The 72,089-nt window shown below is 49.5% G+C and overlaps 2 protein-coding genes across 2 annotated transcripts; one reads left to right on the top strand and one right to left on the bottom strand.

The window, feature by feature from the left end:
* Positions 1–27,315: 27,315 nt before the first annotated feature.
* LOC123403770 (zinc finger protein CONSTANS-LIKE 3-like) lies at positions 27,316–28,800 on the bottom strand. Its single transcript, XM_045097681.1, has 2 exons — positions 28,031–28,800; positions 27,316–27,959 (listed from the first exon to the last, which is right to left on the bottom strand). The coding sequence occupies exons 1-2, from the start codon at positions 28,673–28,675 to the stop codon at positions 27,627–27,629; spliced, it is 978 nt and encodes a 325-aa protein (XP_044953616.1). The 5' UTR covers positions 28,676–28,800; the 3' UTR covers positions 27,316–27,626.
* Positions 28,801–42,754: 13,954 nt separating this feature from the next.
* Positions 42,755–58,925, top strand: LOC123405482 (protein FAR1-RELATED SEQUENCE 6-like). Its single transcript, XM_045099150.1, has 5 exons — positions 42,755–45,196; positions 45,279–45,341; positions 45,413–45,475; positions 58,175–58,336; positions 58,644–58,925. The coding sequence occupies exons 1-5, from the start codon at positions 42,962–42,964 to the stop codon at positions 58,923–58,925; spliced, it is 2,805 nt and encodes a 934-aa protein (XP_044955085.1). The 5' UTR covers positions 42,755–42,961.
* The last annotated feature ends 13,164 nt before the right edge of the window (positions 58,926–72,089 follow it).

The following is a 72,089-nucleotide window of genomic DNA, read 5'->3' as shown; positions in this document are numbered from 1 at the left end:
AAAGATCGTGTGTGCAGTGCATGCATAGCTGGAAACAACATCAATCAAAACATCCACCCAAGAACATTGTATCCACTTCGAGGCCGTTAGAGCTCCTTCATGTGGATCTGTTTGGGCCTCCTTCATGGGCAAGTCTTGGAGGGAAAAAGTATGGCCTAGTCATTGTTGATGATTACTCAAGATATACATGGGTGTTCTTTCTCAAGTCCAAGGACGAGACGAAGATCACCTTCATTGATTTTGCCAAACAAGCCCAGCGGAAGTTTGACAAGATCATCAAGGCAGTAAGAAGTGATAATGGCTCTGAGTTCAAGAACTACACCCTAGAAGAATTTCTTAGTGATGAGGGAATTGAACATCAGTACTCCGCACCTTACACCCCTCAAAAAAATGGTGTGACAGAGATGAAGAACCGGACACTTGTGGAAATGGCAAGGTCCATCTTAGACGAATACAAGTCACCACATAGTTTTTGGGCTGAGGCCGTCAACACAGCATGTCATGCATCAAACCGGCTCTTCCTTCGATCAATATTGGAGAAGACTCCATATGAGCTCCTAACTGGGAACAGGCCCAATGTTAAGTACTTTCGTGTGTTTGGATGCAAGTGTTTCATCCTCAACAAACAGGAACGGTTAGGAAAATTTCTATGCAAAACAACTGAAGGGATTTTTGTTGTCTATGGGTCAAACTCTCACGCCTACAGAGTCTACAACAAATCCACTGGATGTGTTATAGAAACCTATGACGTGACGTTTGATGAATTTAACCGCTCCCATGGGGAGCAAGTTGATCTAAATGATGCAGGTGAAGAAGACTCCCCACAAGATATCTTAAACATGGGTGTAGGTGCACTTCTTCCCATGGAACAAAGACCTCATGATGATGATGAAGATGATGAGAGTATTTCTCATCCTCAATACAGTTCACTGCCTGTACCTCCACAAGATAGTAGCACACACATCATGCCAGTTGTTGAGGATCAAGTGGGAGGACATGTCTCCCACCCTGATCACACTCAAGAACAAGTTGATCTTCAAGAGGTAGACCAAAGCTTGGGTATGTTTGATGATGAACCTCAACAAGTGCAACGCGAAGAGGAATATCTTCCTCCGCACATAAATGATCCATATGTTGAGGACGTTGATGATGGAAACGAAGTCGAACCTCGTGAAACCTTGACCTCCATCATGCCACGTGTGGCCGGTCGTGTTGATATTGATCAAATCCTCACCGGCGTGTCGGAAGGTAGAGTGACTCGTAAACAATTAACAAACTTTTGTGCTCACTTTTCGTTTGTCTCTAGTACTGTGCCACACAGGGTTTAGGATGCATTGTGCGACAATGACTGGCTCCTTGCTATGCAAGAGGAGCTAAACAGTTTTACACGCAACGAAGTATGGTCATTGGTAGAACGACCAACTCAGGAACATAATGTCATTGGAACTAAATGGATTTTCAAGAACAAGGAAGATGAGAATGGGACTGTCCTACGCAACAAGGCAAGGTTAGTAGCACAGGGGTACTCCCAAGTTGAAGGTTTGGACTTTGGTGAAACTTTCGCCCCTGTTGCTCGTCTTGAGTCCATTCGCATTTTATTGGCCTATGTTGCTTTCAATGGTTTTACTTTGCATCAAATGGATGTGAAAAGTGCTTTTCTTAACGGTCCTCTACAAGAAGAGGTATATGTATCACAACCACCTGGGTTTGTTGACCCTCACCACAAAGACCATGTATATAAACTTCACAAGGCTCTGTATGGCCTCAAACAAGCACCCCGTGCTTGGTACGATCATCTTAAGAAGTTCCTACTCGGTGATGGATTTGTGGTGGGGGTGATCGATCCCACTCTTTTTACTAAGAGGGAAAATGGTGATTTGATCTTATGCCAAATCTATGTAGATGACATCATTTTTGGTTCTCCTAACATCCACTTATGCAAGAAGTTTGCGGCCTCCATGACCAAGACCTTTGAGATGCCACTCAACACGGACTTGAAGTTCTTTCTTGGTTTTCAAATACAACAATTTCAAGAAGGGATTTTCTTGTCTCAAACTAAGTAACTCAAGGACATTCTTGAAAAATTTGATATGACAAATGCTAAACCAATGAAGACACCCATGGCCACCAATGTAGTTCTAAATGAAGACACAAACGGTATTCCTTTTGACCCATCTACTTACTGCTCCATGATTGGTTCGCTACTTTATCTTTGCGCATCTAGACCGGACATCATGTTAAGTGTAGGCATATGTGCTAGATTTCAATCTTCCCCTAGGGAAAGCCATCACACGGCGGTTAAGCATATTCTTAGATACCTTGTTCACACCCCAAAGTTAGGCTTATGGTATCCTAAGGATGCTAAGTTTGATCTTATTGGGTATTCCGATGCGGATTGGGCCGGTGATAAAGTGGGACGGAAATCCACTTCCGGTGCATGTCAGTTTTTTGGACGCTCCTTGGTAAGTTGGTCCTTGAAAAAGCAGAACTGTGTTTCTCTCTCCACGGCCGAGGCCGAATATATTGCAGCCGCAAGTTGTGCAACCCAGCTGCTATGGATGAGGCAAACACTAAAGGATTAGGGTATCACATATCGACACATTCCTCTTCTCTTTGATAATGAAAGTGCCATAAAGATCTCCGAGAACCCCATTGATCACCCTCGCACAAAACATATTGATATTAGGTATCATTTCTTGAGAGACCATGTGCAAAAGGGTGACATTGATATTACCCATGTGGGTACCGACATGCAGTTAGCCGACATTTTTACCAAGCCACTTAGCGTAGCTAGGTTCTGTCAACTTAGGCGTGAACTTGGTATCTTGGAGCTTGACAACATATCTTGAAACCTTGCACACATACACACACTCACATTATGTTTGTGTCTTGATGTGGGCATGCATTTAGGGGGAGTGAGTCTTAATTTTCTGTTTTTTTAAGCTTACAAAGTACGCATAAATCAATTTCTGTCTCCAAGTAGTATATGTTATGCTTGTAGGCAACTACGTTCGTAATTTTTGTGAGAAACCATGCAAGTCATCATCTAATCATCAAACAAAATCCAGCATCAGCCTCTGCCTCCTCCTCTTTCTCGGACGTCCGACATGTCTCGGACGTCCGGCGGGAAATCTCCTTCTGGTCGTCCGACCAGTGTCGGTCGTCCGACGCCACAATCACCTCCGGACGTCCGACGCGTGTCGGACGTCCGACGCCTCGGGCCTATAAATAACTGGGCGCGGGGCTGGGCTCTTGCCCTAACCCTCAGCGCCCCTTTTCCTCCCTACCGCCGCCACCGCCAGCTCGAGGAGCCCTCGCCTGCGCCGCCAGACCTGAGATCGGGCCGATCTCCTCCGCGGATCCTCCTCTTCTTTCTCCTCTTCCTTCGCGGGATCCGTCTACAGGTTGCTCCTCCGTTCCTTTTGCGTTTGTTTTGGTTCTCTCTCTCTCTCATTTATCTCCATGTTCGTTCCTTATTTGGGATTTTCATCCGCGTAGGATATCGTGCTCCATGAACAAGACCAAGCACGCCGCTCGGAAGACCGTGGGTGGCTCATCATCTCGCGCCCCTCCTAGCACGGGGTCGGACTCGGATGGGCCACGTCGTCCCTTCAAACGGACTGTCCGGCGTTCTCCGGCCCGGCGTTCTCCGTCTCCACAACTCCCCTCGTCGTCTGATGGTGATGACCCCGACTTCGAGGATGAGCTTGCCGCCGAGGACTTTGCTGACCAGCACGCCGATCGAAGGTCCAAGCCAAAGCCCGGGACTCGCAGGGCGTCCTACATGCCACCACCTCCTCCTGCCCAGCCCGCAGGTGAAGCTCGTCGCATATCACGAGAACCTCCTGCTACTTTAGGTCGTGCAATCACGAACTTCACCACACTTGGCGCCGCTTCATACCTCACTTTCCGCCGCGGCCTTGATCCATACGCTGTCGTACGTGACTCTACGGACTCACGTTTCCGCACACACGTCTAGGCAGACATTTTTACCACAGTCATAGTTCCTAAGGGTTTATCTGTTCATCTCTATATTTATGTTGAGCATATTCGCACGCACCCGGCGAAATATCCAGGTGCCATTGAGCTTATTGAGGCATCGGGGCTTGCCGCCCCATTTGCCTTTCATCGCGACTTTAATGTTGCTGCCATTCACCAGTTCTATGCCACATGCTACTTTGGTCCAAACCACACTGTCAGCTGGATCACTTCTGACGTTCGCTTCACAGCTACATATGATACATTTGTTGCCGCACTTGGTTTCCCCAACTCCGGCTTCAAAATACATAGGGATGATCCTAACCATGCGCATAAGTCCATTGAGGCGTGTGGGTATCTTCTCAAACCACTAATTGAGCTGATGCGATGAACGCATGAAGGACCTTAACGAGGTATCCATCTGGCGCTCACCTTATTTCATCATTTTTCAGTGTCTCATCCGCACCATCTATCCCAAGATGGGTGATAAGGGTTCTTGTAGTGGCTATTGTATTGACATCATGTCTCACTTGTTCGAGCACCCCAAGGGCAAAATTAATGTGCCTCATTTTCTATGGCATGAGATTCGGCTTGCTAGCTTTCAGTACAAGCGAGCCTTTCCTCATGCCCCCTTCATCCAGGCTCTTATTAATCATGTTGCTGATTTCTCTGTGGCTATCACTCACACACATCGCAAGTGGGTCATTCCCGCTCACGTGGCGGATAACTATGCTCCCAATAAAACCCCCTCATCCTCCACATCCACTCGCCGCACTGCTGCCCGGTCAGCCACCCCCTCATCTAGCTCCGCTCCTCTCGGTCGCATTGCCAAATTCCTTGGCAAGGCACATTCTGCTATGATGAAGGCCGTATCTTTCCAGTGTGGTCAAACCCATGATGTGCTTTCTCGCTTAGTCTCCTCCAAGAATGCCCTCAAGGCTCGTCTGAGAGCCTCGGGCGCTCTTGATGTGAGTGATGATGAGGCCCCTCCTGCTGCTCCTCCTACTGATTTTGGCTTCCCATCTGGTCCTGAGTGGGCTGATTTCCTTGACAAGGCTGGTGGCAGTGGCTTGCCTGATGATGCTGCTGATGATGTTGATGAGCTCAGAGCGTGGTTAGTGTTGTTGGTGCCTCCCTTTTTGGTACTTGGTGCCAAAGGGGGAGTAATGTATCGTAGTTTTTAGTCTTTGGAGATTTAATGTAATGGATAAACTCGTGTATGGCTACTTATGAATGATTGTGATTGCTATGGATTGCTATGACATCATCATAGACTATTATGTTTTGCTCCACTACTTCTATGATGATCTATTGTCTTCTTATGATGATCTATTATCTTTACATGTTGATCCATTATATGTTCGATAAACACATTAAAGGGGAGCTTCGATATTTTATCATGCATATACTAAGGGGGAGCTCCGTACTAAATATCTCCTAGACTATAACGTATGTTCAATCTTTTTGAGACATATGTATATGTTGTCATCAACTACCAAAAAGGGGGAGATTGAAAGTGCATGCTATGCCCCTAATCGACTTTTGGTGTTAATGACAACACATACATAGGAAACTAATCCTATTTGTTGAGTGTATCTCAGGATGGCAAGTACTTTAGTAGATTGAGAATTATGTGCCAAAGGTTGTCTGAGAAGATTGGGATTTATATTTCGAGAAGGCTCGGGATTAAGAAAAGATGATGTAGACTATTCTTTTGAGTTTACTGATATTGAGTATAGGGATCCCGCACTATTAAGAGGGGATCACAGGTTTTGCGATGAACTTGCTCGTACCACATCTTCACTATCATACCCAATACCACATATTCTCCACTATGTTCTTATCGCAAAACAGGTCTATTGCCTCGGACATCCGGCTCCCTCCGGACGTCCGAGGGCCGGACGACCGGCAGGCTTCGGAAATCTGTAGCCCTTCACCAGAAGTTTGTGAGTCATATAACTCAGAAATCCAGCTCCCTCCGGACATCTGAGGGTCGGACGAGCGGCAGGCTTCGGAAATCCGGAGCCCTTCACCAGAAGTTTGTGAGTCATATAACTCGGAAATCCGGCTCCCTCCGGACATCCGAGGGCCGGACGACCGGCAGGCTTCGGAAATCCGGAGCCCTTCACCAGAAGTTTGTGAGTCATATAACTCGGAAATCCGGCTCCCTCCGGACATCCGAGGGCCGGACGTCCAACCAGCCCCGAAAATCCGGAGCCCTGCACCAGAAGAAGTTGATTCGAATAACTCAGATTTCCGGTCCTCTCCAGACGTCCGGTCGGTGTTCAATTCACAGTATTTTCAGTTATCTATAGGCCTCGGACGATCGACCCCTGTCGGACGAACGAACACTCGCGGACGCCCGGACTTCCGGCAACTGTCGGACGTCCGGACCCTGTGTGACTTAAAGTGTCCCCAACGGTTGGTTTTCACTCCCCACTATATATACTCTTCTCCCACCTCGTGAAAGAGTGTTCAACACAGCTAGAATACATCTAAGAACACCTTTCCTCTCACTCACTCTTGTCTACACCAAATCCTAGATCCAAAGAGCATTTGTGAGTCCCTTTGAGTGTTGTTCCAATCAAAAGATAGATCGTCTTCCTCTCCTCCTTCCCACCAAAGTGATTTGTGATTTGAGCAAGTTTTGAGCAATCCCCGTGATCTTGTTACTCTTGGAGGTTGGAGACTCCTAGGCGGTAGGAGTCTTCTGAGAGGAATCAAACCATTGTGATTTCCCTCGGAAAGTTTGTGAAGGTTTGGAAGCCACCTCAAGGCTTACCACTAGTGGTTGAGCAACGCCTTCGTGGAGTTATCTCAAAGGGAGAATAGGGTGAGCCTTCGTGGCGTTGGTGTGCCTTCGTGGTAACATCCGCCCCTCTAACGGTGACATAGCTTCCCTCCAAGGAAGTGAACATCGGGATACATCCTTGTCTCTCTTCGAGTTTCGGTTATTCCTAACCCTAACTCTCTACTTGTGTTAATCCTTATTACGTACTTGTATTTGATTATTGTTTACCGCTTGTCTTACCTCACTCTAAATAGCTTACTCCTTGTCGTAGCAATTATTAGGCCTACACTCATATTCCGCACTTTTCCGTAAAATTGCTAAGTAATTATTAAAATTTGAATTTGTACCTATTCACCCCCCTCTAGGTCCATCTCGATCCTTTTCACCAATATACCGCTGTCACCATGGTCTCGGGGATTATACTAGATAAGATCTAGTAAGTACATCAATCCAATACATAGAAGAAGGGGAAACATCATGGGATCACCCTAGATTAACATAGCATATGATCACAATCAAGATCACAACATGGGAGAAAGAATTAACCACATAGCTACTATAGAAGACCTCAGCCCCGAGGATGAACTACTCCCGCTTCATGGAGGGAGGAAGCAACATCGATGGAGATGAATCCGGGGGCAGTTCCCCGTCCCGGCAGGGTGCCGGCATAAGAATTTTGGTCCCCCGAAACTTGTCGACGGTGGCAGCGGAGATCGGAATGGCTTCCAGGCGGCCTGCTGGCACGACCAAGGGGTAGGCCGCGGCAGGAGGTCGCCTGGACGGCCCCTGGCCCCCTCTGGCCCATCTTCGGTGATCTGGAAGCTTCCGTTACGCTGATTTTTTATATATTTTTCCTGGAATTTTTTGGGCTTTGGAAAATTGCGTAAAAGCCCCTGCAAAATAGACATCAGCAGACAGAAACTGGCACTAGGTGCACTGAGTTAGTAGGTTAGGCCAAATATGTGTAAAATGATATAAAAGTGTAGCAAAACATATAACAACGTCACCCAAAAGATCATGGAACAAGCAGAAATTATAGATACGTTTGGGACGTATCAACATCCCCAAGCTTAATTTCTGCTCGTCCTCGAGTACATAAATGATAACACAATAATTTCTGTGGTGACATGCTAACACACATATAAGAACTTCAAAGTGAAGCAAGTAAGATATGCAATTCAAGTCAAGACAGTAACAACCAAGAGTTTATATCTAGTATTGCATTTAGCAAGGTAAGAACATAAAGGTGCAAGAGCTCTCGCTGCCCGTGACTCGAATGTCTCCAAATGGTGTTTCCGTGCAAGAAGTGGGAAATGGGTTGAGATCATAAAATATCTTTTTAATTGAGAACTCAATCTACTAAAATTTCACACTTGGTCTCCTTTGGAATATTATTTTGACTCATCCCCACACCACTAGTCACGCACAAGTCAAAATGATCCTCTCTCTTTCGACTTTGAGCACTCATGCAATGGATGAGCGTAAGCAAGATATGTTGGCACTTAGGATGGCAAATAGAATAACGATGGGGAAGGAAGATAAAAAGGTGTGAAAGGCTCACATCAATGAGGACAGCCATAGGCGAGAGAAACCAAATGATAGATATGATGTGAGGAGTAGGGATTGCCATGTAACGGATGCACATATGAGCTACGGCAAGCTCTCCAATGGAACTAGTGGGGGTGCATCCAACTTGTTTTCTCATGAAGACCTAGAGCTCATTTGAATATGCAAACCAAGTTCTATAGTGTAAGGGTCCCCACATAGTTATGCATTAATGATAATCTTTATGTAGTACAAATATAGCAATGGAGTACGAGTGTGGATCTTTCAAAGGAATAGTAGTGTTGCCCCCCTTCTCTCTTTTTTTCCTCTTTTTTTTATTTTTTGTGGCCTCTTTGGCTCTTTCTTTTTATCTCTCATTTGTCCTCTTTGGAATCTTTTGTTTGTCCTCTTTGGGATCTTTTCCTCACTTAAGGGCAACACTCTATGTTCTACATGAATAAAAAGAAGATCATCACACTTTATAAGAAGTACTCAACATAAAAGACAAGTGAAAACTATAATGATGTACGCAAATGTATGCCTCTGCCAGTGTAGCAGGATATGCAATGATACTAGCGCGTCATGTAGCAATAATTGGGACAAGGCCCAACTATCATGCGGCTCTATGATCAAGCAAAAGCATGCATGACATGAAGCTCAAGTCATGAGATGGTGGATGTTGCATGGCAATGTATCTTGGAAAGGCTATGGAAATGCCTTAATAGGTAGGTATGGTGGCTGTTTTGAGGAAAAGTATAATGAGGCTTATGTATGACAGAGCGTATCATGTCATGGGTTTGGATGCATCGGCGAAGTTTGCACCAACTCTCATTGTGAGAAAGGGCAATGCACGGTACCGAAGAGGCTAGCAAAATATGGATGCTGGAAGTGCCAACAATCGAATACTCACATTAGTCCGAAGAACTCATACACTTATTATCGGTAACTCTCTATCTAGTTAGGAGATTCACAAAGAGACAAGAACCCCGAGGAGGAGTGTTTGGGTGTTTGGTTATCCTTGCGTATCCTCGACCCATGGTAACGTGAGGGTACTCTTTATATTCCAACCCCTCCAGAGGTTAGCGATCAATCTAGTAGCTAGAGTTCTCAACTAATTTTTTGTTTTTGAAAAACACACGGATTTCCCAAAATACGACACTTATCACTAATAGGCTCAAGATCTTGGCACCACTAGTCCAAACATTACTCAAATCAATACCTCAAAACTATTGCAAGTTACTACTATACTTAAATAGCAGCCTTAGTTACCTACTCATGTAAGACACACAACTCAGTGCAACGAGCCAACTCTCTAAACAAGATAAGTAGGACAAATCAAGAGAGTTCCAAAAGCAACCTAAATAAAAGGTCTTAAAAAGATATATCAAGAAAACTAAGATCTAAGCATGACAACAGATATGTAAAGATAAAGAACACACATAAATGATAAGCATGAAAACCTATGTTGTGTTCTAGAGTGGAATGGAGTGTGTTTCTCTCCCAAACAAGGTAGGCTAGATTACGACTTGTTATAAAGACCAAGAAAAACTAAAACAAACTAAAAATTAAAGAGAGGCACGCTCCAAGTATAGCACATAACATATGAAGTGATAAAAATATAGCATGGATATGAACGAACTGATGATTGTTGATAGAGAAGGGGATGCACGGGGGCATCCCCAAGCTTAGACGCTTCAGTCTCCTTGAATATTTCTTGGGGGTGCATTGGGGCATCCCCAAGCTTGAGCGCTTGACACTCATGGATCTTCTTTCATCATCTTCCATCGCCTACTTGAAAACTCCCTTCATACGAAACTCATCATAAGCTGATTAGAGTGGTTAGTACCCATGATAAAATAATTCATTACCTAGTGGAAATAAAGATTTTCATGAAAATCTACTGTTTCTCATGATTGCTAAAAGTTTTTTGCAAAGGATAAACAAGCTTAGGCTTTGCAAAATGATGAAAACGCAAAACGTGTTAGAATGTGTGAAAAACAGAATTGCAGGTAGTAAATATTTTTTTCGCGCCACTTCCGCAACTCAAATCAAAAAACTCAGAACATATGCCAGAAAGACAATTATATAGATCATACTGTCAACAAAATTAAGATCAAAAATATGAGCTGGTGATTTTTGGCGATTTTTTTCGTCAAGCAGACAGAATCTGTTTCTGGACAGCATGTCACAACTTTTGAGTTTTCTTGCAATCGGAGGCTAAAACTTAGCACAAAGCTTGAAAATAAAGATAAAATGATGTTTCTACAGTAGTAACAAGCATCAAGACCGCTAAAACGGAAAGGAAAAAAACTCAAAGAAAATAAAACAAGGGTTGTCTTCATAGAGCTCTTTCTTTATAGCCATAAAGATAGGCTTAAGATTTTAATGATGCTCTCATAGGAATAAGAGTTGTAGAACAAAACAGAGCATCAAGAGGAAAATACCAAACACATTTAAGTCTAACATGCTTCCTATGTATAGGAATATTGCAATAGAATAATTCATTGAAGCACAAAGCAATAAGCATAGGAAGGCAAAACAAGTGCAGCTTCAAAACCTTCAATATAAAGAGAGGGAACTTGATATTATTGAAATATCTATAAGCATATGTTCTCTTCTCATAATGATTTTCAGTGGGATCATGAATAAACTCAATAATATAAGTATCACATAAAGCATTGTTACCATGATCCACGCGCAAAAGGTACTCTTACTCTCCACATAAGCATAATGTTTGGGGAGCCCATGGTTAGGACATTTTAGCATTAAAGTTTTCAGTCTCCCCCAAGCTTGAGATATGGTCTCTCCATCATGAGGATAGAAACTATAAACATAATTCCTATTCTCATGGACTTCATGAAGAGGATAAAACTTGGAGTAAAAGAGAGGCATAAGATCTTGCCAATTTAGCAAATGAGAGTTATCAAGAAGCCTATGCCAATCCAAAGCCTTATCTTTTAATGACAGAGAGAATAGTTTTCTCATAAAAAAAACCATTGATATACCTGCAAGCTTAAATAAGGAGCATAGTTGCGAAAGATATAGAAAATTTTCGCCTGGATGTCTATCTCCTGCATATCGATTAGCCAAGACACAATCAATAATACCGATTGGTATTTTCAAGGGCACAATTTCCGTAGATGGGGGAGGCTTCTCCACCACAATAGCGGTGGAGCGGTTCCCCGCAAGCAACAAACCAAGAGCAGAGTTTTCCATAAGCCTAACTAGTGAAAATGAAAACAAGAAACGAAAAGATTTAATTGTAAGATCTAAAGATATACCTTCAAGCACTCACCTCCCCGGCAACGGCGCCAGAATAACTTGATATCTACGCACGCTTCTATTCTCGTAGACTATGTTGGGCCTCCAAGCGCAGAGATTTATAGGACAGCAGCAATTTCCCTCAAGTGGATGACCTAAGGTTTATCGAACTCGGGGAAGTAGAGGTTGAAGATGGTCTCTCTCAAGCAACCCTGCAATTAAGAAACAAGAAGTCTCTTGTGTCCCCAACACACCTAATACAATGGTAAATTGTATAGGTGCACTAGTTTGGCGAAGAGATGGTAAAATATGGGTAATATGTGTGGCAAAGCAAGATAATATAAATCTATAATAAAAATGGCAGCAAGGTAGCAAGTGACAAAAGTGACCATAAACGGTGTAACAATAGTGAGAAACAAGGCCTAGGCTTCGTACTTTCACTAGTGGCAACTCCCAAAAACATTAACATAATCTAATCGCATGATATATCCACTAAAACATGCAATGGAGATGTACTTGGAGGTCATTCCTTTGTGATAAAGAGAGGACGAGAATTATGTAGGGCTACAAAAGCGCATGTCACAGTTCGTAGTTCTCATCTATGGATTTCCCAATGTCACCGCAACCATCCAAAGAGAGTACCACAATCACCACAACATATCTCAAGGATACTCAAAGACAAGCACCAAGAGACTCTCAATCTTCAATCAATTCACAAAAGAGGAAATCACTCATTGTTAGGGCATATTTCTCCTAAGTGGTTTTAGTGATTGATGACAATTGTTGTGCGGACTAATCTTGTGTCCTGAGCATTTCAGAATATTCTCCTTTAGGCACAAGATGACTCGACGCCCCTCGGAGGATCTCGAAGACGGATTTTGTTCTTCATTTCTCTTCTTAGTTTGAGTCATAGGAAAGACTTCGTACCAAGAGGGGGTCCGCGTCGGAAAGGTTTGGCTGGAATCTTCACGCACACACCTCATGCACCCACCCATACTTTAGCCTCAATGGAGCACCATTGTGATTTTCATGCATATGAGAAAAGGGGTAAGTGGTAGTACCGCTGTCCCAGCGGTAGTACCGCTCTGAAAGCGGTAGTAAATTTTTACTACCGCTCCACGAGCGGTACTACCGTCCCAGGTGCGGTAGTAAACTTTTACTACCGCTCCGGGAGCGGTACTACCGCCCGAAGAATGGTAGTAGTTTTTTACTACCGCTCCAAGGGTGGTACTACCGCCCTCACTATGGTAGTATTATTTTACAACCGCACCGACGGACCTTTTCTCGCATACTTTCCTACGGAGGAGGTGGCACGGTAGTACCTCCCGGTACTACCGTGGTTGGTAAGGAGCTGAGCGGTAGTACCACTCCCTGGAGCGGTAGTACCACTCTGGGAAGCGGTAGTACCGCTCGAGGAGCGGTAGTACCGCTCGTGCATTTATGTGGCAGGTGGGTAACGGTTGGATCTGACCCACCCACTATATAAATGCATCTCCTTCTTCCTTGAGCTCACCTTTGACCTTTCTAAGCTCCATTTTTGCTCCACAAGCTCATTTTAGCCCGATCTCTCTCCCTATCCAATCAACCTTGTTGATTTTCTAGGGATTGCTTGAGAAGGCCTTGATCCACACTTCCACCAAAGGATATTTGATTCCCCCTACTAATCCCTTGCGAATATTGTTACTCTTGGGTGGTTGAGCACCCTAGACGGTTGAGGTCACCTCGGAGCCACATTCCATTGTGGTGAAGCTCCGTGGTTTTGTTGGGAGCCTCCAAGCTTTGTGTGGAGATTGCCCCAACCTTGTTTGTAAAGGTTCGGTCGCCGCCTTCAAGAGCACCTATAGTGGAATCACGGTACCTTGCATTGTGCGAGGGCGTGAGGAGAATACGGTGGCCCTAGTGGCTTATTGGGGAGCATTGTGCCTCCACACCGCTCCAACGGAGACGTACTTCCTGTCAAAGGGAAGGAACTTCGCTAACACATCCTCGTCTTCATCGGTTCCACTTGTGGTCATCTATTACCTTTACTTTGTGTATGTTGGTGTTGTAGAGTATCTCCTACGTGCTTTGTTACTCGTTACTAAGTAGCATCATATAGGTTGTTCTCCTAGTGCCATGTTAGTGTACCTTTATGATTGCTACTCCATATTCATTTAGAAAAGCTAAAAATTGGTAGTTGCCTATTCACCCCCCCCCCTCTAGTCAACCATATCGATCCTTTCAATTGGTATCAGAGCCTCGTCTCTTTATTAAGGGTTTCACCACCCGAAGAGTATGGAAGGCGAAGAGGGAGGTCCCCATGAGCAACCCGAGGCCATGGACTTGACTTCGGTCACAAGGGACGACTTGAATACGGCTATGGCCGCCCTCAAGACGTCCTTGACGAACGAAGTCAAGACCATGCTTAAACAGTTAATTAAGGGATTTAAAAGTCCACCCGAACCGGCGTTAGTGGTTAAACCCACCATCACCGATTCAGAGGCCAATTCCACTAAGGAAGCGGCTAAAGGTATGCGACCTTCCTCATCTCACGAAAAGGATGGGACTGGAACCTATGCCTCAGTTCCACCTCCCATGGTCTATGGAGGACCCGTTCCCACACCGCGTCTTAATCCTGTTGGTCCTCCTCCTAAGCTTGTTAAGGGTGATTTTGCTAACTGGGTGTTTTCTATTAAGTCTCATTTGAATCACAGCTCAACAAGCTTGTGGAGAATCATCGATCAAGGCTTCTATCCTCATGACCCAAGCAACCTCACTCCAAGAGAAGAAGCGGACAATCAATATAATCACTCCGCATTGTTCATCTTACAGTCCGCAGTACCGCGTGAAGATCTTCCTCACTTGTGCCCCTTCTCTTTCGCCAAGGACTTTTGGGAGCACATTATGGTTGTATACAAGGGAAGCTCTAGTATTCAACGGCCAAACTATGAAGTAATACTTGATCAGGCTGATGAGTTTGTAATGAAGGAAGATGAGGACCCTCGTGATCTCTATCGGAGGGTGACTGCTATTGCTGTTGCTCTCAAGGATCATGGGAGCAAGGATGTCGATGACACATGGGTCAAGCGCAAGTTTCTTAAGGCCATCATGCCTTTCAACAAAGCCATGTCATCAGTCATTCGCCAACGACCAGATTTTCACTCATTGTCTTCCAGTGAGGTGTTGGATGAATTCATTGCAATGTCAATCATGAATGAGACCGCTGACAATGCACTTGCTCGTGTTCGGTCAAAGACAACTTCACCTAACCTTGTTTTAAAGGCAAAGGCTGCTTCTGAAGAAGACGAGGAGGATGAAGAAGAAGAGAGCTTCCCTGAAGACACTAAGTATGCTTATCACGAGCACATGGCTCTTGCATCTAGGCAATTCTGGGGCAACAAGAAGAACTCAAGACCCAACTTCACCAAGAACAACTCAAGTGCGTTCAAACTCAAGCAACGAGTGAGGACATGCTATAACTGTGGTAATGTGAGCCATTTCGTGGCAGAATGTCCTTATGAGAAGAGGGAAGACAATGGAGGCAAGCTCATTCGCAAGGACAAAACAAAGCCATTCCCAAGCAAGAACAACTTTGTCAAGAAACCCCATCCAAAGGGTATGGTGGCACTTGAAGAGTACCCCTCCGGTGATGATGATGATGATGATATGGTGGCAACTACGACTGTCGCCATTGCCGCTCCTTCTTCCAAGAAGGTGTCCCTCTTCAACGCCCCCAACGATAATCACATCGCCAAGTGCCTCATGGCGAAAGGTACCACTCACGTAACACCCAACATTAAGACCAACATCACTAGTGCTCCCTCATTGTTGAACTGTGTTGATGATAGTGACGTTGCAGAACTTAATGAGCATGATCTTGACAAATTTCTGTGTACTATCAAAGGAGAAACTAAGAGGCACTTTGTTGCCCTTTTGGAACAATTGGGTGAGGCTAATGACCTCATCGAGTCTCATGAGAAGACCATCTCCGAGATGCAAGGTCATAGTCGTGACTATGCCGATGAGATTGCTGAACTTTCTATTGCTCTAGAAACAGAGCGCACTCTTCGTTTGACTCCTAAGGAGTCATACAACGACGACTGCGCTAAATTGCAAAAGAAACTAGATCATGCTACTGTTCTTACTCGTATGCTTAAGTCTGAAAAGGATGCTCTTGGGGTTGACCATGACAGACTCAAAATGGAGTTTGACACACTTGACAAGGCTCACAAGGCCTTGAAAGGTAGTCATTTCTCCCTGAAAGAGTCTCATGATCAACTTCAAGCAAAGCTTACCAAGGAAATCTCTGCTTGTCCTCCTTTTGTTTTAATTGATAATGCTTGTGCAACTAACCCTTGTTGTGAGCATGTACATCTAGTGGAGGAAAATGCCAAGTTGAAGGCTAAACTTGAGAAAGGCCTTGTGTCATGCATCCAAGGCAAGAAGAGCCTGAACGACCTGTTGAGCAATCAAAAGGGTGTGGTAGGAAAGGAGGGACTTGGACTTACATCTAAGTCTAAGAGAAAAAGAAAGAACATGAACAACAGATCCCCCACCCTCATGGACATCTTTGTCAAAGAGGGCGGAGGGACTCAGGAGGTGAACAGGAACAAGGTGGAAAATGGGAGCATCAAGAAGGGCAAAACCATTCCTACCAACACGGCCGACAAACTAAATCCTTCCTATGTTTTATGTCGTGCTGGTGATGGGCATGTTTATGCCAGATTTATTGGTTCTTACTATGAGTACATTGAATGTGCTATTTGGGTTCCTAAGACCCTTGTCTCTAACGTTAAAGGACCCATTCAAAAATTGGTACCTAAAACCAAGCCTTGGTCCTTTGCAGGAGTTTGCTTCCGGAGGGGTGTCATGGTTGCTCGATAGTGGAGCAACAAATCATATGACCGGAAGCAAGGACTTAGTGGTGGATGTGCATCCTTCCCCATCTATGCCCACCCATGTCCAATTCGCCGATGCATCACTGTCAAAGGTATTGGGATTTGGTAAGGTGGTCATCTCTCAAGAGTTATCTATTGAGAAGGTCATGCTTGTTGAGTCCCTTGCTTAAAATTTACTTTCGGTTCGTCAACTTGCAATCATGGGTTTCTCCACATTCTTTAATCTTGATACTGTGGTCCTTTTGTGGAGCAAGACTCTTAAAGTAGCCTATGTTGGACATGTCGAAAATGGTCTCTATGTGGTGAACTTTTCAAAGCGACCCACTAAGACTGCGACATGTCTAATGGCTAAAGTTGACGTGGGCTGGCTTTGGCATCGCCGACTAGCCCATGTCAATATGAGATCTTTGCAAAGTCTCCTTAAAGGGGACCATATTCGTGGACTACCAAATGTGAGTTTTGCCAAAGATCGTGCTTGCAGTGCCTGCATTGAAGGAAAAATCCATGAGACTGCTCATCGTCCAACGACTCACATTTACACTAAGAGACCGTTGGAGCTCCTTCATATGGATCTCTTCGGTCCTCCATCATTTAATAGTCTTGGAGGTAGAAAGTACTATTTGGTGATTGTTGATGATTACTCAAGATACACTTGGGTATATTTCTTCAAGAGGAAGAGTGAGACTCAACAGACTGTTATCAACTTTGTTAATGAAGCTCAACGTCAACATGAAGCAAAGATTTTGATGATCAGAAGTGACAACGGCACCGAGTTCAAGAACTACACCTTGAATGAGTTTCTAGGTGATGAGGGAATAAAACATCAATATTCGGCACCATATACCACTCAACAAAATGGTGTGGCGGAAAGGAAGAACCGGACACTAATAGAAGTTGCAAGAACTATGATGGTGGAATACAAATCTCCATATAACTTTTGGGCCGAAGCAATCAACACAGCATGTCATGCGTCAAATCGGCTCTATATCCGCAAAGGCTTGAACAAGACCCCATATGAGATTCTCACCGGAAACAAACCCAATCTCAAGTACTTCCGGGTATTCGGGTGTAAGTGTTTCATTCTCAAGAAAGGTGCACGTTTAGCTAAATTTGATTCTAGAGCACATGAGGGCATCTTTGTTGGTTATGCTACAAACTCTCATGCTTACCGTGTCCTCAACAAGTCCACCAGACTCATTGAGGAGACGTGTAACGTGGAGTTTGATGAAAATAATGGCTCCCAAGTGGAGCAAAGTGGTCTATGTGATGTAGGTGATGAAATTCCTCCCCAAGCCATAAGAAGAATGGGGATTGGTCAAATACTTCCCATTGAGGAACCCCTTGTGGCCGAAGGAGAAGGACAATGCTCTACTCAAGAGGAGCCATCATCCTCACAAGTCCCACACGCTTCTGATGAATAAAGAGAAGACCCTCAACAAGTTGAACAAACTCAAGATCAAGACCAAGTGCCTAAATATGGTGATGTGCCCCCATGAAGTACAAGCACTCACCCAAGGTTCCGAACCGGCTCAAGATCAAGATGAAGTGCAACCACATGATCCGGACCAAATAGAAGCACAAGATCAAGATCAAGAGAAACCACAAGAACAAGGACAAACTAGTGAACCTGCTCAAGACAAAGATCAAGTTGATCAGATGTTGTCTCACAATTCCCTTCTGCGGCACCTAAACGGGGTACTGGTGCCAAGGGAAGATCAAAACGCAAGGGCACACAAAGCAATCAAGTCGATGTTCCCCGAGTTATCCAATGAAGAACTCTTGGAGCGTCGCGCAGCCAAGATTGCGAACAAGCTGAGAGTCAAGTCACATCTTATGAAGAATGTACTTGGAAGTTTGAAAAGGGGAGTATCCACTTGTCAACAAATTTGGAATTATTGTGAGCATCACGCGTTTGTTTCATATTGTGAACCTCAACAGGTACAGGAAGCGCTCGATGATGAGGATTGACTTATGGCCATGCATGAAGAACTCAACAATTTCGAGCGCAATCAAGTCTGGGATTTAGTGCCAAGGCCAATGGAGGAACATAATGTCATCGGGACCAAATGGATCTTCAAAAACAAGCAAGATGCCAATGGGATTGTGATTCGAAACAAGGCAATATTAGTGGCTCAAGGCTACTCCCAAGTCGAGGGTATCGACTACGGTGAAACCTTTGCCCCTGTTGCTCGTTTAGAATCTATTCGCATGATGCTTGCATTTGCTTCTCATCATAAGTTCAAATTACAACAAATGGATGTGAAAAGTGCTTTTCTTAATGGTCCTTTAAATGAGTTGGTATATGTCAAACAACCCCCGGGGTTCGAACATCCCAAGCTCCCCAATCATGTGTACAAACTTAATAAGGCGCTCTATGGCCTTAAACAAGCCCCACGTGCGTGGTATGAGTATCTTACTCAGTTATTACAAGATCGTGGGTTTGAAATTGGGAAGATTGATCCCACTCTTTTTACTACGAGGGTCAAAGGGGATTTGTTCATATGCCAACTATATGTTGATGACATCATTTTTGGTTCTCCTAACGAATCTTTCAATGAAGAATTCGCTGCACTGATGACCGAGAAATTTGAGATGTCAATGACGGGTGAGTTGAAGTTCTTCCTCGGGTTCGAGATCAAACAAGGCTTAGAAGGGACTTTCATTAAACAAGGCAAGTACACTCAAGACATGCTCAAAAGGTTTGAGCTAGAGGATGTCAAGCCGGTCAAGTTTCCCATGCCAACACGATGTAGACAGTGATCCCAATGGTAAAGCAGTGGATCAAAAGGTATATCGCTCCATGATTGGATCCCTCCTTTACCTTTGTGCATCTAGACATGATATCATGTTGAGTGTAGGGATTTGTGCACGGTTTCAATCCGCACCAAAGGAGAGTCATTACATGGCTGTCAAACGAATCTTTCGATATTTGGCTCATACCCCAAACTTTGTTCTATGGTATCCCAAAGGAGCAGACTTTAACCTAGTAGGCTATTCTGACTCAGATTGGGCAGGTGACTGTGTGGAGAGGAAGTCAACCTCTGGAGGATGCCAATTCCTTGGTCGTTCACTGGTAAGTTGGTCTTCCAAGAAGCAGAACTGTGTATCTCTATCCTCCACCGAAGCTGTGTATGTAGCAGCTGCAAGTTGTTGTGCCCAGTTACTATGGATGAGGCAAACTTTAAAGGACTACGGTGTCACCTGTGAAAAAGTACCTCTCCTATGTGACAATCAAAGTGCTATCAAGATTTCTCTCAATCCAGTTCAACACAGCAAGACCAAGCACATTGATATTCGTCATCACTTCATTCATGAACATATCAAGCTAGGTGATATTGAGATTCACTTCATCAACACTGAAGAGCAACTTGCAGATATTTTCACTAAGCCCCTAGATGAAGCAAGGTTCCGGGAGTTAAGGCATGAGCTAAATATCATTGATTCAAGTAATGTGGATTGAAACTAGGCACTCTGCACCTCACTCTACATTACATCTTGCGCTAGATGTAGGCATGGACATAGGGGGAGTGTTGTTCTCTCAATGAACTTTCCCTCCCCCCATTATGCATAAATCGATCAAGTCTTTCACTTTGGCCATCACCAAATGGCACTTGTGCTTCAAAGACGAGATATGGTCATGAACCCAAGGATAACTCTTCGCGGTGTCATACCATTTGTCTCAAACATTGGTGGCCTAGGCCACCGCCCTCTCCCTTGGAGTCTCTGTGTTGTTTCTCTCTCTTTGGTGTGTCTTTCTTGTTTTCGTGTTTTCGTTTCTCTTGGCTTGATCAAGTTTTTTCACCACCTAAGGAGTAGAGGGCTCTTTGTGGTCATTTTTGTGACTTCATGCACGGTACTACCGCCCCCAGCACGGTAGTAAAATTTTACTACCGTTGGGGGAGCGGTACTACCGCTCACCATGCGGTACTACCGCTCCCATCACGGTACTAATTTTTTACTACCGCTGTGGGCGCGGTACTACCGCACGTAGAGCGGTACTACCGCGATGACTGTGGTACTACCGCGCCGCCTTGCTGAGGGGACTATTTAAAGGGTCGGCAGGCCGTTCTTTTTCCCCATCTACCCCGAGTTCTTCTCTGTTTCTCTCTCCTCTCCTCAAAAACTGCCCTAGGGCATCGCCGGATCTCCCTATCCGGCCATCATCCTCTGATTCCAACCGGTGGGCCTCTTCCCCACGCGCCATGGACTCCGGTACTACCCCTCATCTGCAATCTTATGCTTTGTTCGTTGATTCCTTCTAGGGATAGGGCATATGGTCTCATGGCATCGTGATTGGGAGTTCATGGTAGCTTTTTGGGTAATATGATTCTTTGCTCAGGTGTGTGTGTGCCTAGGCCTTCTTAGGATCCAGATCTATGGTTCTCTATGTCTACTTCACTAGTTTTTCCATGTCAAAATTGATTTGATCTGAGATTAGGCCGCCCCGAGTGGTACTACCGCTCGAGGAACGGTACTACCGCTCGAGGAGCGGTACTACCGCTTGTAGAGCGGTAGTAAAATTTTACTACCGCTCCCGAAGCGGTACTACCACCCTCTAGGCAGTACTACCGCTCCCAGAGCGGTAGTAAAATTTTACTACCGCTCCACCTGCGGTACTACTGCTCCCCTTTGTGCACACCCACTGATCTATTGTTGTTTATGAGGTTTTGGGTCGCTCTTGTTCATTGCATTGACTTGTTTCTCCCTTCTTTCGTGTTTTGTGTGCTGTTTTGCATATCCCAGGTGGTGGTTCTCGTCGTTCCAACCCGTCTCGCACTGCCAGCTCCAAGCGACCTTCCTCTGATCCGTTTGAAGGCTCCAATGCCCCCAAGCGCTCGTTCAAGAAGCTTGCTCCAAAGAAGTCCTCCGTCAACTGGAACACTATGCCGCTTGCCGAATTCCAACACCGTCGCAAGCTCAACCCATATGCCAGCAATAGGGAGGAGTTCCCTGGAGGTGAACAGTTCTGGACTCGCGATCAGTTCTTAATCTATGAAGACGTGCTCAGATCAAAGAAGAACCTCTATGTCATGGTGCAGTGGATAGATCTTGAACATTTGAGGAAAGACTTGACTTATTTTGGGGAGGCCCTTGCTATGGTGGAGCAACTTCAGATTACAGACCTCATCTCGTTCCACCAGGATTTTGATATTACCATTGTAGCTCACTTCTTCGCTACCGTGCACTTTCACCATGATGACGCCCGCACTATGACTTGGATGACAAATGGCATGCAGCTGACTGCTACATGGAAAGACTTCATGGATCTTCTTCAGGTCAGGGATGAGGGACTCACTACTGCTGTTGGATTGTGCCCCCATGCCAAGGCCCAAGCCGCTCCCAAGGAGAAGCTGCTCCCGTACCTCTCTGTGAAGCACACCCCCACTGGTGAGGTATCCTATGTGATGAACCCTTTCTTGGATGTGGTGCACCGAATCTTTCGCAACACACTGTTTCCCAGGGTTGGCAACAAGGACCAAGTGCACTCCTACCTGGTAGACATGCTCCTCTTATGTCAGAAATCAAGGAACCGTCAGTGTCAGCCACTTGATGTTTCTCATATCATGTGGACTGAACTCTACTCTGCTGTCATTAACTGTAAGGTCCCAATCTACGGTCCATACCTCTTCTATTTTATCAAGGCTACCTAGACCAAGCTATTCCCCGGGGCTGAGTTTCTTGCTCCTGATTGGATCCGCCATGAGCCCATCAAGCTGCGTCAGAAAGACAAATGGGCCAACACCTCCTCTCGTCAGGCTGCCCCCAGGGATTATGATGACAATCTGCCAGGCGCTGAGGATGAGGCCCCTCCAGCGGCTCCTACACAGGGTGAGAGTTCCCACATAGTTGTGGCACCGTCTTGGGCCACACGGCTCACTGACAGGATGAAGACCCTGTTCTATATGCAGGCCAAGGGCCAGTACCGCACACATGTTGCTTAGAAGGAGAGTCGCCAGCGCGACAAGTTGATCATGAGGAAGCTTGACATACCCTTCTCCAGCGGTTCTGAGTCCGAGATCACCCCCGAGGCGGCATGGATGGAGAAGCATCATCTTCCGTGGGCTGCATCTGAGGAGGAGGAGGACACCGAGGATGGCTCCGATGAGGAGTATCGTGATGAGGAGGACACCGACTGATGTTTCTACCACCTGGGTGCTAGGGCTCCTCTCTGCCTTTTTGGTGTTTCGATGCCAAAGGGGGAGAGAGCGTAGGATTTGCTCGTTCGTTCTCTAGTTTTTTTCTGGTCTTTTGGTTTGAGAAAACTTTGTTGCTTTCGTTCGCTACTTTTGCTTTATGGTTGAGACTGAGTCGTCAGATCCTATCTTATTGTGAGATATTTGTTTTAGCTTGCTTACCTTCTGTCTCAGTATTATTAGTTTTATTATTTTTGTTTAACATGTGAGACATAGTATCTTGTGCCAGTATTCCTTTGCTCACATGCTTTGCCATCCTTCAATATTCTTCTTCTCCCGTACGTATGTAGTAAGGATGGCTTAGTCTATATAATCTAGGGGGAGTGTTTTCTCTGTGGTTAGCTATCCGTATGCACATACCCAGAGGAAACTACCCCCCCCCCCTCGTGATATCTTTGAAGTTTGCATATGCCTATCTCTATTTCTTTCTGCAAATCCAACATTGTCATCAATCCACCAAAAAGGGGGAGATTGTTAGGGCATATTTCTCCTAAGTGGTTTTAGTGATTGATGACAATTGTTGTGCGGACTAATCTTGTGTCCTGAGCATTTCAGAATATTCTCCTTTAGGCACAAGATGACTCGACGCCCCTCGGAGGATCTCGAAGACGGATTTTGTTCTTCATTTATCTTCTTAGTTTGAGTCATAGGAAAGTCTTCAAACCAAGAGGGGGTCCGCGTCGGAAAGGTTTGGGTGGAATCTTCACGCACACACCTCATGCACCCACCCATACTTTAGCCTCAATGGAGCACCATTCTGCTTTTCATGCATATGAGAAAAGGGGTAAGCGGTAGTACCGCTGTCCCAGCGGTAGTACCGCTGGCACAGCGGTAGTACCGCTCTCAGAGCGGTAGTAAATTTTTACTACCGCTCCAGGAGCGGTACTACCGTCCCAGGTGCGATAGTAAACTTTTACTACCGCTCCCGCCTGAAGAATGGTAGTAGTTTTTTACTACCGCTCCAAGGGCGGTACTACCGCCCTCAGTGCGGTAGTATTATTTTACTACAGCATCGACGGACCTTTTCTCGCATACTTTCCTATGGAGGAGGTGGCGCGGTAGTACCTCCCGGTACTACCGTGGTTGGTAAGGAGCTGAGCGGTAGTACCGCTCCCTAGAGCGGTAGTACCGCTCTGGGAAGCGGTAGTACCGCTCGTGCATTTATGTGGCAGGTGGGTAACGGTTGGATCTGCCCCCACCCACTATATAAATGCATCTCCTTCTTCCTTGAGCTCACCTTTGACCTCTCTAAGCTCCATTGTTGCTCCATAAGCTCATTTTAGCCCGATCTCTCTCCCTAGCCAATCAACCTTGTTGATTTTCTAGGGATTGCTTGAGAAGGCCTTGATCCACACTTCCACCAAAGGATATTTGGTTCCCCCCACTAATCCCTTGCGGATCTTGTTACTCTTGGGTGGTTGAGCACCCTAGACGGTTGAGGTCACCTCGGAGCCACATTCCATTGTGGTGAAGCTCCGTGGTTTTGTTGGGATCCTCCAAGCTTTGTGTGGAGATTGCCCCAACCTTGTTTGTAAAGGTTCGGTCGCCGCCTTCAAGAGCACCTATAGTGGAATCACGGTACCTTGCATTGTGCGAGGGCGTGAGGAGAATACGGTGGCCCTAGTGGCTTATTGGGGAGCATTGTGCCTCCACACCGCTCCAACGGAGACGTACTTCCTGTCAAAGGGAAGGAACTTCGGTAACACATCCTCGTCTTCAGCGGTTCCACTTGTGGTTATCTCTTACCTTTACTTTGTATATGTTGGTGTTGTAGAGTATCTCCTACGTGCTTCGTTACTCGTTACTAAGTAGCATCATATAGGTTGTTCTCATAGTTCCATGTTAGTGTACCTTTATGATTGCTACTCCATCTTAATTTAGAAAAGCTAAAAATTGGTAGTTTCCTATTCACCCCCCTCTAGTCAACCATATCGATCCTTTCACTCATGAAAATATTCTTCTAATCCATGTCCAATAGACCGTTGTCACCATGGTCTCGGGGATTATACTAGATAAGATCGAGGAAGTACATCAATCCAATACACAGAAGAAGGGGAAACATCATGGGATCACCCTAGATTAACATAGCCTATGATCACAATCAAGATCACATCATGGGAGAGAGAATTAACCACATAGCTATTGTAGAAGTCCTCAACCCCGAGGAGGAACTACTCCCGCTTCATGGAGGGAGAAAGCAACGTCGATGGAGATGAATCCGGGGGCACTTCCCCGTCCTGGCAGGGTGCCGGCACAGGAATTCTGGTCCCCCGAAACATGTCGATGATGGCGGCGGAGATCGGAATGGCTTCCAGGCGGTCGCCTGGAAGGCCCCTGGCCCCCCTCTGGCCCATCTTCGGTGATCTGGAAGCTTCCGTTACGCTGATTTTTTATATATTTTTCCTGGAATTTGTCGGGCTTCGGAACATTGGGTAAAAGCCCCTGCAAAATAGACATCAACAAACAGAAACTGGCACTGGTGCACTAAGTTAGTAGGTTAGTCCAAATATGTGTAAAATGATATAAAAGTGTAGCAAAACATATAACAATGTCACCCAAATGGACATGGAACAAGCAGAAATTATAGATACGTTTGGGACGTATCAGCGTCCTTCACACAGAAACCACATTCGTCAAATTCAATAGTGAGAGGATTTTCACGAGCAAGGTAGTGAACAGAAACAAGGTTTTTAACAAGTTCTGGAGAGACAAGAACATTAGACATATTTATGGGTGTAGAGTTCGAAGGAAAAGAGGTATGACCAATATGTGTAATGGGAAGAGAAGAGCCGTCACCAACAGTGACACGAGTAGAGGTATTTTCAGGAAAAGAAGTGGCGAGGTTACCAGCCGAGGAAGTCATGTGGGCGGTAGCCCTGGTGTTCATATACTAGTCTCCGTCACTGGAGTAGATGTTTGGCGTGTGGGCGGAGTGAAGCGCGGCCAGCAGAGCCGGGTCCCAGGGTGCAGGCGGAAGTTGCTAAAGGGCAGGGTTGAAATAAGAGCCGCCACCCGGTTGCGGAGGCAGCGCCGGTAGAGCCGGGTATGCCCCATACTGTTCTGGTGGGGCAGCCAGTGGTGGTGATGCGAACTGCTCGGGTGCCGCGAGGTAAGCCTGGTGATGAGCAGGACGAGGATCGAGGATGCCGGGAGTGAGCCCGCGAGGCACCGGCATGGAGTAGGCATGGACGATACCGGTCCATGGGTTGTGCCCGTAGGACCACGACGGTGTGGGTTGCTGCTGCTGGTTGACCCTAGGCGGACCGCCCAAGGCAGGCGCTGGTGGCCCTTGCCCTTGCCGCGACGACCACCGCGATTGACAGGGGGAGGTGGTGTCGGTGTCCCCTGTTGTAGGAACGGGAACGGCAGGGAGGGTGCGGGCGACGCGTGCTGCTGCAGAGGTGGCGATGAAGGAGCAGCGCGCGAGGTGCCGGTGGTGATGGTCGTATGGACAACCCGGAGCTTCAGCTGCTTCATCCGACGCTCGTCCAGCTTGAGGTACGCGACGACCTTGGGAAAGGTCGGGTCGGGGATGAGCGTGAGGTTGGCGGTGGCGTTGGAGAATTCCTCGTTGAGGTCGTTGACGAGGGTGCTGAGGAGGAGATTGGAGGAGACCTTCTCGCTGATGTCGTGGAGTTCATCGCAAATGCGCTTGAGGCGCATGCAGAAGTCCTTCACGGAGGAGTTATTTTGGTGGCAACCAAAAAATTCCTGCTCGAGAAAGACGAGGTGCTAGAGGTGGTTGTCGGTGAAGAGCTCGTTGAGCTTTGTCCAGACAAAGTAGGCATCATTATCATCATGAACCACCGTGTAAAAGAGATCCTTCGAGATGGTGTGGAAGAACCAGTGGATGAGAGTAGCCTCGATAGCCAACCACTCAGCATCGTGCTTCATGGCCTCGGCATCGACGGAGCCGTCGATGTGCTCCTGAAGGTGGTACTCATGGAAGACAAGGTTGAAGTAGGTCTTCCATGGGTAGGAGGATGAATCGTCTTGAGAGAGACGGATGGGGACGCGCTTGTGTATGTTGATGTTGTGGATGTCCTCGGCAGCGACGGGATCAGGACTGGCAAACGGGTTGGAGCCGGAGATGGAAGACATGCTAGGAGCGCGTGTGGGAGGTGGACGACGACGACAATGGAGATGTGGCGGTCGCGTGAGGTAGACGGCGGTAGGAGGGTTGCGGCGGTCGGGTGAGGTAGACGACGGCGGGAGGGCTGTGGCGGTCGGGTGAAGAGGACGAGGGCAGAAGGGTTGCGAGGGTTGGGTAAGGAACGGCGGCGGGAGGGCTGCGGCCATCGGGTGGGCGGCGGCGACTACTGTGCAGCGACGGCTAGGAGAGATGGCGGCGGCACAGGCTCGACGGCGGTGGCGGAAGCAATTGGCGGTGGCGAAAGCAATTAGGTTAGGACTGGTTCGGTATCGATACTTGCATTAATCGTATGCCTTGGCATATATAGAGTACATGGGCAGAAATATTTCAACCATATCCGCTATACAAAGAAAAGATCTCAACCATATCCACTATACAAAGAAAAGATCGGGAAATAAACAACTCCCTCCGTTTCTAAATACAAGTCTTTTTAGAGATTCCACAAGAGACTACATACAAAACATAATGAATGAATCTATACTATAAAGTGTGTCTATATACATCAATATATAGTCCTTAAGTGAAACCTCTAAAAAGACTTATATTTAGGAACGGAGGGAGTAGAAAATTACAATGTAATCCTAGCTGCCTGATCATGCTCAACAGTCACAGTTGCTGAATACTACTCCCATGGAACGAAGGCAGGGTACAAAAACTGGATTCGGGAGAAGGAAAACAGTGAGTACATCAGGTCGGCACGGTCACAGTACTAATCCCATGGAACAAAACTGTACAGATTATTCAATGTTACACGGAGCACGCGTCGCAGCCACCCCGCACTCGCGCGCACTCGGACGGATGCGCGCGCCAAAACTATAGCAGAGTCCTCAGAACGACGGCACGACGCCGTAGTCACCGTCCGATGCCAGGTGCGCCGACGACGCGGGCGAGAACGGCCCGTCCTGCTCCAGCGCGTCGTCCTCGGCGGTGCGCTTGGCGAACCGGCCCTTGATGCGCGGCCGCGTCTCGGCGTACGCCTTGCGGGACGCGTAGCGGATGGTCTTCTGGAACCGCCGGTTCTTGCGCTTCTCCCGGTACCGCATCAGCCGGGCCTCCCGCTCCTTCCCCTTGCTCGCTACCACCGCCACCGACGGCGCTGGCGCCGGGGCCCCGCCGGCTGACAGCGCGTCCGGAACCACCGCTACCTCGGACGTTGACATCTGCAAAGCCGTAGTAGACGTTATTTATCAGCACGCAAGAAAACCATTTCAGCACACGGGGTATGGCTTACGCTGTGGTTCATGGAGTGTTCAGGGTAGAAGAGAGTGCCGCCGGCGAGGTCGAGCTCGGAAGGGGCGACCGGCACCCCGATGGCCTTGATCCCGTCCATGGACCGGACGAAGTCCAGATCGAGGTACGCGTCCGAGTCGGCGAAGAACGTGGCGGCGCTGTCCTCGGGGCTGTCGCCAGGCTCGGGAAGAAGCCACGAGGCCGCCTCGGCCTCGTTGCTCCCGTCGTCTTCCGCGTCCTCCTGCGTCGCAGCGGCGGAGGACGGGGAGGGGACGGGCTGGGGTGGGTCGGCGAGCGCGCCGAAGAAAGGCGTGATGGGGAGCCGCTCGTGGCGGCTGGCGAGCGGGTTGGCGGAGTGGATGTCGGCGTCGCACGTGGCGCAGAGCGCAGCGGCGTCGGCGCGGCAGGTGACCGCGGCGGGCGCGTGCTCGCAGACCTCGCAGAGCCAGACGCGCGCGTGGCGCGAGCCGGCGCCGTGCGCGCGCGCGTCGCACCCGGCGCAGAGGTAGGCGCCGTCCAACCGGCAGTAGAGCCGCGCCGCGTCCACGGCGCACGTGTCGCACGGCCGTCCGGCCAGCCCCCAGAACCCCGCTCCTCCTTGTCCTGCTCCTCCTCCTCCCACCACCGTCTGCTCCTCCACTTTCATCTCGCTCGCTGCAGATCTCTCGCGCTGAGGGGTGGAAGATTTGGTGCGTTTCTTTCTGCTGGGTGCTCGCTCGGTGGCTGGGTGCGGTCGCGGGTGGATTTTGAGGGGTCTGCGCCAAGCGACAGCACATGGTAGGGCCGGGGCGCGGGCTCCGCTCGGGTGTCGCGGGCGCGAGACACTTCGGGCGCCCGGTCGCTGTCGCGCGGGGCCACGGGGTTCGTTCGTTTGCCAAACTTGGCTAGCTCGAGTTAAAAACAATCGTATTTTACGACCTCGCCTTGCCAATTGCCATTGCTGTCGCCTGCATACCTTTCCACAGTCGGATCTGTTTACATTTGCACACTACTCCCACGGCGACGTACATGATTCTGAGCGCCAAAGTTTCAGTTTCAGTTTCAGTTTCAGGTCGGCCGCCTAAAAACTTTTTGGTCCACGTCAGCTGCACAGCCGGTGATAACGCAGCACACGGGCCTGAGGCCGTTAGTTATGGCTATAGATTAAACTGAAGCCATTAGAGCAATTTTAATGGGCCAACCCAACAAATGTGCATTTTGTTTTTTTTATTTGGGTGGGCCGAGCAAACGTTTGTGTTCGGTTTTATAAATGGGTCGGTTAGTCCATCCAACGCGGTATGAATTCAAATTTTAAGCATGGATTTTAAAAAATGCTCAAACAACGATAATCTAGCATGTAGAACACCGTTCAACAATCGGACCAAGTCCATATAAATTTAATTAAACATAGTTAATCATTTTTTAAAAAAGTCGCCATCGGCGCATGGGCTGTCGTAGGCGTCGTCATCCTCATCGTCGTCACGGGCGGTAAGATCGATGAGCTCCAACGACGCCGCCTCCGGGGCCTGAGCAGCGTCTTGCGGCGGCAGCGTCGACGGCTGGGGCGCAGGGTGTCGGGCTCGCTCCTCCGCCTTCCTCTCCCGACGCTCCTCCTTCTCCTCCTCCTGCGCCCAACGGTGCTCCAGCTTCATATGCGCCTCGGTCCGGGCACGCTTGTCCGCTAGTTCTTCATAGAGGCCCTCTTGTTGGTTCTTCATGACGAACCAAACCTCCCAGTTTAGGGAGTCGGCCGCGTAGGCTGGATGCCGCCGCTCGTCGGGGGTGAGCAGCTCGCTCCGTCGACACACCTCCTTCACACGCGTGCGGACCGAGGCACCGCATGCATAAGGATGCGGTGGGGGTCGAGATGCCAACCATGAGTGAGGTTGATATCTCGGTAAGGGAGGACTTGCGTGTACTGCGAGTGACACCGAGCTTGGTGGACTGGTACACACGCCCGCGTTCCCTTGGTGACGCCGGTGTCCGGGACGAGCTAGTGCATGGGGTGAGCTTGCCCTTTCCTTTGCCGAAGAAGCCCATGGCGGACAATATTGGGAGCTCGTTAGGGCTAGGGTTTCTAGTTGCCAGCGGGGGAGCAAGTGTGGCGAGATGGGGATGGAGAGGAGAAGTGGATGAGGCCGGCCCCACCGCATGCTTTGATTAAAAAGGACGACGACCGACACTTTCCAACCACTGCCACCGGGGCTCGAGTTAGGTGGTTGCGTTTAGTACGACTATCGGCGATGGTTGTGTAGCCGACAGGTGGACCCGCGGTGAACGCAAAGAGGACGCGGGCGCGTCTGATTCGTGTCCGCGAGGACGCAAATTCAATCCAAATTTGGACCTGAAATGGGTTGACGCGGACATATGGCGGACATTATTTGGGTTTGCATCGACACGTTGAACTACCGTGTTCGTGTGCGGTAAACAAAAAGACACGCGCGGACGAAATGGATCGGGCGTGGTTAGAGTTGCTCTTAATGCTGCGTTTGGATGTGTGTATTCGGGTCCCCAATTGGATTTCGTATTCCCAAACCATCAATTTGAGTGTTTGGCATGTCGACGGAAATAGCGGTCTGTAATCCATTGAATATAGCGACGAAATCAATCCTACGCGGTGAGGCCTCCCACGATACACAGCCTAACCCCTACGATTTGACGTGTATTCATGCCTCCCGTAAGAGAAAATGTTTCGAGCCTGTCTTTTCTCCCCCCACTCGACCGAAGCAGCCATCCACAAGCCGCGCGACGAGAGGTGACGGCGTCTAGGATGCACCCGGTGGTAGGGCCATGTAACCTCTCTTGTCGGCCCTCCTCCTCATCCCCGTCATCGTTCGTCTTCCTCATCCCTTCTTTCGGCCCTTCTCCTCAACCCCTCGTCATCTCCTTTGCCATCGAATGAGCATCGGACCTCCGCATCTCCTCTACCCATGGTCGCGGTGGCTGGCCTCCCCATCTGTTGCCGCTCCTCCTCCTCTTCATGAGCTCGGGCATGCTTCCCACTAGACCCCCTCCTCCTATGTTGCCGGTTCCCCATCTCCTCTTCGTGGTCGGCTGCGAGACCCCTCGCCTGCCCCTATGTTCTCCCCATTTCTTGGTCATTTTTTGCAGACTCTTTTAGCTGTGAATCTTATAAATTTTGATGTTGTTATGGTTTAAATCTTGTAAATCTGAATTTCGATGTTGTTGCGGTATGACTCTTGTAAATTTATCTGATAGTTACTAGTAGTTTGCCCTAACAGAAAATTCCATGTATTTACAGTCATTTTTCTCATGAATACTAGCCTTATGTGTGTTATAGTTTCTTAATCTTGTAAATTTCTTGTTGCTATAGTGTAGAATATGTCTTGTAAGAGCACCTACGACACGACCCCTGAAACGTCCGGAGAGTCCGGTCGGTCACAAAAATTCGACCCTGACGAGCCTCTCAAACCGGCCTCAAACGCCCGGGCTGACTGACACCCCCCATTTCCAGCCCAAATAAGGGACGGATATGGGGGAGCCTGGGCATGCCCGCCACGTCGGACCCGACAACCCGGTCCTACCGCAAATTGGACCAAATCCACCCTGTAGAATTGCTGGATCCATCTCATGTTTTCCTCTTTTCTTCCTCCGTGAGGCGTCTATCTCGCAGCTCCGCCGCCGCGTGCGCTACGTCGCCTAGTAGCCTCTGTTGGAAATATGCCCTAGAGGCAATAATAAAATGGTTATTATCATATTTCCTTGTTCATGATAATCGTCTATTGTTCATGCTATAATTGTATTAATAGGAAACAGTAATACATGTGTGAATAAATAGATCACAATGTGTCCCTAGCAAGCCTCTAGTTGGCTAGCTCGTTAGTCAATAGATGATCATGGTTTCCTAATCATGGGCATTAGATGTCATTGATAACGGGATCACATCATTGGGAGAATGATGTGATGGACAAGACCCAATCCTAAGCATGGCACTAGATCGTATTGTTCGTATGCTAAAGCTTTTCTAATGTCAAGTGTCTTCCTTCGACCGTGAGATTGTGCAACTCCCGGATACCGTAGGAGTGCTTTGGGTGTATCAAACGTCACAATGTAACTGGGTGACTATAAAGGTGCACTATGGGTATCTCTGAAAGTGTCTGTTGGGTTGGTACGAATCGAGATCGGGATTTGTCACTCTGTGTGACGGAGAGGTATCTCTGGGCCCACTCGGTAGAACATCATCATGAGCTCAATGTGACTAAGGAGTTAGTCACACGATGACGTGCTATGGAACGAGTAAAGAGACTTACCGGTAACGAGATTGAACAAGGTATAGGTATACCGACAATCGAATCTCGGGCAAGTTCTATATCGACAAACAAAGGGAATCGTATACGGGACTCATTGAATCCTTGACATCGTGGTTCATCCGATGAGATCATCGTGGAGCAAGTGGGAGCCACCATGGGTATTCAGACCCCACTGATGGTTATTGGCCAGAGAGGTGTCTCGGTCATGTATGCCTCTCTCCCGAACTCGTAGGGTCTACACACTTAAGGTTCAATGACGCTAGGGTTATAGGGAATTATTATACGAGGTTATCGAAAGTTGTTCGGAGTCCCGGATGAGATCCCGGACGTCATGAGGAGCTCCGGAATGGTCCGGAGGTAAAGATTGATATATAGGACGGATGGTTTCGGACAGCGGAAGTGTTTCGGGCATCACCGGTAACGTACCGGGACCACCGGGCCCACCGAAGGTGGCCCCGGGGGTCCACCGAAGGGGGGCAACGACCTCAGGAGGCTAGATGGGCCAAGTGGGGAAGGGAACCAGCCCCTAGGTGGGCTCATGCGCCCCCCCCACTCAGCCCATGGCGTAGGAAGAGGGGAGAGGGGGGGGAACCCTAGCGCAGGTGGGCCTAAGGCCCACCACACGGGTGCGCCACCCCTCCTCCGTGCCCTGGCCGCCGCATCTCCCATCTGGGGGGGCTGCCGCACCACCTAGGTTGGGAACCCTAGGGGTGGCACCCCCTCTCCCCTCCCCCTATATATAGTTGGAACTTTTGGCCATTGAGAGACAGACTTTTCCCTCTCCCTCAGCGCAGCCCTGCCCTTCTTCCTCCTCCTCTCTGCCAGTGCTTGGCGAAGCCCTGCCGGGAGACCTCTTCTCTCCATCGACACCATGCCGTCGTGCTGCTCGAGTTCTTCCCCAACCTCTCCCTCCTCCTTGCTGGATCAAGGTGCGGGAGACGTCACCGGGCTGCACGTGTGTTGAACGCGGAGGTGCCGTAGTTCGGCACTAGATTGGAATCACACCGCGATCTGAATCGCCGCGAGTACGACTCCATCAACCGCGTTCTAGTAACGCTTCCGCTTAGCGATCTTCAAAGGTATGAAGATGCACTCACCCCTCTCTCGTTGCTGGTCTCTCCATAGGAAGATCTGAATATGCGTAGGAATTTTTTTGAATTTATGCTACGTCACCCAACAGTGGCATCCGAGCCAGGTTTTCTGTGCGTAGATTCTATGCACGAGTAGAACACAAAAGGTTGTGGGCGATGATTTGTCAATTGCTTGCCGCTACTAGTCTTATTCTTTTCCGGCGGTATTGTGGGATGAAGCGGCCCGGACCGACCTTACACGTACGCTTACGTGAGACTAGTTCCACCGACAGACATGCACACCGTGCATAAAGGTGGCTAGCGGGTGTCTGTCTCTCCTACTCTAGTCGGATTGAATTTGATGAAAAGGGTCCTTACAAAGGGTAAATAGCGTTGGCATATCATCATTGTGGCTGTCACGTAGGTAAGAATGTGTTCTTGCTAGAAACCCAAATCAACCATGTAAAACTTGCGACAACAATTAGAGGACGTCTAACTTGTTTTTGCAGGTTTTGACATGTGATGTGATATGGCCAAAGTTGTGATGTTGCATGTATGATGTACGCGATGATTATGTTATTGTAATAGGTTTCACAACTTGCATGTCGATGAGTATGACAACCGGCAGGAACCATAGGAGTTGTCTTAATTTATTGTATGAGATGCAACGCCATGTGCTTACTACTTTTACTTCATTGCTAACGGTTAGCTATAGTAGTAGTGATAGTAGTAGTTGGTGTGACGACTTCACGGAGACACGATGATGGAGATCATGATGATGGATATCATGGTGTCACGCTGGTGATGATGATGATCATGCGATGCCTGAAGATGGAGATCGAAAGAGCAAAGATGATGATGGCCATATCATGTCACTATATGATTGCATTGTGATGTTTATCATGTTTTTCATCTTATTCCTTAGAACGACGGTAGCATAATAAGATGATCCCTCTTAAAATTTTGAGAACGTATTCCCCTAAGTGTGCACCATTGCGAAGGATCGTTGTCTCGAAGCACCACGTGATGATCGGGTGTGGTAGATTCTAACGTTCGCATACAACGGGTGTAAGCCAGATTTACACACGCGAAACACCTAGGTTGACTCGACGAGCTTAGCATGTACAGACATGACCTCAAATACAAGAGACCGAAAGGTCAAACATGAATCGTATGGTTGAATACGATCAGCATGAAGTTGCTCACCATGGTGACTAGTCCGTCTCACGTGATGATCGGACACGGGTTATTCAACATGGATCATGTATCACTTAGATGACTAGAGGGATGTCGATTTAATTGGGAGTTCATACTTAATTTGATTAAATGAACTTAATTGTCATGAACTTAGTCTAAAAGTTGTCTTTATAAATATTGTAGATGGCCAACGTCAACCTCAATTTCAACGCATTCCTAGAGAAAAACAAGCTGAAAGATGATGGTAGCAACTATGCGGACTGGGTTCGCAACTTGAAGCTCATTCTTGAAGCAGCTAAAAAGGCTTATGTCCTTAATGCGCCTCTAGGTGACCCTCCCGCTCCCGCAGCATCCCAGGACATTCTGAACGTCTGGCAAACGCGGAGTGATGACTACTGTCTGGTTAGGTGTGGCATGTTATACAGTTTAGAAACGGGGCTCCAAAGGCGTTTTGAGCAACACGGTGCATATGAGATGTTCCAAGAGCTGAAGCTAGTTTTTCAAGCTCATGCCCGTGTCGAGAGATATGAAGTCTCCGACAAGTTCTTTAGCTGTAAGATGGAGGAGAACAGTTCTGTCAGTGAGCACATACTCAAAATGTCTGGGTTACACGGTCGTTTGACTTCACTTGGAGTCAAACTTCCGGATGATGCTATAATTGACAGAATCCTCCAGTCTCTCCCAGCAAGCTACAAAGTATTTGTGCTTAACTACAACATGCAAGGGATGGAGAAGACCATTCCCGAGTTGTACTCGATGCTCAAGTCTGGAAAAGTAGAAATCCAGAAAGAGCATCAAGTGTTGATGGTCCACAAGACCACTAGTTTCAAGAAGGGCAAGGGTAAGAAGAACTTTAAGAAAGACGGCAAAGCTGTTGCCGCGCCCGGTAAGCCAGATGCCGGGAAGAAGAAAAAGAATGGACCCAAGCCTGAGACTGAGTGCTTCTATTGCAAGGGAAAGGGTCACTGGAAGCAGAACTGCCCCAAATACTTAGCGGACAAGAAGGCCAGCAACGTTAAAGGTATATGTGATATACATGTTATTGATGTGTACCTTACCAGTGCTCGTAGTAGCTCCTGGGTATTTGATACCGGTGTTGTTGCTCACATTTGCAACTCAAAGCAGGAACTGCGGAATAAGCGGAGACTGGCCAAGGACGAGGTGACGATGCGCGTCGGGAATGGTTCCAAGGTCGATGTGATCGCCATCGGCACGCTACCTCTACATCTACCGTCGGGATTAGTTTTAAACCTTAATAATTGTTATTTAGTACCAGCTTTGAGCATGAATATTGTATCAGCGTCTTGCTTAATGCGAGACGGCTACTCATTTAAGTCAGAGAATAATGGTTGTTCTATTTATGTGAGTGATATGTTTTACGGTCATGCTTCGCTGGTGAATGGTTTATTCCTGATGAGTCTCGATCGTGATGTTACACATATTCATAGTGTGAGTACCAAAAGATGTAAAGTTGATAATGATAGTCCCACATACTTGTGGCATTGCCGCCTTGGTCATATCGGCGTTAAGCGCATGAAGAAGCTCCATACTGATGGACTATTAGAGTCTCTTGACTTTGAATCATTTGACACATGCGAACCGTGCCTCATGGGCAAGATGACTAAGACTCCATTCTCAGGTATAATGGAGAGAGCAACTGACTTATTGGAAATAATACATACTGATGTGTGTGGTCCAATGAACGTTGAAGATCGCGGTGGCTATCGTTATGTTCTCACTCTCACCGATGATTTGAGTAGGTATGGGTATATCTACTTGATGAAGCACAAATCTGAGACGTTTGAAAAGTTCAAGGAATTTCAGAGTGAGGTCGAGAATCAACGTGACAGAAAAATTAAGTGTCTACGATCTGATCGTGGAGGAGAATATTTGAGTCACGAGTTTGGCACACACCTAAGGAAGTGTGGAATCGTTTCACAACTGACGCCGCCTGGCACACCGCAACGCAACGGAGTGTGTGAACGTCGTAATGACACTTTATTAGATATGGTACGATCTATGATGTCACTTACCGACTTACCGCTATCATTTTGGGGATACGCATTAGAAACTGCAGCATTCACTTTAAATAGGGCACCGTCTAAATCCGTTGAGACGACACCGTATGAACTATGGTTTGGCAAGAAACCTAAGTTGTCGTTTCTTAAAGTTTGGGGCTGCGATGCTTATGTGAATAAACTTCAACCAAAAAAGCTGGAACCCAAAGCGGAGAAATGCATATTCATAGGATACCCTAAGGAAACTATTGGGTACACCTTCTATCTTAGATCCGAAGGTAAAACCTTTGTTGCCAAGAACGGATCCTTTCTAGAGAAAGAGTTTCTCTCGAACGAAGTAAGTGGGAGGAAGGTAGAACTTGAGGTAATTACACCCCCTCTCGAACAGGATAGTAGCGCAGCGCGGGAAGTTGTTCCTGTGGCGCCTACACCAACTGAAGAGGAAGTTAATGATAATGATAATGAAGCTTCGGATCAAGTTACTACTAAACCGCGAAGGTCCACGAGGGCACGCTCCGCACCAGAGTGGTACGGCAACCCTGTGATGGAAATCATGTTGTTAGACAACTTTGAACCTTCGAACTATGAAGAAGTGATGGCGGGCTCGGATTCCAACAAATGGCTTAAAGCTATGAAATCCGAGGTAGGATCCATGTATAAGAACAAAGTATGGACTTTGGTGGACTTGCCCGATGACCGGCGAGCCATAGAAAATAAATGGATCTTCAAGAAGAAGACTGATGCAAACGGTAATGTAACCGTTTATAAAGCTCGACTTGTCGCAAAGGGTTTTCGACAAATTCAAGGAGTTGACTACGAAGAGACTTTCTCTCCCGTAGCGAAGCTGAAATCAGTCCGAATCATGTTAGCGATTGTTGCCTTTTATGATTATGAAATTTGGCAAATGGACGTCAAAACAGCGTTCCTTAACGGTAACCTTAAGGAAGAGTTGTATATGATGCAACCAGAAGGTTTTGTCGACCCTAAGGGTGCTAACAAAGTGTGCAAGTTCCTGCGCTCCATCTATGGGCTCGTGCAAGCATCTCGGAGTTGGAACACTCGCTTTAATGAGGTGATTAAAGCGTTTGGGTTCATACAGGTTTACGGAGAAGCCTGTCTGTACAAGAAAGTGAGTGGGAGCTCTCTAGCTTTCCTCATACTGTATGTGGATGACATATTATTCATGGGGAATAATATATAGATGTTGGAGAGCATAAAGGACTATTTGAACAAAAGTTTTTCAATGAAGGACCTTGGAGAAGCTGCATACATATTAGGCATCAAGATCTATAGAGATAGATCAAGACGCCTCATAGGTCTTTCGCAAAGTACATACCTTGACAAGATATTGAAGAAGTTCAATATGGAAAACTCAAAGAAAGGGTTCTTGTCAGTTTTGCAAGGTATGAGATTGAGTAAGACTCAGTCGCCGACCACGGCAGCAGATAGAGAGAAGATGAGTTTTGTCCCCTACGCTTCAGCCGTAGGCTCTCTTATGTATGCCATGTTGTGTACCAGACCTGATATAAACCTTGCCATAAGTTTGGTAGGGAGGTACCAAAGTGATCCCCGTATGGAACACTGGACAGCGGTCAAGAATATCCTTAAGTACCTGAAAAGGACTAAGGAAATGTTTCTCGTTTATGGAGGTGACGAAGAGCTCGTCATAAAGGGTTACGTCAACGCTAGCTTCGACACAGATCCGGATGACTCTAAGTCATAGACCGAATACGTATATGTGTTGAATGGTGGGGCAGTGAGCTGGTGCAGCAGCAAGCAAGAAGTCTTGGCAGCATCTACATGTGAAGCGGAGTACATAGTTGCTTCAGAAGTGGCTCATGAAGGAATTTGGATGAAGGAGCTCATCACCGACCTTGGAGTGGTTCCAAGCGCGTCGGGTCCAATGACACTCTTCTGTGATAACACTGGGGCCATTGCCATAGCCAAGGAGCCCAGGTTTCACCGGAAGACGAAGCACATCAAACGCCGCTACAACTCCATCCAGGACCATGTCCACAGTGGAGTGATAGATATTTGTAAAGTACACACGGATCTGAATGTTGCAGACCCGTTGACTAAACCTCTTCCACGAGCAAAACATGATCAACACCATAATGCTATGGGTGTTCGATACATCACAATGTAACTAGATTATTGACTCTAGTGCAAGTGGGAGACTGTTGGAAATATGCCCTAGAGGCTATAATAAAATGGTTATTATCATATTTCCTTGTTCATGATAATCGTCTATTGTTCATGCTATAATTGTATTAACAGGAAACAGTAATACATGTGTGAATAAATATATCACAATGTGTCCCTAGCAAGCCTCTAGTTGGCTAGCTCGTTAGTCAATAGATGATCATGGTTTCCTGATCATGGGCTTTAGATGTCATTGATAACGGGATCACATCATTGGGAGAACGATGTGATGGACAAGACCCAATCCTAAGCATAGCACTAGATCGTATTGTTCATATGCTAAAGCTTTTCTAATGTCAAGTGTCTTTTCCTTCGACCGTGAGATTGTGCAACTCCCGGATACCATAGAAGTGCTTTGGGTGTATCAAACGTCACAACGTAACTGGGTGACAATAAAGGTGCACTACGGGTATCTCTGAAAGTGTCTGTTGGGTTGGTACGAATCGAGATCGGGATTTGTCACTCCGTGTGACGAAGAGGTATCTCTGGGCCCACTCGGTAGAACATCATCATGAGCTCAATGTGACTAAGGAGTTAGTCACACGATGACGTGCTACAGAACGAGTAAAGAGACTTACCGATAACGAGATTGAACAAGGTATAGGTATACCGACGATCGAATCTCGGGCAAGTTCTATACCGACAGACAAAGGGAATCGTATACGGGATTGATTGAATCCTTGACATCGTGGTTCATCCGATGAGATCATCGTGGAGCAAGTGGGAGCCACCATGGGTATCCAGACCCCGCTGATGGTTATTGGCCAGAGAGGTGTCTCGGTCATGTCTGCCTATCTCCCGAACCCGTAGGGTCTACACACTTAAGGTTCGATGACGCTAGGGTTATAGGGAATTGTTATACGAGGTTATCTAAAGTTGTTCGGAGTCCCGGATGAGATCCCGGACGTCATGAGGAGCTCCAGAATGGTCCGGAGGTAAAGATTGATATATAGGACGGATGGTTTCCGACACCGGAAGTGTTTCGGGCATCACCGGTAACGTAGCGGGACCATCGGAGGTGGCCCCGGGGGTCCACCGAAGGTGCAACGACCCCGAGAGGCTAGATGGGCCAAGTGGAGAAGGGAACCAGCCCCTAGGTGGGCTGGTGCACCCCCCACTCAGCCCATGGCGCAGGAAGAGGGGAGAGGGGGGGAAACCCTAGCGCAGGTGGGCCTAAGGCCCACCAGAGGGGCGCGCCACCCCTCCTCCGTGTCGTGGCCTCCGCATCTCCTATCTCGGGGGGCTGCCGCACCACCTAGGGGTGGGAACCCTAGGGGTGGCACCCCCTCTCCCCTCCCCCTATATATAGTGGGCACTTTTGGCCATCGAGAGACAGACTTTTCCCTCTTCCTCGGCGCAGCCCTGCCCTTCTTCCTCCTCCTCTCTGCCGGTGCTTGGCGAAGCCCTGCCGGGAGACCTCGTCTCTCCATCGACACCACGCCGTCGTGCTGCTGGAGTTCTTCCCCAACCTCTCCCTCCTCCTTGCTGGATCAAGGTGCGGGAGACGTCACCGGGTTGCACGTGTGTTGAACGCGGAGGTGCCGTAGTTCGGCACTAGATCGGAATCACACCGCGATCTGAATCGCCGCGAGTACGACTCCATCAACGGCGTTCTAGTGACGCTTCCGCTTAGCGATCTTCAAAGGTATGAAGATGCACTCACCCCTCTCTCGTTGCTGGTCTCTCCATAGGAAGATCTGAATATGCGTAGGAAATTCTTTGAATTTATGCTACGTTACCCAATAGCCTTTGCCACCCCGGCCGCTCGGTCAAATGGATCATCTCTCCCAACCTCTTCGTGCACGACGTCGTCACCGGCCCGAAAGACAACGCGGTAGTTTGGCAACTCTCTAGTTGTGTCTTGCACTGGATGTGTTAGACATAATGTGTGGCCGAATTTGTTGGTGAAATTTTTAGGGGAAATGATGGATTCCAATGCTTCGTTCGGTGAGGAGTATGGACAGACTGAGCTTGATCAACTGATTCAAGATGAGTTCTTCGATTCACCAGATTCGGACAAAGAAGTTGACATGATGATGCTCATGAGCATGCAAGAGGAAATGGGCCGGGAAGTGGAGCACATTCTCAATTTCAAGGGCTCAATCAAAGAAAGAAGAGTCATCAATCGGGATAGGGTATCCGGAGCAAAGCTATTGCACAAGGATTACTTTGGTCTGGAACCAATTTTCTCGGATGATACATTTTTTCATTGTTGTTTTCGCATGCGAAAACCATTGTTTTTGCACATTATGGAGGGAGTGGAGGCACACGATGACTACTTGAAGCTCACAAGGGATTGTTAATGTCAACTCTCTTTCTCTGTCAATCAAAAGTGCACGACTGCTATGAGGATATTTACACTTAGTACTGCGGCAGATTCCGTTGGTGAGATGGTCGGGGTGGGGGAAAGCACATGCCTGAAAACTACTGTCAAGTTTGCGCATGCTATGGTGGAGGTGTTTGAAGCAGAATATCTGAAAGAGTCAAATGCACATGACACAGAGAAGTTGTTGGCTATTGGAGAGGCGAGAGAGTTTTCAGGAATGCTTGGATCAATCAATTGCATGCATTGGCAATGGAAGAACTGCCCCAAAGGTTTGCAAGAAATATACCAAGGTCATAAAAAAGAGGCCACCATCATACTAGAGGCGGTGGCATCACATGACCTATGGATTTGACATGCTTTTTTTGGAATGCCACGTTTTCACAATGACATCAACGTGCTTCAACGATCTCCAGTGTTCAAGAGGCTTTGCAACTGGGAATCACCTTCGTGCAACTACACCGTCAACGACCCACACAACAACATGGGATAATATCTTGACGATGGCATATATCCTCAGTGGACTGCATTTGTGAAGACCATATCCGAACCACATGACAGAAAACAAAAGCACTTCGCAACAATGCAGGAAGCACCTAGGAAGGATGTGGAGAGGGCTTTTGGAGTGGTGCAAGTGCATTGAAAAATTGTTCGTGGGGCTGCAATGATGTGGGAACAAGAAACTTTGTGGCAGTTGATGACATGTTGTATTATTTTGCACAATATGATCGTCGAGGATGAGGATGATAGTGTAACTCAAACCAATGATTTTTAAGCATCTAGAGAACAAGTTGAAATCCCTGAAGATAAGATGCAATGCAGCTTTATAAATTTTCTACATATGCATCAAAATCTCCGACTTCATCACGTGCACGCGCAACTACTCAATGATCTCGTGGACCACATGTGGACCTACGGTGAAAATCAAAGAGCCGGTGATTGATTGTGCACTTCAAATAAAATTAATGTAAACACCTTTTATGTCTGGTACCAACATTTATTTTACACGTGACGTTTATTATCAGATGATCGACGTGCATGGCTTTGTATGAATTTAAGAATCTGGATATGAGGTATGTGGATGCACGGATCAAACTATGAGAGGCCGTCTGGATGTGTCTGCGGGCGTGTCCGAGCGCGCCTGCGGACGTATAGGGGTCGGATTTGCCTAGTCCGGCTATAGATGCTCTATTATGTTCGTAGGTTCCTTGCAATGTTTGCTAGGCCATAGTTTATAATTCCATAGTTTGTCATCCAAAATGATTTGGTATTGAAACCTCTTTAAAATTTCATGAGCCAATTCCATGAACATCCAAACAAACAAATTTGTATCGAAATTGCTTCACACACGACGATTTCCGTCCGATCCTTGTACGACACTTTTCCAGCTCGTGCAATTTATTACGTATCTCTTCCCATGCCCAAAGTCCAGCCCAAACCTTTTAAAAAAAGTCCAGCCCAAACCTCTTAAAAAAAGTCCAGCCCAAACCCAGACCAACAGAACTACGATACCCTGTATAATCTGTCTATGACTCCACTTCTTCCCTCCATACCCTTTCACGCCTCTTCTTCTTCTCTCTGGAACATGTCTCTCCATCTTCACGATCCCCTCCTCCCCGATCTGTAAATCAATCACCATCAACTTGCGCGAGCTTTGATCTGCGACCAATACAAAGAAATCCAATCAAAAGAGAAACAAAACGAGGTATGTGCAATCCCTGGTTTATATGTTGCGTTCTTTAGATCTAATTTTCTGGGGACGGTTAAGAGATAGGACGGATGCAAATTCTGCAATTCTATCTCTGAAGTTGATCTTGGAAAGATGCCTCACTTAACAACCTCTGTTATTGGCTATTATACTACAGGTAGGTGATGGAGTCAAATTTATCTGAGGATGAAGCAGTTGAACAGAATAATGCAGAAGATTTCATCTTGGAGGAAATTGGGGATTGTTTGGATGACCAACAAGGAGAGGCGAGTTTGATGTTGGAACCTAAAAGGGGAGTGATGTTCGATAGTGAGGATGATGCTGTTACATTCTACAAAGGTTATGCTAAAAAGAAGGGATTTGGTATATTAAGAAGAACAACTAGACATGATGATGACAACAAGCTTAGATATTTTACACTTGCTTGTAGCAGACAAGGGAAGGCTCAGTACTCATCAAATAACTCATTTAAACCAAATCCATCGACAAGGATGCAATGCCCATGTAAGATAAATTTCTCTCGTCGTGGAGAAAAGTTTTGCATTACTTCTTTTATACTTGATCACAATCATCCTACAAGTCCTAGCAAATCCAGATTTCTGAGGTGTCACAAGAAACTAGACTTAGACGCCAAGAGAAGGTTAGAACTGAATGATCAAGCAGGAATTCGTACGAACAAAAATTTTGGTTCTCTTGTTATTCAAGCTGGTGGCTATGACAAACTTGAATTTGGTGAAAAGGAGTGCAGAAACTATTTGCACGAGACAAGAAGATTGAAGCTTGGTGCTGGAGATGCACATGCAGTTTATCAATATTTTCTCCGTATGCAGTCAAAAGATCCTAACTTTTTTCATCTTATGGATGTGGCCGAGGATGGACGACTCAGAAATGTGTTTTGGGCAGATGCAAGAAGCAGGGCTGCATATGAATCTTATTCGGATGTCATCACATTTGACACAACATACTTAACAAATAAGTATAGCATGCCATTTGCTCCTTTTGTTGGCGTAAACCATCACGGAGAATCAGTTTTGTTAGGTTGCGGTCTTTTGTCGAATGAAGACACAGATACTTTTATTTGGTTATTCAATTCTTGGTTATGTTGTATGTCAAATAAAGCACCCAATGCTATAATCACAGACCAGTGCAAAGCAATGCAGAATGCTATTGAAGAAGTTTTCCCTTATGCTCGTCACAGATGGTGTATATGGCATATCATGAAGAAGATCCCTGAAAAGCTTAGTGGGTACGAGAAGTATGAAAATATAAAATATACCTTGTCAAATGTGGTGTATGATTCCTTGACGAAACATGCTTTTGATGAAGGTTGGGTTAAGATGATCAACAAATATGATCTTCAGGACAATGATTGGCTTGATGGATTATACAGTGAAAGATATCGATGGGCACCGGCATATGTGAAAGATACTTTTTGGGCAGGAATGTCTTCAACACAAAGGAGTGAGAGTGTGAATGCTTTCTTTGATGGCTATGTCCATGCCAGAACAACTCTGAAGCAATTTGTGGAGCAGTATGAAAATGCATTAAGAGACAAGGTAGAGAAAGAAAACAAGGCTGATTCAAAGTCGGTCCAAGAGGTAATTCCGTGCATTACTCACTATGACTTTGAGAGGCAATTTCAAGCAGCGTATACCAATGCAAAGTTTCAGGAGTTTCAAGAGCAATTAAGAGGTAAAATCTATTGCTATCCAACTATGTTGAACAAAGAAGGGTTACTTTATACATTTAAAGTCAGAGAGGACCGTAAGATATTTTTTGAAGGAGAGGACGGCGAGATTAAAGAGAAAAGATTTATTTCAGAGTTCACTGTCTTGTTCAACAAAGTGGATTGTAATATCCAATGTCTTTGTAGGCTTTTCGAATTTCGAGGCATCTTCTGTAGCCACATCCTTTCTGTTCTTGCTCTCATGGAGATCACAGAAGTACCTTCTAGGTATATATTGCAGCGATGGAGAAAGGACTTTAAGCGTAAACACACATTTATGAAATGCTCCTATGATGATATGCTGAATACACCAGTTATGCAACGTTATGATAGTTTGTGCAAACGTTCCCACCAAGTGGCAGAAAATGGGGCAGAGTCTGATGCATTGCATAAATTGGTAATGGATGGGCTTAATCAGTTACAAATAAAGATTGATGCATACCGTGCTAGCCATGAAGTCCAGGATCAGTATACAACTTCAAAGCCTGAAGATACATTGTTCGAGCAGCACACTGAAAAAGTTGTACTCAGCCCGATCCATGTGCGTAGTGTAGGCCGTCCTCGTTCAAAGAGAAAAGAGTCCAAAATTGATCAAGTTGTAAGAAAAATGAGAGCAAAGAAGCAGCAGGCAGGAACTAGTACAAAAAATGTTCCAAGTCAAAAAGGAAGAAAGGTACCTAAATATACTGTTATTTTATTTATATTTGTCTTCCTGTTATATAACTTGCTAAAGTGTAAGCACTAACTTGCAGCAGAAAGGAAGCAATAAATCAAAAAATGGGCAAGATAGTAATCTTCAGAGCTCACAACAATTTGAGGTAATATTTTATTAAGCTACAGGTAATATATTATTTAACCTATTACTTTATCACAAGGTTTTTTTCTTCAGGCAAATACTCACTGTGAAGGACATGAGGTTGGAGGTGTTTGTTTCATTCTAAATGAATTTCAGGTACTTAGTTTGAACCAGCAAACAACTAAACCCGCTACACCAATTCATATCAAGCATTGCTATGTGACATTCAAGCATTGTTACTTGTTCCAGGAACTCCAAACAACCGAACCTGCTACACCAATTCATATCAAGTCTTACGTTGATATTCTCCAGGTGCTACACTAGTATCAATTATTTATTGTCCTAAATTATTTGTCTATGGCTAACTGGGTTTCTAAAACTTTGAAGGGAAAGACAGATGTCATGGATCTGCTAGCTTCTAACCTGAATGGATGAAGTAGACGTGCATTCCAGTACTGATTGGACAGTCTGGCTTATAGTTACTTCATGCAACTATGTATTTTGCTACATGTGACTAAGTTTTCTTGTTCAGTGAACCATATATGACTGAAACATGCTCTGAAATCTCACTCGTTTTAGCATAATGAACTGACGAACTGGGGAATGGGTCTGGGGAATAGATCTGATGCTCTCAATAGATGCTTATTTTGCCAAGCATGCATGAAATACAACAGAAATTGACCCTTCCCATATGCTACAGCCTACAACGGGAGTATTGTACATGGTAAAATTGTGCCATCACCTTGCTTATCGGAGCTTGCATCGAGCTCCAGTTCATACGTCTCTCCCGACGCTTCTGTCTGCAGCGGCTTGTGCACCGCCCTCCTCTCCTTGCACGCCCACTCCCTTTCTTCTTAATCGCAAAGGTCACCTATCTAATCAGCCTCTGGTGAAGCTCTCCATAGTCAAATGTAACAATGGCTAGCAACATAGAGGCTTCCGTCTGAGTGGAGCAAAGGAGATACAGGGGAGTATCTGTTTCAGCAAAGCAGCGTGAAGGGATAAGGCAAAGCAGAGGAGATAGAGCTTTAGTCGGAAAAAAAATATAGAGGAGAAGCGCTGGTCCGATCCAAGTCCAAGCCCAGCCCAACAAACGAAACCAAGTCTTCGGTTTCTAGACTCGCGCAGCGCAGCCGCGCGTGCTCTGCCACGTCGGATCATACGAGTGTCGGACGAAAATCGTCGTACGTATAGCAGCGCCGAATTTGTATTCATATCCATTACAGTTTTTTTACTAAATATAAATTAAAATCAATTTAATAAGGAGACCTTAAATATAGACGTCCAAACGCAGCGTTAGTGAGACGTTTGGTGGGAGCCCGCCCATCGTCGGCTCGGCTTGCCTCGCCGGAACGGGATGGGGACGCGTTCCGTTGGGTGGACGCATCCCGCCGGTGCACCGTGCACGCAGGCGCAGATGCCCTTGGCAACTGGCCACTGGGCACTCGTCACCTTTTTTTGCGCTGGAGAAAGTTTGCGATGCGCTTGCCGAAAAGTAGTAGGCGGTCCAGTTGTCACTTGTCCGGATGCCATTGCCACGCCTGGCACGAGGTGGGGATACGACGGAGGGTGGCAGGTGGTGGTCCGGCCAAGTCTGACTGTCCTGCTCACGCGTGGATGCTTGCTGTGCGCCAGGTGGCGCCATCTCGTTGGCTTCTTGGCTCCGCCCTTATCTCTTGCGGATGCGATGCTGCCATGTCAGCCGCCCTGTGGTGGGGGACGACGAATCCCAGTGAGATCTGGATCCTTCCGGTGGGTAGCAGTAGCACCGGGGATTGTTGCTGCACGATATGATAGTACTCCCTCCGTTTTATAATAGTTTACGGGCAGCTCTGCGCCGGCTGTACGATCATCAACCCCGCGCGACAGATCTGCATGCAACATTTTTTTTCTGTGATACAGAAAAATTCCAACACGATGCAGTAATTTTTTTAACGCAACAAAAAACAAAAATTGTAGTAAAAAACCATCTACGTGATCGTAGCAAAAAAACAAAGCTGATGGTGCGTGATAGCAAAAGTCAAACGCCGGTTGTAACAAATATTTACGTGAACGTGTATACAGCTTTTTAGTGAACGGTTGCAGCAAAAAATGAGGTCGGTTGTAGCAAAAATTAGCACGGTTGTAGCAAAAGTAAAAAATATCGATTGTATCGAAAAATCCGACGAATCGGAGTTGCAACCAAACGTATATGCAGCTTTTTTTACTGAACAAATGTAGCAAATAAGAATGCTTGTAGCAAATATGATGCTGGTTGTAACATTTTAGACACAAAAATGTTGCATGCCAAGTCAGCGTCCAGCCCGCGGGTCGCGTGCTGCCGGCCGAATGGTTCGGCCGGCGCACCGGCCAGAAACGATTCCCTTTATGATATTATAGAACGTGTCTTAAAGTTTTTTTCTTTTGACAAAGTTTAAATTTATTGATTCTTTTTTTCGGTAAATTTACTACTCCCTTCATTCTTAAATATTAGTATTTTAGAGATTTTGTAAAAAAAAGAATCTATATTTTAAAATATGTTTATTTTTTACATATTTAAGAACGAAGGGAGTAAAAAGCATGTAAGCTCGTCTCATGTGTAACATATATTGATATCTTTATTTGAATATCATTCTACTCTTGAGCTCACAAGCACCCAGGTGAATAGTACGCACACAAAATTGCATGCAGAACTTCATGAAGAAATAACATTCTTGCTGCTTTGCATAAAAATGCTAAAAAGCGTAATGTGAGATGGATATTACTAATGTTGCATCTCATTTCTACGTGTCATTGTCGCTTACCATTTCCAAGTAGAAATCTTTTGCATGTGGATGCTCTATGACAATCTTGCTGCATGCCATCCATGCTCCATTGTTCTCACAAAGCTGCAGGAAGATACGTTTTTCAAAGAAAACAGAGGATTGTTTTAGTTCGCATGCAATGCACAAAAATATCTAGGAAATGCATACTTGAATTACAATTTTAACTTCTAACTGGATGCAAATTGAATTGTACAACTAACAAACTTTTTTGCAGTACATATCAGTATGTAGGAGACAATTGAAAGCACAAAGAGGATGGATCCTACCATGTCATCATATTCTTTCTAGATGAGAACTTTACTATCAATATATGTCAAAGTTTCTGTCGGGGGATAACGCCGGGTAGGCTCATCAAACCTGCTCCTTCATTTCCGGTCCCAAAGGACATGAATATATATAGATCCCCAAGGCCCAAGTCTTCCGGTCGGCTAGGCAGCGCCTGCCAGTCAAAGGACGAAACGGCCATCCATCTGGCCGGCCAGGCAACCCCTGCCGGCTAGAGTCGAGGCGGCTACCTCTTCTGAGCCGGCCTGGTTCAGCCAGCCCGGCTAGGAGTGAGGCGGCCGCACCCAAGCCGGCTAGCCCGCCAAAGATCACAAGTCACATTAGGTCGTAGGTCAGGATGAGACCTTACGATTAAAGGTAGCTACGCGTCAGCAAAGGTACTGGATCGGGGCGTCCGGCAGGTACGAGCGTCGGCGGCCACGCCGCTGACCTACACCGGCTCTGATCCATCACCTAGCATAGTGTCGGACCGTCGCACTCCCACTCCATTACTGCACTCGGCGTGGGGAACAGTGGAGGCGGCCGTATCTCCTGCCCATGACGAATCTCGCTGGACGAGCTTGACGTACAACGCGTCCTCGGCGTCAACCTTACACGAGAGCTTCATTGGCCAGCCGGTGGGTCCCACTGCCAATCGAGACCATGCAGCCGGCGGGCCCCTCAAGCGACAAGACAAGACTCTAGTGGGCCCCTAGCGAGCCGGCGAGGCTGTCAGCCGGGTCCCACACTTGTACCCTTTATCCATATTGTAGGCCGGCGGGTTCGTCTATAAAACCCCCCGGTCGCCCTCCATGCAAGGGGGGCGATCATTCCACAGTCGAACAACATCCTACACTCACCAACCACAGAGAGAGAGGCAGAGACGAGCCGGCTGCTCCCCTCTTCCTCCTCCCAACACAGCTCCAGGAGCAACTATGTACTCTGTTCATACACATCAAACACTCCGGCAGGACTAGGGGTATTATCTCTATGGAGAGCCCTGAACCTGGGTACATCGTGCGTCCCATGCGCGTACCAACCTCATTCCGAGCGTCCACCTTTGTCCCTTCGGTTCTCACCGATTTTAGCCTACCTATGGCATATGTTGTGAGTATTCACCGACATTTGGCGCCCACCATGGGGCCGATCGCGGTATCGGCTGGCTTTACGCGCTGGGCGGGGCCCCGCACCTACACCACCGGATGCAACGCGTCCGGATTAGTTTGCATGCCCGTGGAGCCCGCTTTCGACGAGGCAACACCCATGATGATTGACATCCCCGTCTGCGATGCGGATTCGGACGAAGATTCAATGACGAGGCGCTCCCTAGCGTCGTCGTCGCTGCTATGGAGAACCTCAGCGTTCTCTTCAGCGACCTACGTCTCAACGATGATCCGTGCTACTTCGGCGAGGACTTCGACGTTGAGGCGCTCTGCGCCAGCTTCAACAGGCTCTCTATCGCTGAGATGCATGCCCACGACGTATATCCCAGCAACGTCCTCATCTTTGACGGCCCTCCGCCGTTGGTGGGGTTCTTTACCCAATACCACGTTGCTGCCGTCTCCAACACTGTGAAAGTGATGGTTATCGGCGCCGGCACCAGCATGGCTCCCGGCAAGGCCTCAGCAGGTGCTGGCGAGCCCGCTGCTGCCACCGCCGATACTCTTCGGGACGCCATCACCGGCCTGAAGACACCCGGCACAGCTTCCGCAAACCCTGATGACGCTCGGGCCTCGCTGGAGGAGGCTCGCAAGTGCATCCTGGAGGAGGGCATTGCCGTAGCTTCGGCGAAACGTCAGATGGAGGCTACGCAGCGTGAGTATAACTCCGCATACGGCCTTACTCCGATTTCCGAAGCCCCTAGCCGGTTTGGATTGGTCCTCAACCGCGGCCAATTCATCGCCGAAGTCCTAGGTGGCGATCTGCCCACCTACGAGACCCGTGCGGCCAACATGCGAGTGGCTCAGGCGGCCATGGAGGAGATGGCGAGCCTAGAAGGCGATGAGCGCGCTTTCGAGGAGAAGCTGGTCAAGGACCTCCTTGACGCCGCCAACCAGCAACACGCTTGATGCGACCCGAGTCAAGCTGAGTCGGAGTCCCCGGGAGCCAACCCCGGAGCACGCCGCAACCCTAGCGGCCAGCATCATGCAGAAGGATCTTCCTCGCATCGCCCTTCTGGCCGAAGGGGCGAGGGAAGCCAAGACCGACGCTCTCAGCGCCTGAGCAAGCACACTTCGGGCTTGCATCGCGGAGGCGACGAGGGCGATTCGGAGTGTGAGATTCTTCCTCCGCGAAGAACTCACGTCTCTGGTTCGTGAGTCCCTCTTGCCACTCGGGCTGGCGCTCACGCCACCCAGGACGATCGGGACGCTCCCCGACGTCTCATCGTCCTGGCCCAGTCAGCCCTCCTAGAGGAAGACGGTCCGGTCGGTCCGGCCTGCTTCGGCCCCTGGATCCGAGGGGAGCCGTTCCCCCGAGGTTTCACCTTGCCTCGGGACACGCCCAAATACAACGTCATGGCCGAGCCAGAGGACTGGCTGATTGACTACACCACGGCCGTCGGCATTGCCAGGGGCAACAAGCGCGTAGCGGTCCGCTACGTGCCACTCATGTTGACTGGCACGGCCCGGACTTGGCTTAACAGCCTCCCGGCCGGCAGTGTCAACTCCTGGGTGGACTTCGAGGAGGCGTTCGTCCGCAATTTCACTCGCACCTACAAGCGCCCTGGCCGGCCCCGCGAGTTGGCCATGTGCACCCAGAAGCCCGACGAACCCCTTCGCGACTACGTCACCCGGTGGACAGAGCTCCGTAACTCCTGCGAGGGGGTGCATGAGGTACAGGCTATCCAGTACTTCATCGACGGTTGCCGAGACGACACCCTCCTCAAGCACAAGCTTATGTGCTCCGAGCCCACCTCTCTAGCGGTACTCGTGGCCAAGGCGGACAAATACGCCACGGCCGACTCAGCGATGCGCGTCAAGGTGACCGCCTCGGACAAGGTTGTACCTACGCCGGCTACTCCCAAGCCGGCTGGGGACAACCGAGGCGGCCAGAACAACTACAAGCGCAAGGCAGATCAGACGGATTCCCGCTCCAACAACAAGTTGGTGGCCAGCGTGGAGGGCGAAACATCGGCTCCTCAAGCCACCCCTCCGCGAAAGCGTCCCAACAAGAGCAACACCAACTGGCTGTCCAAGCAGACCTTCGAGCAGATGCTCGACGCCCCCTACAAGATACATTCTGGGGCGCAACCGTCTTCCCACACCCTTCGACAGTGCAGCTTTGCATGTCGGCTGTCGCAAGGGGATGGCCTGTCGGCTCCTCCAGGTGCGCAGGCGGCACCTCGTGCACTGACTCCCATCCACGCTCCGGCTCCGCCGCCGCCGCCTCGCGACGACGGCCACCACCAAGACGACTACCCTCATCAAGACGGAGCGTTCGTCGTCTTCACCAGTGAAGGCGACGATAAGCACAACCTGCACCAGAGGCGGCACGAGGTGAACGCCACGGTCCCCCCAGTTCCCCAGTTCATGCATTGGTCCGACAAACCAATCACATGGAGCCGGGTGGACCATCCTGCGGTGATGCCCAACCCGGGATCGTACGCACTCGTCCTCGACCCAACCTTCGCCTCCAAGAGGCTCACCTGCCGATTCTCCCGGGTGTTGGTCGACGGTGGGAGCAGCATCAACATCCTCTACCTCGATACTCTCCTCAAGCTCGGACTCAAGGAGACGGACGTCCTATCGACCAGTACTGTCTTCCATGGCATCGTGCCTGGGCAGTCCTGCTCGCCCATTGGCAAGATCCAGCTAGATGTCCTCTTCGGCGACAAAGCCCACTTCCGTCGAGAGTCCATATGGTTCGAGTTAGTGGATCTCAGTAGCCCGTATCACGCGCTGCTGGGAAGACCGGCTCTGGCCAAGTTTATGGCTATTCCGCATTATGCCTACCTGAAGATGAAGATGTCGGGTCCCAAGGGCATCATTACTGTTGTTGGCGACTACAAGAAGTCGCTCGAGTGTGCCCAAGATAGCAGCCGCCTCACCGACGCCTTGGTGATTCCTCAGGAGAAGCGGCAGATCGACCGGCTCGTGGCCCAGGCTACTGAGCAGCCGGCGATTCCTTCTCCTCCGTCCCAATCGGCCAGCGAGGGCTCTTTCAAGCCGGCTAAAGAGACCAAGCAAGTCCCACTCGACCCTGCCAACCCAAAGCAGTGCGTCACCATCGGGGCTGGCCTCAGCCCCAAATAGGAAGGCAAGCTCGTCGACTTCGTCCGTGAGAATCGGGATATCTTTGCATGGTCCCCCAAGGACATGCCGGGTGTTCCGAGGAAGTATGCCGAGCACAAACTTCACGTGCGGCCGGATGCAAAGCTGGTGAAACAACCCTTGCACCGCTTCGCCGAGGGGAAGCGAGGCACGATCGGAGAAGAGATCACCCAGCTCCTTGCAGCCGGCTTAACCATGGAGGTTTTCCACCCGGACTGGCTGGCTAATCCAGTCCTCGTGCTAAAGAAGAACAACACCTGGCGAATGTGTATCGACTACACTGGCCTGAATAAGGCCTGTCCGAAAGACCCTTTCGCGTTGCCTAGGATAGATCAAGTGATCGACCCCACGGCAGGCTGCGAACTGCTGTCGTTTCTGGATGCTTATTCGGGCTACCATCAAATCAAGTTGGATCCAGCTGATCGCCTGAAGACCTCCTTCATCACACCCTTCGGGGCCTACTGCTACACCACCATGATGTTCGGTCTGAAGAATGCAGGTGCGACGTTCCAACGCTGCATGCAACAGTGCCTACTGCCACAGATCGGCAGAAACATCCACGTCTATGTGGATGACATCGTCGTCAAGACGAAGCAGCACTTCAGCCTCCTCGACGACTTGCGGGAGACGTTCGCCAACCTGCACGAGTACAAGATCCGGCTCAACCTAGAGAAGTGCGTCTTCGGGGCTCCAGGCGGCAAACTCTTGGGCTTCTTCATGTCCGCCCGCGGTATCGAAGCGAACCTCGAGAAGATCGGCACCATCAAGCGGATGGTGCGACCGGCTCGAATCCTCGACGTCCAGAAGTTCGCTGGCTGCTTGGCGTCCCTTAGCTGGTTCGTCAGCCCGCTTGGCGAGAAGGCCCTTCCACTCTACCAGCTCATGAAGAAGACAACGAAGTTCGAGTGGAACGATCAGACGGACGAAGCCTTCCGCGACCTCAAGCGGGTAATCTTGAGCCTGCCAATCTTGACAGCGCCCTCTGAAAGGGAACCCATACTCATATACATTGCGGCGACCACTCGCGTGGTTAGCGTGGTGTTGGTAGTTCAGCGTAAAGAGGAGGGCAAGGCACTGCCAGTGCAGCGCCCTGTCTATTACCTTCGCGAGGTCTTGTCCGCCTCTAAGCAGAACTATCCGCATTATCAAAAAATGTGTTATGGTGTTTACCTTGCTGCAAAGAAGTTGAAGCAATACTTCCAAGAGCATGCCATCACCGTTGTAAGCACTGCTCCACTTTCAGAGATCATGGGCAACCGTGATGCCACGGACAGGATTGCCAAATGGTCCATCGCTATGGCGGATCACGATATCCGGTACGAGCCCCGTACTGCCATCAAATCTCAGGTGGTGGCCGATTTCTTAGTCGACTGGGCCGAGACCCAGTTTGAGCCACCGCCTCCAGACTCCACGCATTGGCGGATGCACTTCGACGGCTCGAAGATGCGGACATGACTGGGAGCCGGCATCGTCTTAACGTCTCCGAAAGGGGACCGGCTCAAGTATGCTCTCCAGATCCATTTCGCCGCCTCCAACAACGTCGCCGAGTATGAAGCACTTGCTCATGGCCTCCGGCTTGCCAAGGAGATCGGCATCCGGCGGCTCATATGCTTCGGCGATTTAGACTTGGTGGTGCAGCAGGTCTCTGGTGAATGGGACGCCAGGGACGCCAACATGGCGAGCTACCGCTTCCTCATTCAGCAGCTTACCGGCCCCTTCGAGGGCTGTGAGTTTCACCACGTTCCCAGGGCAGAAAATGAGGCGGACGATACACTGGCGAAGATCGGCTCCACGAGACAGGCGATTCCAGCCGGCGTCTCCCTCGAGCAACTCCATAAGCCGTCTATCAAGCCGTCTGCCGAGTCGGCATCGATCTTCGTGCCCGCTGACTCTGCGGTGCAAATGCCGTCGGCTCCATCAGCTACGCTGGCTGCGGTTCCCACGCCGGCTGCGCTGACTATGCCGACTCCAATAGCGGCACCAGCTGAATCCATGGTGCAAGCACCGTCGGCTCCACCAACTACACCGGCTGCAGTTCCTATGCCGGCTCTATTGACTACGCCGACTCCAATGGCGGCACCGGCTATGACAACAACCCCGGCTCTGCGTGGGCTCGAATTCTGTCGTCTCGACACCCAGTGGGCGGACGTCATGGAGATAGACGATGAGCCAGCTGCCGCGACAGCACCAGAGACACCTTGTATCGAATCTACAACCGCGGCTCCATCAATCTCGGGGGCTGCAGAAGCCCCAACAGTCAAGACGAGGCGGAGACGGCCCTTGTGTCGGCTCCATTATGGGCTCAAACTATTCTGGCCTTCCTTCTTCGCGGCGAACTTCCTCAGAACGAGGTGGAGGCAAGGCAGATCCAGCGCAGATCTGTAGCCTAGGCCATTATCAATCGCGAACTGGTACAGCGCATCGTGACCGGCGTGTTTCAACGCTGCGTCGAATCAGAAAAGGGACAGGAGATCCTGAGAGACATTCACCAGGGGGAGTGTGGACATCACGCCGCCTCCAGAACCCTGGTGGCCAAGGCATTCCGCCACGGATTCTACTGGCCCACGGCTCCCGAGGAGGCCGTGGATCTGGTCGACAAGTGCGAAGGGTGCCAATTCTTCAGCGCGAAGAGCCATATGCCGCCTTCGGCCCTCAAAACCATTCCCCTGTCATGGCCATTCGCCGTCTGGGGACTGGACATGGTAGGGCCCTTCAAGACGGCTCGCGGTGGGATGACGCATCTCTTGGTGTCCGTCGACAAGTTCACCAGGTGGATCGAAGCCAGACCTATCAAGAAGCTTGACGGCCCCACCGCTGTCAAGTTTATCACAGACATCTCTGTCCGATATGGCGTTCCCCACAACATCATCACTGACAACGACACCAATTTCGCCAAGGGCGCTCTAGCGCTCTACTGTTCCAAGGTAGGCATCCGGCTCGATTTGGCATCAGTGGCACACCCCCAGTCGAATAGCCAAGCACAGAGGGCCAACGACCTGATTCTGGCCGGCATCAAGCGAAGACTGGTGGCACCGCTGGTCAGATCAGTCGACTGCTGGATTGAAGAACCGCCAGCTGTGTTATGGAGCCTCCGCACCACGCCCAACCGGTCGACCGGCTTCACTCCGTTCTTTCTTGTATACGGGTCCGAGGCTATTATTCCCAAGAATATCGAGTTCGACTCGGCTCGGGTCGCCCTATACACAGAAACGGAGGCAAAGGAGGCAAGAGAAGACGGTGTGGATCTCCTCGAAGAAGCAAGGGACTTGGCCTTGAGCCGGATGGCCATCTATCAAGAGAAGCTGAGATACTACCACAACAAAAATATCAAGCCTCTCTCTTTCACGGAGGGAGACTTGGTCCTCAGAAGAATCCAGCGCACTGCCGGCCAGCACAAGCTCTCATCCCCATGGGAGGGACCCTTCATCATCAGTAGGGCGTTGCACGACAACGCTTACTACTTGATCGATGCCCAAAAGCCAAGGAAGCGCAAGAGGGACGACTCCGGCCAAGAAACGGAACGTCCATGGAACGCGGCACTGCTTCGCCCGTTCTATTGCTAGAAGGCAAGAATCAAACAAGGGAAAGAGCATGCACATGTATCTTTCTCCCTTTTCAGGGATCAACAACAAATGGAATAAAAAGAGCATGCTTCATGTTTCTTTTTATTGAGAGTTTTCACTCAGTGTACGTCCCTTGACTGGCTTCAATAAGCTCACGGGCTACAGCGCGTACACCTCTTGCTGGCTTTATCAAGCTCGGAGGCTACGTAGCGCACGCCCCTTACTGGCTTTAACAAGCTCGGGGGCTCGCTAGCCGCTCAGATGCCTTCCCTATTGTAAAAGAACACATAGTGTAACCGGATGATCCCTGGTCACCTTGTACGAGCTTGCGGGCTGGCTCCGGCCATCAAGCTTGCGAGGTGATGACAGGTCAGGCCGGATACATGCAAAGTTCGGCTACAAAGGGTCGCCGGCTCGGGCTGGCTCGATCATATATATGATCTTATTCAAGCCGGCCTCTGTTGGTTTATGTCTTGTTCTTTAAGTCTTGATGGCTTCGAAAAATCTAAATCTCATATTCTAAAATCAGAAACCTCGACCCAGCCATAGACCGGCTCCCGGCTGTCGGGTTGGCGGGGTGGAAGATTAGGAATACGAGGATTGGAGAAAAAGGAGTCAACCAGGAATCAAAAGACAAGAATATAAGACAACACGCATGGCAATATGAATATAATGCTGAATATATACATTCAAAAAAGCATTGGCCCACGGCCCACGTTCATTACATCCCTCCGGGGGTAGAACAAAAAACAAAGGACACCGACTACGGGGCTGTGGCCTCATCGGTCGCCCCAACCGCTGCTCCTGATATGGTAGCTTCGCCATCTCCGGCTGCTCCCGAGGAGGTTGCACCGTCTACTTTGTGAGGGCTCCGGGCTCCGTCCGCACCGGAGTCGGCGTACGCCGCACCGCTGGAAGCGGTAGCAGATTCCATAGATCGGGCCGCCTCGTCGGAGCTGCCGTCAGGGTCATAGGGCTGAAGGCCGTGCAGATCTTCAGTGATCACACCGCCATCTTCACCCCGCTCCAAAACAAAATCGTCCTAGGCGACGTACTCAGCGATGTCGCCGGCCCTCACACGCAGTGCCTCCTCCATGCCTTGCAGCTCCGCCTCCGAGCCATCACACTGGGCGGCGAGCTTGCCCAAGTCCAGGTTCCGATACCAGGACTTGGCCAAGCGCAGGGCCATGTAAGCCCCAGCCCGCGCGGCAGAGGTGCGCCAAGCATCGAGGTGTTCTCCTCCTGCTGCAAGCCAGCGGGCGAGCCGGCTCATTGACGCCGGCTCCACGCCTTTCGGCCACAAAGCCGCCACCATCGACGAGCCTGCGACCTGGAGCTGAGCCATAGACTCGCCCAGGGCGCGCAGGCGGGCCCGAAGGCCCACCCTGATCTCCTCCACGCTCCAGCTGGAGGTAGTGTCTACCCCCTGCCCAGCCGCGCGGCGCTCCTCACGGCTCACCTCGACGGCAGTGTCGGCCGTGATCTGGGTCGCAGGAAAGAGACCTGGAATAGCGATAGCTAGAAGGCAAGAGCACAGTGAGAAGAGGAGACGACCAAAAAGACCAAAAACAAGACAAACAAAAGAGACTCACGATGGAAGGCGCCATCGGTCTCATGGGAGCACTCAAGGACCTCGAGCTCCCGCACCTTACTCACGTGAGTAAGGCGGGAAACCTCCTCCTAGAGAGTCACCGCAGACTCCAAGGCCTTGGCCAGCTGCGATTGCTTCTGGACAAGGGCCTCCTCCTTCTCCCTCAAGGCGGCGTCCTTGAGGTTCATCTCCTTGAGATGAAGCGAAGCGAGGCGATCCACGTCGGCGGAGTAGGATGCCTCCTTCTCCTGCAGATTATTGCGCAGTCGCTCCAGCTCGACCCGGCTGGCCGCCTCGAGCTCCTTCTTCTCCGCCTGAAGAAGGGCCAACTGCTCCTGGAGCCGGTTACTGGCATCACGCAGGGCATCCCGCTCCGTGGCAGCTTCGCCCAGCCGGATTTCGAGCTCAGCGATACGGCCATCAGCTCCCAGGTGCTGGGTCTGCAGCTCATTATAAGCCTGTGCCTGAGCGTCATAAAGCTCGTGCCAAAAAAGCAAAAAGGAGCAGGATTTAGATTCGGCCTGGTTAAGACTTAACCAGCCCGATTCTCGGGGGCTACACCCAGTGGGTGCGCTAGCGCGCCCCCATTGAAGAAACAATACAGGGAAAAGGAGCTCCAAGAGATTCGGACCGGTCGACGATCGACCGGCCCGATTCTCGGGGGCTACACCGCGTGGGTGCGCTGTCGCGCCCCCACTAACGCAAGAAAAGTTCAAAAAACAAAGAGGAAACACCTACCTGGGTGCGGGCCTCCAGGCGCTCCATGTCGCCGCATACCATGCGGGCCGACTGCTCCACCTTGGACCGGTTGCTGGTAAACATCGACACCAGCTCCGGGAAGCCGGAAAGCGCGGTGCCGGCGGGCAGTCGGAGGCGGGCCAGGTTGGCCGCCCGCCATGTCTTCATGGGCCGGCTCCCGGCCCGCCCCCCAACTCCTGGCGCTACAGGGCCATGTTGGGGAATGACGATGGCACCGGCTCCTGGTGCCGGCTCGGCGGCCGGTTCGGGCGCCATCCCGGCTGGCGCTACCTCCTCCGCGGGAGACGGATGGGCCGCTTCCGGCGCATCTATGGCCGCCCCTGGCGCGTCAGGGGCCGTGTACGGCGCATCTAGGTCCAGCTCCGGCGCGTTAGGTGCCGCCTCGGCCCTGGGGGAGTCAGGGACCGTTTCCAGGTCCACCGGCGCCGAGGCTTCCGGCCCTGAAGGCTGGGCCCCCTCATCCCTTGGGGCCTGCCTTGAAGCCGCTTCGTTAGCTGGCTCCTCCGCGCGAGCATGTGCGGAGGGGTCATGTCTAGCCTTCGCACGCTTCTCCACCGGCTTCTCAACCCGGCTGGGGCGAGACTGGCCCACGGTCGCTTTCCCCACAGCCATGTCCCACCGGCGCTTGGACTCCATCTCAAGCTCCCTCTGGGCAGCATCGGCTGCTGCCCACCCAGCCCGCTCGGCTGCGGAGGCGGTGTCCTCTTCCACATCCTCCGCCTCCCTGTCAAGCAAAGTCCTTAAGGAACAAAGCTCCTCGCAAGATAAACGAAGAAAAGGGGGAGGAAATCTTACCCCGCTACCGTAGGGACCTGCCTCCGGCCAGCGCCGCGACGTCTCTTTGTGCCGCCTGCTCGCTGTCCGGCTGGACGACCCGACGCCGGCCGCTTAGGAGCCGGTCGGGATGCTGTGGCACCCTTGCCCTTCCTCCCGGCTGCCTCGTCAGCGGCGGTCGCTCCGCCCTTGGGGCGCCTGCCGCGCGTTAGTGGCGGGCTGGTGACCTCTTCCACCCCATCGGAGTCCTCCTCGAAGGCTGCACCAAAAATGAATGAGGGAATCTCGTCGTCATCCGTCCCGTCCGCAACGGAGGGCCGTGCGTACTCACCAGACGGCTATGTCCCTTCCGACTCCAAGGGATTCTCCGAGCCGGCGGAGGAGTCCGAGCGGGATTCAATCATGCCCTCGTCCTCAATCTCCGAGGCGTCGGACACATCTACGTCGAGAGCGGGCGAACGGAGGGACCCCTGCATATTCTCGTACAACTGCGGAAAGGGATTCGATCATCGGCTCAGCAACACGACCGGCTACAAGGCAAACAACAAAGAATAAAGAGGCCACCTACCATCGGAGGCGGACGGGACCTTTTGAAGGGGGACATCCCCCACGTCCACTCCCCGCTCTCATCCATGCGGGCGGTGGAGATCAGATTCACCCTTCGCGCTACAGCGCCGGGGGCGAACCTCTTGGTGGATGGCCGGCATGGATCATGCCGGCCGCTCATCTGGCAGACCAGATGCGGCCGCCTGTGCAAGGGCACGATCTGGCGGGCCACCATGGTGGTGAGCAGGTCGCGGCCAAGGAGGCCGCCCTTCTCCAAAATGTTGAGGTGGGCACAGATCAGCGCCACCTCGGAAATTGGCTTGGGGGTCTTCGCATCCTAGTTCAACCTCGTCAGCGGAGCGATGTCGAACGGGGGCATGTTGAGGACATCCAGGGCAGGGTCGGCGTTCTTCAAGTAGAAGAAACCCTTCTGCAGGGGCATCTGGGGGAAGCTCGACTTCGAGCGGTGGTGCACCAGCGCGGCCCCGCACAGCATCATCGGGCGCGGCCCCTTGGGCTTCTCCACCTCGGATTTCTCCATGGCGATGGATTGCTGCTTGAAGAAGAACATGCTGCACCACAGGTCGACGCGGGGCTCAATCCCCACGAAGCCCTCGCACAGGACCATGAAGGCCGATAGGTGCGGAATGGCGTTCGGTGCCAGGTTATGCGGCTGCAGGACAAAGAAGCGGAGCCATTCGGCGAAGAAGGCGCTGGCCGGAAGCCCGAAGCCCCGGTAGAAATGCTCAGTGAAGACCATGACCTCTCCCATGGCGGGTGTGGGAGCGGTCCCGGCGCCAGGGAGCCGCACGAGCACTTGGGAGGCCGGGGGCAGCAGTCGGTGGTGATGGAGCGCCTCGATGTGCCCCTCGCCGACGTCACTGCCCAGCCAGGCTCCCTGCGATGATACCTTCTACGCCGAGGGCCTTTCCGAGGAAGAACCACTGGCCATGGCTGCGTGTGACGGAAACTCGAAGGGGTTGGCGACTCCGCGGCGACGAAGACGAGGGAGACGAAGGATGCGAGCTCTTTCTCTCTAGGCACATGGAGGAAGAGGGCGCGGATGCGGGGCAAGAAGGGGGGGGGGGTGAATGGCCTCCTCGGAACCCCCGCATCCCATTTAAACCCCCACGGAGCGTCGTGGGGAGGGGATCCGATGCGCACTGGACCCCCACTGACCCCGTGTATTACGGGCGGTAACGCTTCCCTAAGCCCAACCATCGCGGAGTAAATCCGCACAGGATCTCTCGCGCGGAGGCCAAGGGGGCGTCGTGGCGGGACCCAGGGCCCAAGCCCGGTCCCGTCATCAGTAATCACCATCATTATGCCAGGCGGGGCCTGGCACGTGGCGTTCTCCGAGCGGCTTGCAACGAAGCCGAGGCGTCGTTTCGAAGCGAGCCGGTTTCGAAGCCGACACCCCTCGTCACGAATAACGGCGAAAGTATCAAGGCAAACCATCAAGCCGGTGAGGCCGCCAGCCCGCAGGCGGCACGCCTCGCCAACTTCGGGGACTACTGTCGGGGGGATAACCCCAGGGTAGGCTCATCAAGCCTGCTCCTTCATTTCCAGCCCCAAAGGACATGAACATATACAGATCCCCAAGGCCCAAGTCTTCCGGTCGGCTAGGCAGCGCCTGCCGGCTAGAGGACGAAGCGACCATCCCTCTGGCCGGCCAGGCAACCCCTGCCAGCTAGAGTCGAGGCGACTACCTCTTTTGAGCCGGCCTGGTCCAGCCAGCCAGGCTAGGAGTGAGGCGGCCGCACCCAAGCCGGCTAGCCAAGCAGGTTAGCTGGCCAAAGATCACAAGTCACATCAGGTCGTAGGTCAGGATGAGACCTTATGATTAAAGGTAGCTACGCGTCAGCAAAGGTACTGGATTGGAGCGTCCGGCAGGTACGAGCGTCGGCGGCCATGCCGCTGACGTACCTCGGCTCTGATCCATCACCTAGCATAGTGTCGGACCGTCGCACTCCCACTCCATTACTGCACTCGGCGTGGGGAACAATGGAGGCGGCCGTACCTCCTGCCCATGACGAATCTCGCTGGACGACGCTTGACGTACAACGCGTGCTCGGCGTCAACCTTACGCGAGAGCTTCATTGGCCAGCTGGCGGGTCCCACTGCCAATCGCGACCATGCAGCCGCCGGGCCCCTCAAGCGACAAGACAAGACTCTAGTGGGCCCCTGGCCAGCCGGCGAGGCTGCCAGCCGGGTCCCACACTTGTACCCTTTATCCATATTGTAGGCCGGCGGGTTCGTCTATAAAACCCCCCGGTCGCCCTCCATGCAAGGGGGCCGATCATTCCACAGTCGAACAACACCCTACACTCACCAACCACATAGAGAGAGGCAGAGATGAGCCGGCTACTCCCCTCTTCCTCCTCCCAACACAACTCCAGGAGCAACTCTATGCTCTGTTCATACACATCAAACACTCCGGCATGACTAGGGGTATTATCTCTATGGAGAGCCCTGAACCTGGGTACATCGTGTGCCCCATGCGTGTACCAACCTCGTTCCCAGCGTCCACCTTTGTCCCTTTGGTTCTCACCGACTTTAGCCTACCGATGGCATATCTTGTGAGTATTCATCGACAGTTTCCCTAGTTGATTTTGTTGAGAATGATAGACCAATGACTCTACAATATAAAATAACATGACCGCTAATCGTTTAAATTTTGGTATCCAATGCAACTTTTGTTTGTTATAAGTTACTGCAGTAAGATTGTTCATTATTGTTGTTAAGATTCTAGAGATAATATATAAAAACATCCATCAAATAAGCAAACAACGAGACAACACTGGACTAGATTAATAGCACTAAGTACCTTTGAATAACCAAAGTCACATATCTTTAAGCGAAGAGTGTTGCTTTTATGTTGTAGGGTAGCGATGAGATATACCTTCTAGAGGGTGTTTACTTAGGCTTCCTACCAGTTTTCCACTCTTTGAAGCCGAGAACCCAACCAAACAACTAGATGTCAACTAGATTTGTACCCGTTGCTGTAGCTTTTTTACACGCGAGAGGAGAAGCTGGTCGCGAGTAACTTGGATCACGTTCGTCTAAATTCACAGTTTTCACCTTTATGCGAAAGTTTAGTGTGATTTGACCTCGTTTGTAAAAAATGTTTGGATGTGACCCTTTTTCTACCGCCGTAACGTTGGCGACAGGATATTACACGCTACCTTCATTGATGGGGATATTACCCGTGGGTATACCAAGAGCGGAGATTAGTCGTCTCCAAGATATTTGGGGGCCGCTTGGCCCCCCAAGCCGTCTAGCGATAGCCAACCCACTTGGGCAACGTGCGCCTGGCCGGCTGGCAATAGCTGACCCACCTGGCCAATGCATGCCAGGCCGACTAGCGGGATTCGGCCTGCTAGCTGGCCCCTCGTCAGCCGAACGACCAGCGCTTGTCCTATCCGACGGTACCTCCAAATGAAGACGACACAAGACGAATGATGCTGAGGCTGTCAGGGCAATGATACACGCTCACATACCCGACGTGGCCCGTGGCGTGATGATGAAAGGGCCAGCGAGGCTACAAGGCCCCTCACATACCCGACGTGGCCCGTGGCGTGATGATGAAAATGCCAGTGAGGCTACAAGGCCCCCCATCACCGCTGACACTGACCGGGCGAGACGGCCGTGTAGCCACGTTCCCCCTTGCCTGCCCCCTCACGACTCGGCCGTTGGGCCCCGCACCAGACAAGACTCGACAACCGGTGGGCCCCGCAACCAGCTAGAGAGGCTGATAGAGCTCCGTCTCCCTCCTCACGAACAACTCAAGGAGCACCATTTGTAGTGTGATCCCATATAGTCACACAGGCCGGACTAGGGGTTTTACCTCACCGGAGGGCCCTGAACCTGGGTAGATCGGCGTCATGTGTGTTGCGCCTACACCCGTTTCCAGACGCCGTCGGCGCCCATCGGCCCCAAACCACGAACTAAGCCACCCCTGGCATCTATCCCGGAAAAACCACGACAGTTGGCGCCCATCATGGGGTCGTCAGCGACGCCGGCCGGAGTAACGTTTTGGGAGGGACCCTTCACCCCTTTTGGCAAGCGTGTGGCACACGGCTTGGTCGTGCGCTATGGCGCTCGTCTGTGTCAATGACAATGCATGACGTCCCGAGGACACAGACTTCCACGTTGATGGCTCCATCATCTCTTTCGGCTCGCACCACATCTACGTTGCGGTCGTTGCCGATAGCTACCCCACCGAGGTGCTCAACTGTGACGAGCTGCCACGAGCCGGCGATAGAGACCTCTCCGGCACATAGACGATCTGTGCGGCCGTGTGGAGGTGCTCACTACCACCTCGCTAGGCGGCACGTCCGGATACCGCACCCCGATTCGTGCGGCGGTGGACAGACTCCACACCCAATCCCTACGGTGACCGACCCCGCGGTCGCCACCCAAGAGCTCGAGGCCCACCGCATGCAGCTGCTCTGTGAGGCGGAGGCGCTGGAGGCGACTCAACGCCAGTTCGAGGCCACTAGGTGCAAGTTCAACGCGAACGATGGTCTCACGCCGGCTGCCCCTGGCCCAGCGGGATAGCGTAAGTGCGACGCCGCGGAGGCCCGGTCGGCCAGGAGCTGGCCGGCGACCACCCCATCTACGACACCCCATCAAGAACATGCGAGCTGCGCATGCCACCATCAATGAGCTGGAGGGACTCGAGGATCCGGCCCGTGCCGCGCAGCAGGAGCGTATGCACGTCCTCATAGAGGCGGCCAATGCGCAACGGGTCCAGCCGGCCCAGTCGTCATGTGACCCGGCTGGTTCCCGCTCAAGGACCAACGACGACGCCAGCGAGCCCACAATCGTCCGACAGGGGACGAACCAGGCATCTTCGCCGGCCAACACCTACCACCATCGGGGCAGCCGACAGGCGGGCAGCCATGACCGACGAGACCGTAGCCCGTCGATTGTCAACAGATGTGTGCAGGTGCCGGCTGGCCAGGGCGACCACTAGTCGGCACGAAGCGGCCCACGAGAGGAGCGTGATCAGTCGACGGCGCCTCGCGTGCCGACATACGAGCGCATTGGCACGCGCCAACTTGAGGACGAGGACACACGTTTCCGCCTGGAGCATCTCGCCAAATCCCGCGCCGCCGCGGAGGAGGGCACTGCTGGCCCATCGTGCTTCGGACCGCACATCTTCAAGGGGCCTTTCCCCAAGGGCTTCACCTTGGCGCGCGATGCCCCCAAGTACAATATCTTGATCAAGCCCGAGGATTGGTTGACCGACAACACCACCGCCGACAGCAACAAACGCGTAGCGGTACGCTATGCGCCCCTCATGCTGCCCGGCTCGGCCCGGACCTGGCTTAACAACCTGCCGGCTTGCAGCGTAAACGTCTGGCTGGATTTTTCGGAGGAGTTTTTACGCAACTTTACCAACACGTATAAGTGCCCTGGTCGGCCCCGACAGCTCTCCCTGTGCATACAGGGCCCGACCGAGCCACTCCGTGACTACCTCACGCAGTGGATCGAGCTCCGCAACTCTTGCGAGGGCGCCCATGAAGTGGAGGCGATCGAGTACTTCATCGATGGATGCCGAGACGGCACCCTCTTCAAGCACAAGCTCATGCGCCAAGAACCCTCAACCCTCGCGCAGATGATGGTTGTCATCGACCAGTACGTCGTGGCCGAGTCTTCCATTAAGCTTCCCGTGCTCGTCCACGCGGCCAGCAAGCCAACCATGTCCATCCGGCTGCCGCCCCAGTAGTCGGACGATCCCAGCCGGATCAAGGCAAGCACGAGGTCGACTAGCCGGACGTCCACCAGGGTACGTGGCAGGTCGCGACCGTCGAGGACGGCCGCATGGTCGACGACCAAGGCTCCAACCGGCGCTAGCGCATCAAAGAATGCAAGCAGCCATGGTAGGCCAAATACACCTTCGAAACCATGCTCGACGGGCCCTGCAAATTCACAGCGGGGCCAAGCTGTTTGGGAACGTTGCATGTGAAACAAAAATTTTCCTACGCACACGAAGAGCTATCATGGTGATGTCCATCTACGAGTGGAGATTGGATCTACGTACCCTTGTAGATCGCACAGCAGGAAGTGTTAAGAAATGCGGTTGATGTAGTGGAACGTCTTCACGTTCCTCGAACCGTCCCACGAACCGTCCCGCGATCCGTCCCATGATCCATTCCGGTCTAGCGCCGAACGGACGACACCTCCGCGTTCAGCACACGTAGAACTCGACGATGATCTCAGCCTTCTTGACCCAACAAGCAAGATGGAGAAGTAGATGAGTTCTACGGCAGTGTGACGACGCTCTGGTGGTGGTGATGATCTACTCCTGCAGGGCTCCGCCTGAGCTCTATAGAAATCTGATCTAGAGGTAAAACTATGTGGAATAGGCTAGAGTTGCACGTGGAAAAGTTGTGTCTCAATAAGCCCTAAACCACCACTATATATAGGAGGGAGGGGGAGGGGCTAACCTTGAGGGACGCCGCCCGCTAGGAGGAGGAGGACTCCTCCTCCAATTCGGTTTGGGAAGGAGGAGTCCTCCTCTTCCTTCCCACCTCCCTCTTTCCTTTTCCTTTTTCTTTTCTTTTGGTATTTTCTTTATGTGGCGCCATGGCCCTCTTGGGCTGACTCCATGATAGGTCCATTTTGCATCATGCTTTTATGTTGATATTTATCGCTTTATGGGCTGTTATTACACTTCACGGTACAATACTTATGCCTTTTATCTCTTATTTACATGGTTTACATGAAGAGGGAGAATGCCGGCAGCTGGAATTCTGCTCTGAAAAAGGAGCAAGTTTGAGATACCTATTCTGCGCAACTCCAAAAGCCATGAAAATCAACGAGGATTATTTAGGATTTTATAAAAAATACTGGGCGGAAGAAGTACCAGAGGGGAGCCACCAAGAGGCCACAAGCCTGCTAGGCGCGGCCTACCCCCCTGGCCGCGCCTAGGGGGCTTGTGGGCCCCCTGTTGCCCCTCTGGATCCCACCTCTTGCTATAAGGAGGGTTTTGTTTTAGAAAAAATTAGGAGGAGGCTTTCGGGAGGAATTGCCGCCGCCATGAGGCGGAACTTGAGCAGAACCAATCTAGAGCTCCGGCAGGGCCGTCCTGCCGCGGAAACTTCCCTCCCGGAGGGGAAAATCGTCGCCATCGTCATCACCAACACTCCTCTCATTGGAGGGGACTCATCACCATCAACACCTTCATCAGCACCATCTCATCTCCAAACCCTAGTTCATCTCTTGTAACCAATCTCCGTCTCGCGACTCCGATTGGTACTTGTAAGGTTGCTAGTAGTGTTAATTACTCTTTGTAGTTGATGCTAGTTGGATTACTCGGTGGAAGATTATATGTTTAGATCCTTGATGCTATTCAATACCTCTCTGGTCATGAACATAATTATGCTTTGTGAGTAGTCACTTTTGTTCCTGAAGACATGGGATAAGTCTTGCTATAAGTAGTCATGTGAATTTGGTATTCGTTTGATATTTTGATGTGTTGTATGTTGTCTCTCCTCTAGTGGTGTTATGTGAACGTCGACTACATAACACTTCACCATTATTTGGGCCTAGAGGAAGGCATTGGGAAGTAATAAGTAGATGATGGGTTGCTAGAGTTAGAGAAGCTTAAACCCTAGTTTATGCGTTGCTTCGTAAGGGGCTGTTTTGGATCCACTAGTTTAATGCTATGGTTAGATTTTGTCTTAATTCTTCTTTCGTAGTTGCGGATGCTTGCGAGAAGGGTTAATAACAAGTGGGATGTTTGTCCAAGTAAGGGTAGCACCCAAGCACCGGTCCACCCACATATCAAACTATCAAAGTAGCGAACGCGAATCATATGAACATAATGAAAACTAGCATGACAGAAATTCCCATGTGTCCTCGGGAGCGCTTCACCTCCTATAAGAGTTCGTCCAGGCTTGTCCCTTGCTACAAAAGGGATTGGGCCATCTTGATGCACCTTTGCTACTTGCTAATTGCTACGAATCATCTTATCACACAACTATCTGTTACCGATAATTTCAGTGTTTGCAGAGAATACCTTGCTCAAAACCACTTGTCAGATCTTTCTGCTCCTCGTTGGGTTCGACACTCTTACTTATAGAAAGGACTACGATAGATCCCCTAAACTTGTGGGTCATCAAGACTCTTTTCTGACGCTGTTTACAGGGAGTGAAGCGCCTTTGGTAAGTGGATTTTGGTAAGGAAACATTTATATAGTGTGCTGAAATTTATTGTCACTTGTCACTATGGAAACTAATCCTTTGAGGAACTTGTTCGTGATATCTTCACCTCAAACGGAAGCACAAGGAGTTTCTCCTCAACCTGCTGCACCTACTGAAAATATTTGTTATGAAATTCCTTCGGGTATGCTAGAGAAACTGCTGGATAATCCTTTTACAGGAGATGGAACATCACATCCCGACTTGCATCTAATCTATGTAGATGAAGTTTGTGGTTTATTTAAGCTAGCAGGTTTGCCCGAGGATGAGGTCAAGAAGAAGGTCTTTCCCTTATCTTTGAGGGATAAAGCCTTGACATGGTATAGGCTATGTGATGATACTCGATCATGTAACTACAACCGATTGAAACTGGAATTTCATCAAAAGTTTTACCCTATGCATTTGGTACATCGTGATCGGAATTATATCTATAATTTTTGGCCTCGTGATAGAGAAAGTATCGCTCAAGCTTGGGGGAGGCTTAAATGAATGTTACATTCATGCCCCAACCATGAGCTCTCGAGAGAAATTATCATTCAGAACTTCTATGCTCGGCTTTCTCATGATAATCGCACCATGCTTGACACTTCTTGCACCGGTTATTTTATGAAGAGAGATATTGAATTCAAATGGAATTTATTGGAAAGAATTAAATGCAACTCTGAAGATTGGGAGTTTGATGAAGGTAAGGAGTCAGGTATGAATCTCAAGTTTGAGTGCGTTAAATCCTTTGTCGAAACAAATACTTTTTGTGATTTTAGCGCTAAATATGGACTCGACTCTGAGATAGTAGCTTCATTGTGTGAATCATTTGCTGCTCATATTGATCTCTGACGTCAACTGTGCTTCTCTGGCAATGGCTCCAGAAAAGTGCTGATCCTGCAATCTCTAGTGTTAGCTAGACGAATGCTTATAACAACTAACCTTCTCGTGCAACGGCACCAGAAGAATGCTGATAGCACTCACCGGCAATGAAACTGGAAGAATGTTGTTGATGGCCCACCAGCGCGTGGGTTCACAGTAGTTTTCGAGGGTAGAGTATTCGACCCAAATTTGTTGGTACGCCACACAGGAGGTGAGAGTATACTCTCAAGTATTAGCAGCTGAATTTGTCAGATTCAACCACACCTGAAAGATTAGTATCTGCAAGCACAATAGTAACAGCGAAGTAGTAACATCGAAGTAACGGGTATCGACAGTGTAATGAGCAATAGCAGTGGCAAGGAACAAGAGTAGTGACAGCAGTAGCAAGTAGCAACAGTGGCAAGCGACAGTAGTAGCAACAGTAGCAGCAGAGCAAAACAAGTAACAATAGTAGCAACAGTAGTAGCAGCAGCAGCAGAGCAAGACAAGTAACCGCAGTAGCAAGAGTAGTAGCAACAGAGCAAGACAAGTAACGGTAGTAGCAACAGTAGTAGCAGCAGAGCAAGACAAGTAATGGCAGTAGCAACAGTAGTAGTAGCAGAGCAAGACAAGTAACTGCAGTAGCAACAGTAGTACAAACTCGTAGGCATTGGGTCGGTGATTTGTTTGGATGATATTCATCATGCAACAGCTATAACACGGAGAGATATGTGGCTAGCTCCCGTTCGTCAATGTGATGTAGGCATGCATTCCGTGTGTCGTCATACGTGCTTAGGGAAAAGAACTTGCATGACATCTATTGTCCATCCCTCCCGTGGCAGCGGGGTCCAAAAGGAAACTACGAGATATTAAGGTTCTCCTTTTAATAAAGAACCGGACCAACACATTAGCACTTGATGAACACATGAACTCCTCAAACTATGGTCATCACCGGGAGTGGTTCCGGTTATTGTCACTCCGGGGTTGCCGGATCATAACACATAGTAGGTAACTACAACTTGCAAGATCGGATCTAAAACACACATATATTGGTGACAACATAATAATTTCAGATCTGAAATCATGGCACTCGGGCCCTAGTGACAAGCATTAAGCATGGCAAAGTAGTAGCAACATCAAATCTCAGAACATAGTGTATACTAGGGATCAATCCCCATCAAAACTAACTCGATTACATGATAGATCTCATCGTACTCATCACCGCCCAGCGAGCCTACGAAGAGATTACTCACGAACGACGAAGAGCTTCATGGAATTGGAGAGGGAAGAAGGTTGATGATGACGATGGCGACGATTTCCCCTCTCCGGAGCCCAAGACGGACTCCAGATCTGCCCTCCAGATGAAGAACAGGTGGTGGCGGCGCCTCCGTATCGAAAACGCGACGAAAACTTCTCTTCTTATTATTTCTGGGACGAAAGACAACTTATAGAGGTGGAGTTGGGGGCGGCAAAGGCCTGTGGGCCCCACAAGCCTGCCCACCACCACCAGGGGGTGGTGGCAGAGCAGGGGCTTGTGGCCCACTAGCCCACCCCCTCAGGTGGATTTTGGCGCAGGTATTTTTGATATTTTCCAAAACTGCTCCCCGTAAATTTTCAGGACGTTTGGAGAACTTTGATTTCTGCACAAAAATAACACCAAGTAAATTCTGCTGAAAACAACGTCAGTCTAGGTTAGTTCCATTCAAATCATGCAAATTATAGTCCAAAACAAGGGCAAAAGAGTTTGGAAAAGTAGATACGTTGGATACATATCAATCTCCCTAAAGAGAAGTGGTTTAAATATCATCCTCCCTTAGAAGTCAATGTAGTTAAACCCAATCTAGTTGAAGAGAAAGTCATCACTTATAATGATCCTATTGTTCCTAGTGCTTACATTCAGAAACCACCTTTCCCTGTTAGAATAAAGGATCATTCTAAAGCTTCAACTGTGATACGTAGGGGCTACATTGGAACACCTACACCCTCTGAGAAAAGTAGAGTTGAACCTAGCATTGCTATTATCAAAGATCTCCTGTCCAACAATGTTGATGGCCATGATATTCACTTCTGTGAAGATGCTTCTAGAATTGCTAAACCTCATGCTAGAGGCAAACATAGGCCTGTTGTTGGCACGCGTGTTGTTTCTGTTAAGATAGGAGATCATTGTTATCATGGTTTATGTGACGTGGTTGCTAGTGTTAGTGCAATACCTCAATCTTTATATGATGAAATTAAAGACGAGATTGCACCTGTCGAGATGGAACTTATTGATGTCACTATTCAGCTTGCCAATAGAGATACTATCTGCCCTTCGGGAATTGTTAGAGAAGTTGAAGTCTTGTGTGGTAAAACTAAGTATCCTGCTGATTTTCTCGTTCTTGCTACCACACAAGATAGCTTTTGTGCCATCATATTTGGCAGACCTTTCCTCAATACTGTCAATGCTCATATTGACTATGAGAAGCAAACTGTTAGTGTTGGCTTTGAAGGAGTGTCACATGAGTTCAATTTCTCCAAGTTTGGTAGACAACCTCATGAAAAAGAGTTGTCTAGTAAAGATGAAATTATTGCTCTAGCTTCTATTGCTGTGCCTCCTACTGACCCTTTAGAGCAATACTTGCTTGAGCATGAAAATGATATGCATATGGATGAAAGGAATGAGATAGATAGAGTTATCTTTGAACAACATCCTATCCTTAAGAATAATTTGCCTATTGAACTGCTTGGAGATCCACCCCCACCAAAGGGTGATCCTGTGTTTGAGCTTAAGCAGTTACCTGATACTATTAAGTATGCTTATCTCGATGAAAAAGAGATATATCCTGTTATAATTAGTGCTAGCCTTTCAGAGCATGAAGAAAAGAAGTTATTAAAAACTCCGTGGAAGCACCGTGCTGCTATTGGATATACTCTTGACGATCTTAAGGGCATTAGTCCCACTCTATGCCAGCACAAAATTAAAACTGACCCTGATTCCCAACCAGTTGCCGATCATCAACGGAGATTAAATCCTAAGATGAAAGAGGTAGTAAGAAAAGAAATACTAAAGCTCCTGGAAGTAGGTATTATCTATCCTGTTGCTCATAGTGATTGGGTGAGTCTGTTGCATTGTGTCCCTAAGAAGGGAGGTATTACCATTGTCCAT

Source organism: Hordeum vulgare, chromosome 6H (genome assembly GCF_904849725.1).
Source record: "Hordeum vulgare subsp. vulgare chromosome 6H, MorexV3_pseudomolecules_assembly, whole genome shotgun sequence".
Classification (NCBI taxonomy): Eukaryota; Viridiplantae; Streptophyta; class Magnoliopsida; order Poales; family Poaceae; genus Hordeum; species Hordeum vulgare.
This window is presented reverse-complemented; position numbering and strand designations above follow the sequence as displayed.

What these genes read in the sequence shown, in the direction of transcription:
- LOC123405482 (XM_045099150.1), top strand. Translation starts at nt 42,962, where the DNA reads ATGGAGTCAAATTTATCTGAGGATGAAGCAGTTGAACAGAATAATGCA. An exon ending in AGAGCTCACAACAATTTGAG is followed by an intron (nt 45,342 to 45,412) that starts GTAATATTTTAT and finishes TTTTTTCTTCAG; the next exon opens with GCAAATACTCACTGTGAAGG. An exon ending in CAGGATTTAGATTCGGCCTG is followed by an intron (nt 58,337 to 58,643) that starts GTTAAGACTTAA and finishes CATCGACACCAG; the next exon opens with CTCCGGGAAGCCGGAAAGCG.
- LOC123403770 (XM_045097681.1), bottom strand. Translation starts at nt 28,675, where the DNA reads ATGAAAGTGGAGGAGCAGACGGTGGTGGGAGGAGGAGGAGCAGGACAA. An exon ending in AACACTCCATGAACCACAGC is followed by an intron (nt 27,960 to 28,030) that starts GTAAGCCATACC and finishes ACGGCTTTGCAG; the next exon opens with ATGTCAACGTCCGAGGTAGC.